The sequence below is a fragment of the Podarcis cretensis genome, assembly GCF_951804945.1.
Source record: "Podarcis cretensis genome assembly, chromosome: 13".
In the NCBI taxonomy this organism is placed as follows: Eukaryota; Metazoa; Chordata; class Lepidosauria; order Squamata; family Lacertidae; genus Podarcis; species Podarcis cretensis.
In genome coordinates this window covers 42,031,697-42,095,170 of record NC_137182.1, presented here as the reverse complement: position 1 = coordinate 42,095,170, position 63,474 = coordinate 42,031,697, and the positions used below count along the sequence as shown (strand labels likewise).

Below are 63,474 nucleotides of genomic sequence, written 5' to 3'. Positions count from 1 at the left end.
AGAGGAGCTGCACCTGTTGCATGCCTGCCTGGCGCATGCCTATTAGAACTACAGAGCCTGTGCCAGAAATTGTGTGGCGACCCAAAACCTATGACAGAAGGGTGGGCTGGCAGCAGTAATTCAGCCGTGAGAGGAATCTAACACTCTGCACATGCTCAGGAGATCTTCCTCCTCAGTGGGGTGGGGCAGGGAGGGAAGAAAGCGGCAAGCTTCTGTCAAAAAAAGCAGCTGTTTTCACAATATTATTTTTTTTTACATTTTTTTACAATTAGCATGTGTTTTTCTCCACGGTCTATTTTCTTTTCCCATGCCATCCCCCCCATGCTTTTCAAAGCCTATGAGACAGAACCAGTTAATCTCCGAAAGCTGCTTTATGGGGATTGGACTTGAGAAGCTCAGCCATGTTCCCACACAGCGCTCAGATCCTTGCGGTGAGTCAGAGGCATTTTTTGGGGTCGCCATTACCTTGGCCTTTGGAAGGCCAAGGGGGGGGAGGCCCACGTGCTTCGGGACCCAGTGGTACACTTAGATAATTTTAGGCTGAGGAGGATTTAATGCTCTATGCTCTTAAAGAGGCCCCCTCTTTCAATAGGACCTGCATTCTTTCACTAAGCCCCCCCCCCCATGTCTACACTGTGCATTTAAAGCGGTGTCATGCCACTTTAGACCCTCGTGGCTTTGCTCAAAGAAATCCATCGTTTGTCCAGGGTGCTTAGAGTTGTGAACAGGCCCCCATTTCACACACCGCCCCCCATGGCTACAGTCCCTAGAGTTCCCTGGGTTTGGATTTCATGGAAGCTGTTTTTATTTTATTTGCGGGGGTTTCATTTTAAACATATTCTGTGGTTCCTTGAGCAATTGGAAAAGGTGTGTGTGTATGTATGTATATAGTGCTTTTTCTAAAAGAAAAAAATGTTTGGGGTACTCTCATTTTCCTAAAGGTAAAGGTAAAGGTACCCCTGCCCGTACGGGCCAGTCTTGACAGACTCTGGGGTTGTGCGCCCATCTCACTTAAGAGGCCGAGGGCCAGCGCTGTCCGGAGACACTTCCGGGTCACGTGGCCAGCGTGACATCGCTGCTCTGGCGAGCCAGAGCCGCACACGGAAACGCCGTTTACCTTCCCGCTAGTAAGCGGTCCCTATTTATCTACTTGCACCCGGGGGTGCTTTCGAACTGCTAGGTTGGCAGGCGCTGGGACCAAGCAGCGGGAGCGCACCCCGCCGCGGGGATTCGAACTGCCAACCTTTCGATCGGCAAGCCCTAGGCGCTGAGGCTTTAACCCACAGCGCCTACTCATATTGAAATACTGCCTCTCAATGAGGTGAAACTTAGATTCACAAAATGTTTAGGGGTATGCGTACCCCCAGAAAAAAGCACTGTATAGATTTCTATAAGAGCCCTGCAGGCAAGCCTGGCCCCAAGACACTCTCTGCTGCCTAAGATGACAGACAAGGTGTACAAAAGCCAACCGCACCGGCAGCCAGCTCTCACTTTGGAATCATTGGGGCAGGGTCATCTGAAGGCAGCAGGCTAGGTTGGGGGGTGGGTTATAGGGCAGGCAGTGGTGGTTGGGACTGGTGGGGCAGAAAGCTGGGAGGCCAACAGTAGGTGGAGCCAGAGCGAATGAGAGGCGGAGTCAACTAATTGCAGTTTCCTCCCTCTCTTCCTCCATATTGAGTTGTACAAGAGCAACACTGAGACTAAGGATGGGGAAGCTGACATGCTGTGTCACCCTTTCAACTGATAATAATAATAATAATAATAATAATAATAATAATAATAATAATAATAATAAATTTATTTATACCCCGCCCTTCTGGCTGGGCTTCCCCAGCCACTCTGGATGGCTTCCAAAAAAATATTAAAATACTGTAATACATCAAATATTAAAAGCTTACCTAAACAGGGCTGATTGTAAGTTTTTTTAAAAAAAACAACAAAATAGGTAGGTCAGTGGGGGCTGCCTGAGGGCAGACTCAGGAGCGGAGGAAGGGGGGTGCGGTGGGTGAGGACTGCCCTCGGTGTCACCACTGAGGGGGGTGACAAAATGGCGGGCGGCACTCACTGTGGAGCCTGCAATGCACCCGAGCCACGCATCTCTGCTGGGAGTGATGCGGTGGCTTGGGCGCCCACAGGCTCCGCGCTGCCCCAAATGGTCTGCCCACCGCCTCCCCCTCAGCTGTAGGGCGGCTAAGTGGGAGGAGGCAGCCAGACTCCTCGGCAGCCCCGCGGAGCGTCCTGCCCCGGTTCACCCCGCCCCATGGGTGGCTGGCCCCACCTCTGGGTGCAGGGCACGCATGCTGCCCCAGGCACCCAATTGGCTTGATCCGCGGCTGGGCAGACTAAGGTTATTAGGCAGTATCTTATTTGTAGGGTAACTAGCATCCTATAACCAGCATTCTTGAGTCTAATTAATGCATGAAGGGGTTAATGCCATAGAGTAAACTGTCCTGCCAGGCTTATCCGCTATGCCACTTCCCCTCACCTCAGGAGGAAATGGGCAGCCAAGCCTTTTGTTGTACTCAGTCTACATATGAGGGAAAGCCTCCATGCCACAACTGGAATACTGTGTCCAATTCCGGACACCACCATGGAAGAGGGATGTTGACAAGCTGGAACGTGTGCAGAGGAGGGCGACCAAGATGATCGAGGGTCTGGAAACCATGCCTTATGAAGAACTGTTGAGAGGAGCAGGGTATGTTTTGTTTGGAAAAGAAGTGATAGAGGAGATCTGATAGCCATCTTCAAATATCTAGATGGCTGTCACATGGAAGATGGAACAAGCTTGTTTTCTCCTGCTCTGGAGGGTAGGACTCGAACCTTCAAGTTACAAGAAAGGAGATTCCGACTCAGAATCAGGAAGAACTTTCTGACAGTAAGAGCTGTTCAAGAGTCGAACAGACTCCCTTGGGAGATTGTGGACGCTCCTTCCTTGGAGGTTTTTGAACATCTGTCACGTATGATCTAGTTGAGATTCCTGCATTGCAGGGGCTGGACTACATGACCCTTGGGTCTCTTCCAACTCTACAATATTATGATTCTATGATGTACTTAATATTAAGGGTGTGTCCTGCAAACCTTCAGCACAAAGGCACTCTCAGGGCAGCTTAACCTCTTGTTATCCTCTTAGGATAAAAACCAATATAAATCAAACAATAAAAACCAGTGAAACAGCAAGAAACAACCGATAAATCATACTGAATACATATATAAAAAAATAAGGAACAGCTAGTAAAAACTATGACTGGCTTAGAAGCCCTAAAAAGTTCTAAATCCGATTGATGGATTGCACTTTCGTACCGCCCACCAACCTGGTCAATTCATGGAATTATTTTGTAAAAAAAGCACAATCCAGGAATTTTAAAAAAACCCAAAAAGCTGTAAAAACCTTGGAAGAATTGGGCTGCGATCCTATGGGGCTTATTTCTGTGCAGTCATGTAAAGGATTTGCTTTGTAAAAAGCACCCGAAATCCTCCCTGGGGACAGGAGGGGTGCCACTACCAACAAGGCCCCCTCTTTACCACCATGGAGGTGCTTGTGAAAAGGTACGCTACCCTCAAGCTCTTGGGAAGAAGAGGGAGATGGTTTTGAAAAGTGCAATCAACAAGAATAAATGCACATTCTGTGCAAAGGGACTGTGGAAGGGAACATGAGGGTCATGTTTCTGCGCCTTTCCCACTGCGACCCCCTTGTCTCCTTGAGTTCAGATAACATTGTCATTTCCTTAGGAAAACGACAGGGGAAACCCCAGCCGGCCAACCTGCTTCCTTAAGGAAAGTAGCCAGCAAAATTCCTCTGGTAGCCCAACAAGATGGATTATCGTTCGCAGCTTGACCACATAATGTTGCAACCCAGCATCACTCTTGGCCTCCCAGAGCTGAAGACAAGGCTCAGTTGCCCTCGCTCTGCAGCTAGGCTTCTCTACTCCCCAATTCCCTCTGTGTCATGGATGGGGTGAGGCCCGAGGGACAAAGGAAACCCCTCAAGCTTCTCTGTCTGCCCCACAGATCTCTCCCGAGGCCACATCCTCCTCCGTGGCCTGGATTCGAATCCCGTGTGTTTTTGCCTAGCTGGAATGTGTCCTTGCATTCAGATGATGATGATGCCTCCTGCTCACCTGGGAAGAAGGAGTGTGTGTGTAGAAACTGCCCTGCCCTTTTTGTTGGGGATTTTAGGGAAAGACTTGCCAAAAAAGTTGAAAAACATCTTCATGTATGCGACAACGGCCACGAGAGTTTTGGTAGCACAAGGATGGAAGACTGAAGAAACCCCAACTAAAGAATCATGGCAAGAAAAATTGATGGACTATGCAGAACTGGCAAAACTGACATATAAGCTACGGGAAGAGGATAGCTGTGACTTTAAGGATGAATGGGAACCCTTTACAAAGTATCTGAAGACGCAACAAAGTGAACTGGACTCCTTGGCAGGTTTTGAATAAACATTCACAAACATTTTATTGATAATAATCAGCTAAATAGTTTGAGGATCTATACAACTTTGTAACATGCAGAAAACAGCATTCTTAGAGAAACCAAGGACTGGAACTGAGGGAAGCCGGGGTGGGTGGGGTGGGTGGGTTATGTGTGGGAGGGGGGAGGGAGGAAAAATGGGGGGGGGACAAGGATGATATGTTTTTGTAAAATATGTCTTGTTATAATTTTGAATAAAAAAAAATTTAAAAAAGAAAGAAACTGCCCTGCCCATACAAAGGGAACATTTACATCCAGTGCTGTGGGTGTGGCCCTCAGGAGGTTTTCCCAGAGGGGACTGAGGCCCTCGGAGTGGAAAAGGTTGCTCTCCCTGCCCTGATCTATAACATTATGCTGGGGAAATTGCCCCACCAATTTTCAAATAGTAACAAATTTCCCGGGAACTGTAGTTTGTTCAGGGAATTGCTGGAAATTGAACCTCTGTGAAGAAGGGTCTCCTAACAAATAGCTCTGAATAGCTCAGTTGGCACAGCATGAGATTCTTAATCTCAGGGTTGTGGGTTCGAGCCCCACAATGGACAAAAGATTCCTGCATTGCAGAGTGTTGGACTAGAGGAACCTCATGGTTCCTTCCAACTCTCAGCACCCTTAAGAAACTATAGATCCCAGGGTTTGTTGGTGGGTGGGTGGGGTTCTAGCGAGACAAACAAGAAAGACTAGCAAGCACAAGGCTAAAGTCACTCTGCACCTGTTGAACAAGGACAGAATAGTCAACTCTTTAAGCACGTATAGCACACTCCGTTTAAAAAGAAAAATCTTTGTGGCGAAGAGTTCTGTGTAACCCAAAAGCTTACATTTGCCAACACCACATATGCATCTTAAAGAAATTATGTTCATTTGTTCCTGCAAAAATCCGCACCTATCCATTCTTGCTCCCTCATCCCACCCCCTGAAAGGATGTGGGTCGTAGGGTCTGGGTGAGCATCGTACTTCATTCCTTACATCATATGTGTGGTAACTGTGCCCATGTGTCCAGCACCCCAACGTGAGATTTTCAGAATGGTGACCATGAGAATCGGCTTTAAAAAAGAAAAAGGAAAAAAAGAAAACATTCCTTTCTAAACAAATCTTCCGGTATTATTTTACGATAAGCCATCTAGGCTTTTGGGTCCCCCCCCCCCCCCGCCGCCGCCCTTGACCTGACTTTCCGTAAAAGTAAATTCCGTATTGATTTTAATTTTATAATCTTTTACTATTTTATGACTATGTGCATTATCATTAACTACTTTGATGTACGTGTCTAGGTTTATAAACTTTTTTTTATCATAGTGTGTATTGTGAGTGTCAGTGTGGGTGCAAACTTCCTGGTGACACAGAGTTCTCGCTCAAACAACTGACAGTTTTGACGAAACCACACAAGAATGATCATGCTGTGATACGCCAAGGAATCCTGCTGGCCTGGCATTCTCTCCCCGACAGTGGTCAGCCTAGGTGCCTCAGGCAGGGCCACAGTGGATCAGCCATGTGGAGAAGGATGAAATTATCATTTTGGGGAAGAATATCTGCTGTAAAGATGAATGTGCTACCTAAGATGTTGTTTTTATTTCAAACAAACCCAGTGATCAGTGGGGTGGGACACTTTAAGGATTGGCAAAAAGCATTATCAAGATTTATCTGGCAGGGGGGAACCAATAATTAAATATAAACTTCTCACAGATATGAAAGAAAGAGGTGGATTCTCCCTACCAGACTTGAAATTATATTATGAGGCGTCCTGCCTTTGCCGGCTGAGGGATTGGATATTGTTGGAAAATACAGACTTACTAGATTTAGAAGGATATGATAACAGATATGGATGGCACACATATTTATGGCAAAGTCAAAGTTCATAGAAGGTTCCTGAAGCACATAATAAGAAAATCAATTTATGAGATATGGAATAGATAGAAAGGTGTGGATCAGCCATGCCATTTAAGAGCATAAGAGCCTGTTGGACTAGGCCAATGGCATCCTCTTCTTACAGTAGGCAACCCATGGCAAGCCTGAAAGCATTCCCAGCAACTGGCACAGTGGAAACAGAACATTGTCAGTGGGCTACGATCGACTTTCTCACCACAATGCCTAATTGTTTACACCTCAACCTTTCCTCTAACCTAGTAAGTACCAAATGTTTTAACATTTCGTCAAAGAGGAGTTGCCCATCCCCTTGATTACAGACTCTCCAAGTGTCCCTATTGTCCAGGGACAGTCCTGACTCAAGGGTTGGTCTGCGTAGATAGGATAATTTTTTCAGCCCAACTTCTATTCCCCATTTCCAGGGTTTCTCTGCACAAGGGGGAAAACATCCTTTGCGGTATTTGATTAGCAAATACAGTGGTGCCTTGGTCCTCAACCTAATCCGTTCCAGAAGTCTGTTCCAAAACCAAAGCATTCCAAAACCAAGGCGCACTTTCCCATAGAAAGTAATGTAAAATGAATTAATCCGTTCCAGACTTTTTAAAAAAACCCTAAAACAGCAATTTAACATGAATTTTACTATCTAATGAGACCATTGATCCACAAAATGAAAGCAATAATCAACGTACTGTACTATAAAATAAATAAGACAGTATTGTAGATGATAAAAATTAAAATTACTGTATTATTTTTTTCTTACCTGCACTGATGATAGTCGTTGTTTGGATGGGGTGCTTTTATCCATTTCTACAGTCACACAATCAATCAATCAGTAGCTGAACTGGGTTCCAGACAGTCACAAAACAAATTAATTGAAAATGCCTCCAAAACAAACACAAATTAAATAGCAAAAAGAAAAGTGCCAAACTTAAATCTGTTCCAGAAGAAGTCCATTTGACTTCTAAAATGTTCAAAACCCAAGGTACAGCTTCTGATTGGTGCAGATGCCCCAGAAACAATAGCCGACAGCCACATAGGATGTTCAGCTTCCAAAAAGTGTCCGAAAACCGAGACACTTTTGGAGTTTGAGAACCAAAGCGTTTGAAAACCAAGGCGTTTGAGAATCAAGGTACCACTGTAAAACTTTGAACTTGCTTTTCTTTTCTATTTTGGTCTGGTTGTTTATCCTGGTATCCTTGCACCCCCACTTTTTTTGGCAAATAAAAGATCCCCTGCTGTACAGTCTCTGTCCTGATCAGCTTTGGCACACACAGCAAGGCTGTTGTTGAAAGTTCGCTATCCGGTTCCACCACTACCGCCAAACCGGGCTGTAACAGTGTGTCTGAGCTTTCTTACTTAAATTACACAGCATTCTTCTTAATTGGGCAGGACTGACCTTTCGGGAACTGGTGAGTGAAGCATGTCGAGGTTTGGTCTAAGTACTTTTTGTAGTCCTTCCAATGCATTAATACTCCCAAACCAGTTTTGATAATGAATAATTATTTAACTAATCATTTATATTTTAACTAATTCGTAGATCAAGCAATTACAGTCACATATCCAGCTGCTCTTTGGAGATACTGAAGGATAAAATATGCAGTGATCAAAAGCTGTCCATTTCAACTGTACTTGGAAGTCAGTTCCCTGGAACATAGTGGGTCTCACTTTTAAGTAAATAGGCTCACGCTGCACAGCTTAAGGCAATTCATTGAAACCGCTAAAGGTTTCGGCCACATTTAAGTTTATTTTTCTGTTATATTTTCCAAAAACATTTTTTTTTAAAAAAAAAATATCTATTTTTATTATTGGATCAGCTTTGACAGGTGTCACAAGAAGCACTGGATACTCGGGGATGGGATGGCCCAGAAGAAGAAATTGCATAGGTGCCAAAATTGTTTTCTGCTAATTTTAAACAAATTTGTTTTGTTTTTTTAAATAACACTTAATTCTGAGACCCCCAATATTATAATAACGATGTAAAATGGACCCACACTTTAAAACCCCCGGGGGGGGGCTGAATTCCACCCCTGTATGGATCTTTCCCAAATAAAATGAATCCATGATTTCCAGTTCCTCCGAACTCTTCATAATTCAGCTTCTCCTATGTTGTGGTCTCTTTTTTTCTCTCTTTACTGACCTGCTGTTTTGTAATCATTTAATGCACCGGATTTTTAACTTGGCTGCTTTTCATGTTTGGATTGGCTCTGGAAAATCCTTGAAGACAGAAATATTTGGATGGAGTTGAATTAAATCATAGGGTCTGCAGCTTCCTCTCTCTGATCTTCCTGTAACCGCGGCCCCTTTAAGTCCCACGAGCTGACTTTTGGCCCTGGGGCAAGTGGACGGCCATTCATCGGTATCCCAAGGAGAAGGGGGCGGAGAGAGGCATGCGGCCCGCGGGCCGTGCCCTCTCGCCTGCCCCTTGATCTGCCCGCGCCCAGTGACCCCCGCGGACGAGCGGCTGGTCAGCGCCAAGTTTCGTGGAGGTGGGGGGGGGAGAGAAAAGGGAGAGGAGATTAGATTCCTTGTTCCGGGAACGGAGGCATGTGTGATCTCAGCCTCCTGGAATCCGCGAGTCGCCTGCGATCCCGGGATAGGACGAGGGAGGCGGCGCGGGACGGTGGGGGGAGGAAACCCGAGTCCTATAAGAAGCGCGCCGCGACGAAGGTGCAACAAGTGGAGGTGATCCGAGGCTCCAAAGGCGCTGGTGCAAGAATGGAGGTGCTTTCAGGTAGGGGGAAATTGCCAGGAAACTTGGGAAAGGGGGGGGGTGCGTGTAGAGGTAAATCCTGTAAATCCCTTCTCCCACCCCCAGCAAAAAGGAGAATGGCTCGATCGAGTTCTTGCTCTGGAAGTTTGCAAAGTTTGCAAATAGAAGTCAGAGTTCGCAGACAGCGATGGGGGAAGAGATGCCCCCCTTAAAGGCAGCTTCGATTGGAGACGTTATGGAAGGATCATTGCCATATTCTTTTTAAAGCTTTTATCTGCCTATCAGGCTGGTGTTGTTTGTCTATATGCCCTGATAAGTTGGCAAAAAAGGAGCTCTTTTTTTCTTAAAAAATGCTTAGGTGTACTCTCATTTTGACTCAAGAAAAGCACCATTTTATAGTTCAGGTTGGGAAAAATAAATACAGTAAATGTACAAAGATTCGCAAAATGTTCTGCGTACCCCCAGAAAAAAAAGCACTGGCAAAAAGGAAATGGGGAATCCCGAGTTGGGATGAGGGAAGCAATTCTGCAGGAGCTCCTAGGAGCAGGAGTGGGTAGGAAAAATTGACTGTCCCCTCCTGATTTACTTTTTTTTAATTGTCTGGAGTTTTATTATTATTATAACCTAACTTCAGCTATCCTCTTGTGAAGCAGGCTTTTTCCTTGTTTTTAAAACCAGGTCTTCTGTGCCTTTTAACAGCTGTTTAACGGGCAGGGATTCAGCTGGTAAATCTCTCCCGTGAGCCCATTTGAGAGAGAGAAAATGAACTACTACCTGTCTCACAGGTCTTAAATGCGGAAGAAACCTGCCTGAAAAGCAGTTAATCTAATGTAGTTAAGAATTCTGTGACTTTTTGTGTAATAAAAGTAATAATCGAATGGTAGTTCTGCCTTGGCTTCAGCTGACCCAGGCTGGTAAGAGAAAGGAAGTTTTTATCGGGCAGAATCATCAGGGCCAACTTCTGTTTGAACTTGCGCAGTGTACACAAGTTCAAACATCTTGGCATCTGCATGAATGAGTCTAGAGCATCTGGATGCTATGAATAAGACAAGTCTTTGGTTCAGATTTTCCCATTAGCAGTATGCTCTACAGAAGAAGCTGGTGGAAAATTAACTCAGGGTAAAGTATGCCAAATCCAAACTCTGTTCTGGAACAGGGCTACTGCTGGCTTAGCCGGCAGAAGGAGCACAAATCTTTAAATGGTGTTTTTGCTGGCTTAATTTATGCCAGGTTCACAAGTCAAAACGCTGAGCTGGCTGGGTTTAGGATCTGGCCTAAGTCCTCTTTTTGGGTCCTGCCTGTGCCACACCCCTGGAAACCCCTTTCTAGGGCTTACACCAGCCAGAGACCCTAACCCCACTCAACTCAGTGGAGCAGGACCCAGCCAGCTGAACCCACCAACATAAGCCCTGAAAAGGGGAGGGGAGCATAGCTGTCAACTTTTCCCTTTTCTTGCAAGGAATCCTATTCGGAATAAGGGAAGTTCCCTTTAAAAAGGGGAAAAGTTGACAGCTATGGAGGGGAGAGGTTCTGGGATGGGACTAGAGAGTGGGGACTTAGGCAGGATCCTGACATGGTTCCATGTGGACCAGCAACCTGCCATAAGTTATACCACAAAAAGGGTGGTGTTAACTTGAACACCATTTTAAAGGCTTGTTTCCCCCTCTGTCAGGTTTAGGCTGACAGCCGAGCGGCTGCATTGACCAAATTCCCAAGTTGTGCAGACATGTTCTTGATGTTCATTATGGGGAAGAAGCTCATAAAACATGGTTAAGTAATACAGTGGTACCTCGGGTTACATACGCTTCAGGTTACAGACTCCGCTAACCCAGAAATAGTGCTCCAGGTTAAGAACTTTGCTTCAGGATGAGAACAGAAATCGTGCTCTGGCGGTGCGGCAGCAGCAGGAGGCCCCATTAGCTAAAGTGGTGCTTCAGGTTAAGAAGAGTTTCAGGTTAAGAACAGACCTCCAGAACGAATTAAGTACTTAACCCGAGGTACCACTGTACTGTACTTCAGATGTATCTCTTATATCAACTGTCAAAAGTTGGTAGTAGAGGGCAGGCTGCTGGGTTGTTGGGACGGGCAACCCATTTGCTCACCTCTTTCCATACTAGGTGGTAAATGGTTAAGCTGATTCCACTCTCCACTTTCCCTTTCTAATCTTTCCTGTCCAAGCCAGAATTGTAAAACCTGAGCAATTTCCTTTTCTCCTTCCCTGCCTTCCTGAAGAGCAATGAATGAGAGATAAATCTTTGCACATATCTCCCGCTGCAGTACCTGAGGCCAAAGTTAAACATTCACTCAGAAGGAAATTTCTCTTCTTCTTGGGGGACTGCTATGCCTGGCCATGAAGTGCCAGTGTGTGCTTTGCACTTAAGATGGCTGGGTGCTATTCTTGGCATTCCCCCCCTTGAAGGATCACAGCTGCGGATGGCAAAGATCTCTCTTGACTTCCAAGACTGCATACAGGCCATGCTACATGTCAAACACCTGACAAAAGATTCCCTAGAATGGTAGTTTGTTAAGGGTACTGGGAATGGTAGCTCTGCGAGGGTGGACTACAGATAAAAAGGTAAAGGGACCCCTGACCATTAGGTCCAGTTGTGACCGACTCTGGGGTTGCAGCGCTCATCTCACTTTACTGGCCGAGGGAGCCGGCGTACAACGTCCGGGTCATGTGGCCAGCATGACTAATCCACTTCTGGCAAACCAGAGCAGCACACAGAAACGCTGTTTACCTTCCTGCCGAAGTGGTACCTACTTATCTACTTGCACTTTGACGTGCTTTCGAACTGCTAAGTTGGCAGGAGCAGGGACTGAGCAACGGGAGCTCACCCCGTCGCAGGGATTCGAACTGCCGACCTTCTGATCAGCAAGTCCTAGGCTCTGTGGTTTAACCCACAGCACCACCCTTGTCCCGGACTACAGATACCTTGGTGCAAATAATGTGCTTTAAATGTTAGGTATGTGCACAGCCCCCAATGCCATATTGTCTAGTATTCTATTTAGCAATAGCAGCCAACCAAATATCCCCAGGAAGCCCCCAAGCACAGCAGGAAATAATTTGCCCTCCCTGTTCTTTTGCACAATCCTAGCATCTGATTATTATTATCCCTGAACACAAGAGGTTCCATTTAGTTCATGGGAAAAAGAGAGACATAGCAGAGGCTTATTTAAAAAGCTTAAGCCTCTGTAACTCACCTCACCCAAGCAATTTTATTTTATCCTTTCATCTGTTTCTTGAATCCTCCTAGGAGTTCAAAGGGACATACATAGTTCTCATCCTGCCTGTTTCATCCTCAAAACAACTCTGTGAGGTAGCTTAGGCCGAGAGCGAGTGACTTGGCCCAAGATCACCCAGAATGGGGATTGGAACCCAGGTCTGCCAGGTCGTAGTCCAAAGCTCTAACCACTACACCACACGAGCCCCAGGCCCCCAAACTCTCCATCCTGCCCTCATAGAAAAAATGCTTCAGCCTTTTAGACATCTTTGTTTCCTTTTTCTAACTTGGAAACCCAAGACCCTAGGAAGTTGCTGCTTTGCTTAAGGCAGCAGGTAGACCTAATAATTGCTCGGTGTATTTTTTTCCCCTTTTCAAAACTGGGGGAATCGCCCATCCCACCATTTCTTCATCCCTATGTGTAACCTGAAACTAGCACCCAGAAAGAGCCTCATAACTAATTAAGTCTGCTGCCTCTTCCTACGCTCAGACTTTATGGCTTTGACGCCAAGTCAGCTTCTCTTTCCTCCTCTGCCCCCACAAGGCTTAGCACCTAGCCTGATGAAGAGCTCTGGGGAACTCTAAAGCTTGCACACTCTTTTGGGACCAGCCCCACAATACCAGGAATTAAAATGCATTTTGAAATGTCTGGAAATAAAAGCTATTGCCCTCCTGTGGACTGTGAAATGTCTTCTAGAAATTGGTCGCCTTGCATAAACCGTCACACCCTCCTCTATTTCCAGGGAGCTTCTCTGTGGGGTTCCCTGCAGTTCCTTCCCACACATAACTCCTGGGTTGTCCTCCCCACCTCTCAGCTTCTTCCAAGATAGAAACACAGGACACTGCTTCCTTCATCTACTCTGACTGGCACCTGTCCTTCCCCCAGGTTTCAGGCAAGCCCTACCTGGAGATACCAGGTACCTTTGACCTTCTGTATGCAAAGCAGATGCTCTACCCACAGAGCTACTCTGCCCTTACCCAAGATGTCTGTGATTGCTGCATGAGAGGGTGGGGAGACCAAATTGCTTGGTTGAAGAAAATCTCGTTTCATTGAGGAAATTCTTAGAAGGATTAGAATGCTTCTGGTGTGCTGTTAATAATCTGTGCATACAAATTGTCTCAGTGAGAAGGGTGGAGTGTGCCTGATAAGGACAGGCAGGAAGCCCTTGAGCTGTCTGTGATGTGTGTAGATAAGTTGATGCTGTGGTTTTCCCACTCAGGGGAAAGTGATGTGGACTTTGCCTCTGGTAACCTGGGTCAGAAATCTGATATGGGAGTGCTATTTTTGTTTATGTCTCTTCTTTGTGTATTTGTATTTGTGTGTGTATGTATACAGTACTTAAAAATCCATTTGCATATCACTTGCCCTTAAAGTACCCTTGCAAAGTAAGTCAGCTAAAAGGTTTCGCCCTTAGGTACAGACTCCAAAATACAAAACTGCAGGTCCATTCATTCCATCAGCTGTGAAGACTGCTGGTGTGCCTAAGTGAAATGCAGTTTAATGGGAAAGCTCTTCACTCTTCAATATACTATTACGTGTGGTTCCAGAATTGGCCTCCACAGTCACTTAAGGACTCACTGTTAAAACTGTATTCATGGAAGACAATCTTACTCGGCTAGGAGTGATCACCAAAGTAGAAGAACGTGCCACACACACACACCCCATTTCCCAGCAGTGTGAGATTCCCAGGGTTCCAGACGCTTGCTCATGTTTCTTTCAGAAACTGGGCATGGCAGAGACTGTGATGTCTTTATGATGTATGGATTTATTACACATATATTCAACCTGTACCTACATGGAGGGATTACAGAGCATTCACATCCTGTGAGGGTCTGGCCTCCCCCTTAAGGGCAGCATTGGAGTCAAAGGACAGCAAAAAGTCTGTCCTCTGTGCCTCTTAGTTCCAGCCTGCCATTCCCAGCCCCTCCTTCTCCTTCTTCTTGCTGCCAACCCACTCGAAGGACCTCCATCATTCAAAGTTGAAACCCTAAACCTGGCATTTGCCTCTGCCCAAAAGCACCCAACAAGAAGGGGCCCCACTCCCCTTTGCCTGCAACCTTGCCTTCCTTGATGAGTTTCCTTGATGGGTCATTACTGGCTTTTGTCTCCTGCTAATGGCCCATCCAGCTAGCTCTGCATAACCAAATCCAGGGGTTTCTGTGTTTGGCAAAGTTTAATCGCACCTTGATTAACTCTTACTTTTGCTAAATCCAGGAATTATGGAGGAACCTGGCCCCCCATAAATCAATACCAATGTTTTAAAAGGTGTATATTGCAATTAAACACAGACGCACCTTCTTCTTCTTCTTCTTCATATCTGACATGTGCATGTTCTAGAAGTTTTGCACTTTTTTGCACATATAAATATGTTTGGCATACTCAAGTTTTTAAAAACATTCTAATTCTGATCTTTTGGAGGAGAACACAAAAGCCATATATTTATGATTTTGTTGGGTTTTGTTCTGTGGTTTTGAAAGCTGCCTTGAGCGCTTCCTAACCAAGGTGGCCCATAAATATTATATTTAAGACTGTTTTCAGTCCCATTCGACTCCTGCCTTCCCCAACAATTGAGTTATCCTGCTGGGCGGGGGGTGGGGGTGGGCAGAGTTCCAGTATGGGGAGTTGTAGTTTTTTGGATCCCAGCCAACTTCAGGCATTTCCAGTTGTGGGGAATTGTGACTCTGAACACACACACACACACACACACACACACACTGCCCTATCTGCCCTCTCCCAAAGTGATTTAACATGTTAGTATAGAATAGGGAGCCATTGTTTAGAGTGTTGGACTCCAAGACCTGGAGGTCCCGCCTCAGACATGAAGCTCACTGGGTGACTTTGGGCCAGTTGCTGTCTCTTAGCCTAACCTACCTCACAGGTAGCATAAAGGGAGGGGGGCTCCTTGGAGGAAAATTGGGATGTGTATACAGTATGTACAGTTAATAAATAATGTGTGAGAGGTGTCATTGCTACTTTCTAGAAAACCCCAAAGGTCCCCTGGGTGCACGCTGCTCATTGCATGGTTCTTTGGGACCTTGCCTGTGTCTGTTGGGGGTTACACTCTGGGGGAAACCATCTGCCTCTTTTGACTTTTCCAGCCCTTTCCCCTCACAAGCATCTGCAGAGGCCCCCCCCCCTTGAGGTTTACTATGGGCTGTGAGCTTGCCCAACGCACCATCTTAACTTTCTGCTTGCTTTTTGTCTGCAGTGGATTTGCCAAGCCACCTTTCGTCATCACCACCATCTCTCTCCCAGCAAGAAATCGCACTCGGGATCAAAAATGCATACAACCTGGCCATCAACATGCAGGCTGGCGCAAAACAGCTGCTAGCAGACTATGTGAGTCCTGAGAACCTGAGAGAGAAATGAACATATTCTTGGAGAGAGAGTGTCTGTGTGTGTGTGTGTGTGTGTGTGTGTGATTTCAGCTAAGCACTGAAATTAATGAGCCTAAGACAGCCATGTCCTTTTACTTCAATATTGATTGATTGCTTTTATATCTCACGTTTTTCACCAACCCTGTGAGAGGTAGGTTAGGCTAAGGGGCAGTGGCTGGCCCCAGGTCACCCCATGAGCTTGTGTAAGTCACTTTGAGATCCCTTGGTGCAAAAATGTGGCTACAATAAAGCCAGCTATGCATGGAAAGACAGCCAGCCTTTTTCCTGAATCCCAGCGAGGATTTGAAACCTGATCTCCCAGGTCCTAGTCTGACGCTCTAAACATGAGGCCGCACTGGCTCTCCTCCGATCTGACTAGCCTTGTGTGTAAAATGATACTGGTTTGCCTTAACTCTGAGCACAGGACAGGGGCTGACGCAGGTGCGAACAGCCTAGCTGCAGTAACTTGGCCCGTGATCAGAGGCACGCTGCGTTTGAATTGTCTCCTCTTCCCCCATCCCCACCTCCTGGTTTGCGATTTCCCTGTAGCTCAGCAAGTGACCTTGGCCCAGCCTCGGAATATCTCAGCCAAACAACAACGTTACAAAAGGGTGTTTGTGAAGACAAAATGTGATTGTCTCATCTGCCGGTACCTTAGAGAAAGGGTGGGGTACAGAATCCAGGAACCCGAATGTCAAGCCTTAAGAGCTCTGTGTGTCTTTTCATTTCTCAGATGTCTATTCAGGACGAACCCTTCACAAATGCCGGTTTCAACCCTCCCGTCGAGCCCTTCCCAGGCCTGCCGTCGCCATCCCTTCCCCCCAGCGCCTGGCTGGACCTTAGCGACGCCGAACGCCTGCAGCAGAACGTCACGGCCTTCTCCAATTTGCCAGACTTCCTGTCTGCCGTCAAAAGCCAACAAGAGGTGATGAACTCCGATGCCAGTGACCTGCACCACCAGCTCACGTTGTCGCGCCTGCAGTGCCTTGGTCTGTCGAACCACCTTGCATCCATCATGGCCTCCATGGGCCTCGTACCTGCTCCGGCGATGCCGGCTGAGCCGCCGGGACTTGGCAGCTCCTTTTTCATGAAATTTTCCGGCTACCGAGTTTGCCATCTCTACCGGGATTGGGTCCTCCGTTGCGTAAAGGACCTGTCCCTGCTGGCTGACAGATACCCTGTCCCCTCGCTCTGAGGGGAAATTGTGTGGTGTTGTTTGTACCATCCCAGTTGGCTTCTGTTTTTGTGTTGGTGAGGGGAAGTTAGGAGAGTAGTAAACTTTTTCTCTCTGCCCACGGGAAGGCTGAAGGAATGAAACGCCCTTCCCTTGTGAGGAATGCTTTTCTCATGTAGCTGCCCCAGCAAAGCAACGCTGAACTGCCTCCATCTTGCCTATCTCCTTCATATTCTCATTCTTGTCCTTCTTGTCTTAAAAAAATAATAAATCCAGAATATGAAAGGAGAAAATGTTTGCAGAGGAGCAGCATTGGCTCTTCTGCCTTTTGGCAGGGCCTTAATGCCTTTGTTCATTGTGAGACAAGAGAGATGGCGCTTCCACCCCACAGCAGCCATTTTGTGAGAGCCACTTTGGCCTCTCAATATGGAAGAGGTTCTCGAGGGGAGCAGGGTATCTGGTTCCAATTTTTCCCCTCCCTGTAACACTGAACACTAAGAAACATGATGCTCAAAGGCAGTGGAAAGCCAATATAGCCTATGTGCCTTTTCTTATCCTCTGTGTGGCGCATTTAGAAATTCAACAGGTAAAGAAAGCCTGTAGGCCCTGTAGATTGCTAACGGGAGAAGCATGAACCTACTGCAGTTATTCCCATCACAGTTGTTAAAGGTGCAGAGCGGAGGTGGGGAAAGGTGATTAAGATGGAGTCCTTATGAGCAAGGCTTTTTGTGGCATTATTCCCTTTCAATCTGAACACCTTTCTACTGGACAGTGAGACACATTGAAAGAGGCTGTGTGTAGTTCAAATCCCTTACTCAGGCCCTAACCTACCTTACAGGGTTATTGTGAGGATGAAATGAGGAGGGGCAGAGCCCTATAGGCCACCTTGAGCTCCTTGGAGGCTATAAATGTAATAATGATTATTTTTTTCCCCCATTGGTTCCTCAGTGCCGAGTTAGTTCTCTCAAAGAATTATCTTGAGGGAGAAACCATTACCTATTTCATGGTATCTTGTTAACCCTTAATAGCCCTTCTGACCCCACCCTTTTCTCCAGTTATGGGGAGGAAGAGACCTCTTTCTGTGCAAACTCTGGTTTTGAGAAAGCTGTTCTCTTCAGGGCTTTTGACCCTTTAGTTTCTACTGTATGTGTTATTTTTATATTAATTATATATGTGGATATATTTATATAGCTGCAGCCTAATTATGTGAATATTGTTAAATTAAACTATTTTTAGTAGGAAGCCCAGTCATTGTGACTTTTCTTTGCCACGGTGGGGAATAGAGCTCACGTAATAAATTTCTGTCAGGTTGCTTTTATTTCCCGAACCTATGGAAGCAAGCATTCGAACGGTATATGGAAAGGGTGGCCAAGGAAGGGCTCGTGGCTGCATCCATGCGCACAGATGCCTCCCCTGTGGCCAACACCACCCTCTTACGATGCTGAAATTAGGCTTGAAAGAAGCATTTTATTAGAGTTAACAGGATAGGCTTGGGGGGGGGTGGGCAGGTGCTCTGTTGCAGAATCTGTGGGTGTGTGACTTTCAAATGTGCCCCTAGGCCCAAAAGGTTTGTTTCTGTCAGAGGCCTTCTTGGGCCTGCCAAGGGTGCCTTTCCCTCACTGCCTAATAAATAGCCCTGTGCGTCGAGGTCGAGGGGCCAAGGCTGTCAAGTCCAGAGCATGGGGCTTGCAGAGAGTCTTGTGCCTCTGAAGCCTTTTGGAGAAAACATGTTAACTCCAGCCTGGCAAGTGAGTCTCATCTACAGAGGGGACCAAGGGCAAGAGAAGAACTGCATGCACGGCGGTTATCTCTGCTGAAAAGTGCATCCAGCAGGTGCAACAATTAACTTAATGTGGAAAATCCCTCCATGTTCCATCATGATAGGCACTGTTGCTGCCACTGAGGCAGGCAAGCGAGGCGCTGACTTAAAAAGGCAGCAAGCAAACAGTCACGAGGCAGGCGAAGCAGCCCTGGCAGCGGCAGCGGCAGCGGCAGCAGCTCAGAAGAGAAGCGACCCCCAGCTTGCAGGCTTCCGTCTACAATTTTTGTCCCAGTATTTTTTGTGGTCTTGGCTGCCAAAGGAGGCAATGTGGCCCATGGGATGGACCACCCTGGCCTAGAAGCTGAACCACCCCCATAAACAAGCACACAGACACTTCTTCCTAAATAGTGTACTGACTTAACGAATCCAACTTAGGCGGTGGTGTACCAAACTGGAAGCCAGAACACTTCAGCATTTTTCAACAACTTTCTCCGCCGTTTAAGTGGAAGTGAAGTGAGCGGTATTTCACTACAACGCGGCTGTGTTACAGAGCTTTGGGCCCACTGTCAACTTCAGGGTCTATATAAACAAGTGCCAAAATACAGTGAAAACAGTTTCCAAAACTGCAGAAGTGTGTGCTGCCTGTGTAGAAAACTGGCAGGGAACAGCTGTCTCTGTGCGTGGAGACATGCTGTTCTGAGCAAATACAGTATTTGGCAGGGAACAGAACTCATTTCAGCAGTGTCTCTATGTGTGTGTAGATAAAACCAGAAACTTGCATATAAACAACTTCTGGCTCAATAACTGACCCTACGCCATGCACGCATTATGAAGAGGGATTTATGCTGCCTGCCGTGTTACTTTTCCCCAAAAGGGCTTGTCCTGAACCAATATAAAAGCCAAGAGGGGGCTGGAAATCCTGTTGTCCTCCAGTTTCTGGACTACACCTGCATACACACCATACATTTAAAGCACATTCTCCACCACCACCCACACAAAGGAATCCTGGGAATTGCATTTTAAGGGTGCTGGGACTCATAGTTCTGTTAATGGGTAAATTACGACTCCCAGGATGGGGCAGGGATGATAGGTTCCTTATCTCTGATATACCAGAAGCATGGAAAACATGCATCAGCATCTGCTGTATGTGCAGCATACACACAGCATTTCATGCACAAGCGTTTTTTGGACACTGGGGAGATTGTGCAACTACTTCCCACTCTGGAAACACTGATGGCGAGGTAGGGGCAGCTAAATCCCAAAGGACCAGGAGTTTAGTAGCTCACACTAACAACATATTAAACTGCCCGCCTAACCCTGGGCAAAAAAACCCCACAACACCCCAGGATAATGATTTTCAAGAAACCGGGCACTGTTGGTGTGTACATAACTAGGTTATAAGTTGCATAGCCGGACTGAAAGTGGCTGGACAGGACTTGGTGGAATTCAGGCGAGGAAGTTCAGGAGGGCAGATTGCTGTGGCTTGAGCAGCCTGCAAGCTTTATCCCAGTGGACAGGGACAGAGAGACAAGCAGGAGAACAGGAGATACAGGTCCCAGCACTGCCAGGCTGGAACTTTTGGAGAAGGGCCATAGCTCAGTTGAAGAGCATATGCTTTTGAGTGCGGGTCCCAATTCTTTCTGCAGCATCTTCAGTTAAAGCATCAGGTTATGGCAGGGGCTGTAAAAGCAGGCCCTGCGCCAGCAGCCAGCCAAGTAGGACAAGGCCCCAGGTTCTTGGAAGGGCCCAAAGTCAGCCTGATCCAGCTGTGCCCTCCTGGCCTGGCCCCTGGATGCTCTTTGGCAGTGGGTGTTGTAGCTCAGCTCCCATCCACAGTGGCTGACTGCCATTTTAAGTTATCCAAAATGTAAGACCCTGGCCCACAGATATATGAAATTTTCTGATATTATAGGTTTCTGGCCCAAGTAAGACCTGGGATGCTGCCATGGGTCCCCCCAAATCTGGTGCCAACCCCGTGTAAAACACATCTCCCCGAAAAACCACCACTGCCAGTCTGTATAGCAGAGGGCAATTCTAAGCTAGAAGCTCAAGCAGGCTGACCTGACAACGCTTCTTCACATGCGCCTTAAAAATAGTAATAATAACAACCCTCACGACAGGAAGAATAAATTATGCCAGAGCAAACCACGCCAACTTTATAGGATGGATGCAACATTTTTCTCCCCTGGTTTTGTCTTATGGAATTTATACACAGCTCTGGCAAAGAATGTGTTTGTTTGCTTTAGAATATCCCTTTTGCGTCATTCAAAGATCCTGGGCTACGTCCAACAACCCAGCGGAACCAGTAAATGAAATATGCCTTCAGCTATAAAGCACCGCATTGAATTCCGATCACCCACCAGCCCCGCCACTTCCTGCATAAACCCGATTCTTGGATGCCAGCCCAGATAAGGAGTTCTCTGTGTCCTTAGTTCCATGACAAATCTCCAAAAAGGTTCTTCACATGGGGGGGGGCAGCCTCCGAGGGGAGTCCCTCGGGATTTCGGAAGATGTTTGGACTGCTCAGGGCAATACATACACCTCATTTTGTGAAACGTTGACGTCAGGGTTCCCCATTTTGCCTTTTGGGGAAAAACCACTGACCTTAAGGAGCAGAACTACCCAGCTACTGTACAAGCTAGAGCTGGAGAGAACTTGCCCTAACTTTTCACTTCCATTTCAAATGTGTGGAGCCCCATTGGGGAAAGGAGGGTTCCGGTAACCACAGATATTTGGTTGGTCACTGAAGACAGCTAGGATTTGTCAACCTCTGCTTGCTTCAGAAATTCCTGGATTCAGTAAAAACTGACTTGAAAGGAGAAAAGAGGATCTGCATTATCTGGACAGGAAAACCACAGAGAGCAGAAGCGGATGGGGAGGGAAAGCTCATGTGCACTAGAGACCAAAAGGCAGCCAGTTCAGGCAGAGGTCAATAGAGGCAAAGGGACCAAGGCCTTCCTGGGTGTCAGAGGGAGAGGAAGCCCAACACAGCTCAGCTGGCAGAGCATGGGACTCTTAAACCCAGGGTTATGGGTTCGAATTCCACATTGGGCAAAAGATTCCTGCATTGCAGGGGGTTCGACTATATGACTCTCAGGATCCCTTCAATTCTACAGTTCTATTCTATGATAAACACCACGGATTATGAGTTCTTAATCCATGACCAAGTGAGGAAAAATCTGAGTGAGAGTTATCACCTCTGCAGAAAACAAAAAACATTCAGAGAGACGTATAAAAGAATAGCAGAGATTTAAATAGGAAGGACTCACAAAGCTTATTTTGAAGAACAGAAAAGAGGACACATTTGCCAACTTCTACTTTTAACTATGGATCACTATGACGACTCTACCCATGAAAAAGAGGACGTGCCCTGGAAAAAGAGGACATATGGCAACCCTACCTAGATGAACCCCCCCCCCCTTCACAAAGCTACGGTTCCTAGAGGGATTTAACAATGAATTCACAGGAAACTCTGGGAATTGTAGCTCCATGAGGTGAATAGGAGACTCCCAACAACTTTCAGCATCCTTGACAAACTGCAGTTTCCAGGGGTCTTTGCAGGAAGCCATAAAGTCTTTAAAGTCCTGTCCTGAACCCCTGGCCTACCTGGCAGCAAGTTAGTAGGCCAAGTCCAAAGTTCGAAGTCTGAAGGTCAAGCCACACAAGTGAAGTCCAAAGGTCAGGAAATGAGGTTCAGGGTCAATCCAAGTAGCCAAGTCCAAAGTCCAGCAGTCAGGAAACAGTCCAGAGTCAGCCCTGAAGCCCAGTTCCATGGTTGTCCAGCAACATGCCAGTGAAGGACCATCAACATGGAGAGCTAAGGAGACACAGCACCTCGGCTCTGCTGCCCTTTTATACTTCGCATGCTGATGGACTGCAGCATCTGGGCTCAATGAGGCAGGTGAACCTCACCTGTCCAAGCCTACTCCAGCCAAGGATTCACACACCTCCTCCCAGAGCCTCACCTGGCCAGCTAGAGAGCTGGCCTGTTGGCCCTTGCCTGCCTCAGCTTCCTGGAGCACCCTGCCCACTTCTCCCTACACCTCAGAGCCCGCCATGTTTGTATTTTTATTTTTATTTTTATTATTATTATTATTTCGCACCCGCCATGTTTGTAGAGACAGGGGCCCTCTGGCTCTGGTGATGAGTCCTGCTGCTCTGGTTCCTGCGCACTGACCCCCATCCCCTCGTCATCCGCCATCACTCTGTGAGCGCTTCCTACACCAACCTCTCCTTCGCCATCCCCAGTTTGCTCCATGGTGTCCCAGTCCCCGGCTACACCCCTTGCCAGGATCCTCTTCCTCCTCCCTGTCATCCCGCCAGTTCATGACAGTATCATAGCGCTTCAAATGTATGGTGGGATTGTGGCCAAAGAAATAAAGAAAAGGGGGAAAGCAGATGGGGGAATAGGAGGAAGTCCAGTGAAGCTGAGCATGTTCACACATTACACTGGAAACAGGTGCAAGCTTGCACCTGTTCAAGTGTTTGGTGAAAGACTGTACACTTTTTTATTTGCACAGCTCAGTTATCATGTACACAGATATTGCACGCATTGAACATTACAAGTGAAAAGTACTCATGCATGTACAACTATTTTTCTATACAGGGATGGAGATTGTACACCCTTTGAGACTTATGGGTATCAAAACGGGGGAAAGTTGATAAAAGTCTAGATGTATCATTCTTTATAATGATCTCAGAGAGGACAAGGGTCTTGAGCATTCACCCTGAATTGTCTGCGCAAATTATGTGGGGAGGTGACAGCTGCTATTTATTATTTCATTCTGATTTGTTTGCAAGAAAGGCTATGCAATGTTGCATCAAGCAGCTGTGATCCCACACTTTCCTGTGTATTTCCCCCTCACTTTACTTGCCGCAAAAGGTATGGAGTGTGTGTATGTTTTGGAAGTTGGTTTGTTACACGTGCACCACATCCGCTTTAATTGTGCAACCTAAATTTGCCAGTATGCAATTGAATCCCACCCACAAGATAGCTATGGCTTCTTCACCCTCTGTGCATGATCAGAATTTCCCAGGATAAATAATGACATCCTCACAGCATGCTGTTAGTCATACCGGGCATATAAACATGTTTCATCATCGTATCTGCCGCTTCTCAAAACTGAAGCAAACATATTGCGGTTTCTCCTGCTATTGTGCTTCCTGACACTATTCCTCATGGCCTCTTATCAAGCACAGTGTTTCCCTTATCTCTCCAGGAGCCAAAGTCTCACCGGGACTTATCCCTCCTGTCACAACAATCCTTACAAGCAGCTTCCAAAGAGCCAAACAGCTTCATGAATGCCATCAATATTGCTCCACTCAGTAGGCCTAGTGGGCTGGGAAAGGCTGGATTGGCACCAAGTGAGGCACCAGTCACCAACGTGGTGCCCATGGTTGCAACCACCTCTTGTGGTGCCTGGAAAATGTCTTGGGAAGGGGGAATCCCCACACCATTTTGAGGGCCTGCCTCTTTTTCTGTGTGTGTTTTTTAAAAATGTAGGCCATTATGCCATACAGTAGTACCTCGGGTAACAGACACTTCAGGTTACAGACGCTTCAGGTTACAGACTCTGCTAACCCAGAAATAGTACCTTGGGTTAAGAACTTTGCTTCAGGATGAGAACAGAAATCATGCGGCAGCAGCAGAAGGCCCCATTAATTAAAGTAGTACCTCAGGTTAAGAACAGTTTCAGGTTAAGAACGGACCTCCAGAACAAATTAAGTTCTTAACCCAAGGTACCACTGTACTCCCATGGGAGCCATTTTGTGACTGGCGCCCACACCACTTTCTCAAAAATTCCACATGTACCCACTGGCCCAAAAGAGGTTGGCACACCCTGCTCTGAGGAATTATGAGAAATTCAAAGGATGCCTAAAGAGCTTCCTGTCTCATGACTCTTCAAACATGGATCTGGACCCCTTCTTTAACCTTCTTATAGAGCTCTTCCCTCTCACAAAAACCAGCGGTTGCCATCTTTTCTCTGGCGGCTGGATGAAAGGTTCCAATAATACAACTGGCTTTCTTTCTTTTTTAATCCCCCAGCATGAAGAGGCAGGGGGGAGCTGCACCTGTTGAATTTCGGCCCGTCATTCAAAGCATAGCAGGAGGCTTGTCTGTGGGAGTGGGGTCTTTCTTTCGGCCTCTCTTTGCTTCCTTTGGGGTTGAAGCAAACAGGGATAAGATGCAGCCACGCTCATCCAACAGGGGGCAGCCATGGCCGTGTCTTGATGGGGGTAGCGTTTAGTGGGTAGGGGGGTAGAGGAAGGATGGAATTAGAAATCATAAAGAAAGCAGGGGAGACAAAGGAAGAAACTGAACACCACCGTGGGCTTAGAGAGCCTACACAACAGCCAGTTCCAATCTCTACACATTCCCAGCGACAACACCCAGAATTCCTGGCTCCCGTCCATTGCTTTCTTTTCTCTGTAATTCGTTGGAAAGGGTGTGAATCGTTTTTTGAGGGAGAGTGACACTCCGGTCTCTGAGCAGATAACCTTGGACTCAGAGGCTGACATGCTTCCCCACACGCCTTCAAGAGGCAGCAAACAAAGGTCACACTTTCTCCTCCTCCTCCTTTAGCGCCAGGGAGCTGCTTCAAAGGCAGAAAGCGCCCGGTCCTGTCACTTTTGTTTCCTCAGAAGTGACGCAGGACAACGGACACATCTATCCTGCAAAAGATACGTGCAGCATGACGGCTTGGAACTCCAGGGTTATGCCACTAACTGTGGACATTTCATGCCGTATTTTCGCACCCAGGACCCATATCTGAGGACGCACTTCTTTTTAACTACCGTATTTTTTGCTCTATAAGACTCACTTTTTCCCTCCTAAAAAGTAAGGGGAAATGTGTGTGTGTCTTATGGAGTGAATCCAGGCTGCGCAGCTATCCCAGAAGCCAGAACAGCAAGAGGGATTGCTGCTTTCACTGCGCAGTGATCCCTCTTGCTGTTCTGCCTTCTGAGATTCAGAATATTTTTTTTCTTGTTTTCCTCCTCCTCCAAAAACTAGGTGCATCTTGTGGTCTGGTGCGTCTTATAGAGCGAAAAATACGGTATATACTTTTTCTGGCGGAAGTGTTCCCACACAATTAGCCCCAGGCAGCATGGGAGTTGTAGTCTGGCAATGTCTGAGGGCCGCAGATTCCCCAGCTCCACATTAAGCTATTGTTTATTACCGTTTTGGCCTAACTTAGATACTGCGACTGTCCCTCCCTTTGTGCAGATATTCTGCAAGCTGTGCTTGCAGACATCAAGACAGGAACCAGACGGAAGGGCTAGATATTTAGGTGCAGGGTTACGTGGCCCAGCGCCACTTCTTGCTCCCGTGTTAATAACACCTGCACAGGGATTTTGCAAGTCTGGAAAGCAAGTCTCCTGTTTCCTCAAACACAATTTTGGGGCTTCTCCAAATGACCTGTTCTCTGAGCCATTCCATTTGCTTTGTTTGCACAAAGCTTAGACAGAAGTTAGAATATCCCCAGGCGTTACTGAGCGCTCATTCTGATTTGTTTGCAAGGATGTTATACAACAGTGAAAACCTTCGTGCTGATTTGCTAAGACGTTTTCTTGTTAACCATTTGTATGCCCCTCACTTTTCAGTGCATTTCCTCATCACTTTCCTAACTGCAAAAAGTTTGTGGTTTTTTTAAGTAAGTTCGTCACGCTACGGTGACATACTTTAGTTAATGAAACCTAAATTTCTGGTATGTGGTTGAATCCCGCCAGCAAACTAGCAATTGACTAGAGGCTCCTTTTGTTAGGGATTGCATACCTGCACCAGTCTTTTGCAAGAAGCATAGTACAGCTCACATTTTGTCTTTGGAAAGTCTCTCAGTCAGGCAGTGTATAAGGATCACAGGGCAAATACATCAGGGAGGGGTGTTACCATTTTTACTCTTGATTTTGGATGTTAATTTGAGCTCTTCTTCAACCTAGTTCTGCCAAAATAGACTACCGTTGCCCAAACACCCACAACTTCACAGACAAAAAGAGAGAGAAACCCCGGGATCCTCCAATGTCATGGATTTTATTATACAAAATAAAGTCCCATGTATGTACAAAAGGCAAGGATACATCCAAAGAAATCCTGAAAGGAAAATGGATGATCGTTGAGGTACCAAAAATATACTATTTTCAACATTCTTTTTTTTAAGTATTTAAAAATATACAAAATAAAATCATTTTTTAAAAAACCAATTTATATCATTGAGAGGTGAGAAAAATTATGAAGAATATAAAAGACTTTATTTTAAAGCCACTTGGTTTTACTCAAGATGGCTGCATATCCTCAGGAGTTTACTCCCTACATACCCAACCATCCCAGAAATGGCTATACCTCACTGCTGTTACAAATATCTAAGGCACAGAGCAAATAACAGCAGTCCCATAACTCTTTTCCTCACTACCACCAGGTCTGATGGGCTCTTCAGATGTGGTTAACCAGGATGACATCAAACCAAGCAGTAATGTGCACGTGTGAACAGCTACCTCAGATAGAACTCCCGTTATCTCCTCACATCGCCTGAAAGGCACTGCAAAGTTCACAAATTCATCAAGGGAATTGGCCATCACCCCCAGCCTGGTGTCCTCTAGATATTTTGGACCACATCTCCCATCATCCATAGCCACTGAGTGCTCAAGGGACCATCAGGTAGTGTGAGACAACCGCCTCAGGTAGTAAATGCTGGAGGGCATGGAGCAGCAACAAGGTGTTGTGGGGACAGAACGGCATGTGCCCTGCAGCCTGCCTCACATCCCATAAACTAGCCTTCTGCCCTAAGATGCAAGGGAGAACGCTGTTCTGTTGACACTGTTGACATAAGATCCAACGGTCGTCGCTTCAGGCAATGAAATGTTTTGGGCCGGTCCTGTCAGGTGACAAATGTCTATGTGTGATGCCCCCGCCTCCTTGAGGAAGTACTGATGAATATGTAAATTACATACACTGGAAAGTGTCAAGTATGGATATGAAACACTGACATGTCACAGACAGCCATGTGTTGGGGTTGCAAGCACCAGAGTATTGACATACATTATTAGTGTCCTCGTTTTACAGTCTATTTTGTAATTTTCCATCCTTTTCTAAATGGCCACCCCCTCTGTGGAATTTCTCTCTCTCCCTCTCAAAATAGAATAAATTAGATCCCATTGCCCCTCGTTAAATAGTACATAAATAACCCATGCAAACTTTGCTGGGACATAAATAACAATCATTTCATAAATATGCATGTGTGTGTGCGCACACATGTGCTTGTATATAGATCAGAATTGCCAATGTGGCCTACTCCAAATGTTTTGGACTACAACTCCCATCAACCCCTGCAAGGACTGCCAAGCTGCCTAGAGCTGATGGGAATTGCAGTCCAAAACACCTGAACAGCAGTAAATTGGAAAAGGCTGGGATGGATGGACAGATCAGTAGACAGATCTAGTTCTCTCTCTCTCTCACACACACACACCCCCGCACTGTAACAATAGAGTTGAAATCATATTAATCTCAGTTTACGTGTATGCCTGCCTGTTTGCCACTGAAAATAATAGACCACCCCCACAAAGTGCAAAACCAGGAAGCATAAATGCAAGAGATCTCGCTGAGCACAAGCGCACAAGTTGACCTCATAGGGTGAAGACAGACTTCAAGAACTTGGGGTGACCAAGGCCTTAGAACTGAAGTGACAGGCAAGTCTGCCAGCCAATCATGTTCAACCAGCAGCCTTGTCCTTCCTCCTCACTGACACTTGCAGGTATGTTGTCTGTCTTTTTAAACACACCTTTTAAAATGCTGCATAAACATTCTTATGCATTTATCATTTGTTGCCTTATTATTATTATTTAAAACGGGAAAGGTTTTTTTTTTCAGTACATGATCTGGAGAGGCCCTTGGTGACATCACAGGGGAGCAGCAGCCAATGAGCACCATGCACAGCCAGGGGAGGCACCTAATCAGCACCACGCACAAACACAGGCCTCTACTGAAAACCTGACGAGTGAGTTGTTGCTTTTTCCAGAGCTCAGCTCTGGAGATAAATAGATAAAGTTTGGACTGGACACAACAAGGGCACTTCCAGACTTTCTCCACCAGTCTGTGGGTGTTGCGTCTGTCTTCTCCCTACGCCTGCTTTCCTAAGAAATCTGCGGCAAGGAGAACAGATGAACCCTTTAACCTGGGAGTTACTCCTTGAGCGATCCTTAGGCTGGGAATTTCTCCGCGAGGAGAGAGAAGTCTTTCACCGTCCTGTCAATCCACTCTTTGTACGTTTGGCACACCACGTAGCCCCGGACTTTCTTTTCGAACGTGTCGGCTTCCACAGACTCCAGCATGAGGGGATCCGTGACGGCAGCGGGCGGCGCTCCCAAGGCAGACATGATGGCCGTCAAGTTGCTGAGGAGGCCTTGGACGCGCAAGCGAGTCACCTTCAGCATATCCAGAAGTTCCACTTTGGTGGGGTTGAGCTCAAACTGGTCGTCCCGCACCAGCTGCAGGAACTCCGCGAAGGCGGCGTAGGCCTCATAATTCTTCTCCACACGCTTGACGTGGCTGAGAGTCCGCCATTCCAGGAACGGGATGGCGGCCGTTGGCACCCCTTCGTAGCGCAGCCTCCGGGCATCGAAGCCGGAGTCGCTAAACGGGCTGCCTTGGTGACTCAGCTGGGAACAGAGAGAAAGAGAGGTTGTGTTTTTCAGTTTAACAGGATTTGTACGCCACTCAATCACCCGTAACCTCCAAGCAGAAGAAAGCTGGCGCAGGAATGCGCTGGAGAAATAACCGTCAATAAAGGTTGCGTTGTCTCCCGACACGCTCCGTTTTTATGGGGCTGCTGGCCCCTGGCACCTACATGCCAGGAAAACCTGCCGAGACTCTACTGAAGGCATGGGACAGGAAAACCGATGTGGGAAATGTATTTCAGGGAAAACACAGGCAGTTCAAGAAAAGGCCTACGGCTCAGTGGCGGGGCATGTGTTTTGCATGCGAACAATTCCGGGCTCAATCCTCAACATCTCCAGGAAAGTCTGGGGCTGAGAAAATCCCCTGCTTCAGACTCTGGAGAGCTTCTGAGCTAGATGGACCGATGACCTGGCTCATTTTAAGCCAACTTCCTTTGTTTCCACTACCTAAAAGGTAGACAATTTTCAAAGGGGTTAAATATTATGAGCAACAGACATGCATGTGGGCTCAAGGGTGCCTGCTGCGAAATGTGCCCTCGTCACTTCTCAGAAATCCTGGGGGTGGCACCCACCAGTACCAGGCTCCTTCATCCCTTTGGAATTCATTGCAGGGAAGGCCAACAAAAACAGGCCTTTCGTTGTTCCCCAGATCAGCCGGCCGTAGTTCCACCTGAGTTCTTCCCCCCCTTTTTATGAGGATGCCGTTGGCAGCTTGGCTGCACGCCAGAGCCCAGGCTGCAAAGACCTCCCTACATCTGGCATCTTGTGCCCAGGCAAGTTGCGGGAAGCAGGGCACAGCAAATCTTTGGGCACTCAGCCACTGCGTGCAGGGATTAGAATAAAGGCGAAGGAGCGGCCACCAGAGAGCGGGAGATTTGCGCTCTCGATTGCAGCTTTGGCGGGGGGGGGGCGACCAGTGACTCCACTCTCCCTCGATCATGTTGCAAAGTCAAGGAACAAGCGTTGCGAGAACAATGGAGCAGCCGCGGGCAACCTTTCCGTGCTGTTTCCTGCTGGCGATACAGGTTTGCTCTGGATCCGCCAGAAGGGAAAGGGCTCGGTGCTGCTTTGGCTGCGGGTGCCTTTAGCCCGTAGCCTGAGGCGGGCACAGCCTGTTTGGTTACGTTGCCAGGACTGGAGCCCAGTCTGCAGCATTTCTGAGTCCTGCAGGGCCTAAGCTTGATCTGGTGAAAGGCATGGAGCTTGGTGGCCTTGCCTTGAGGGAAAGGAGTAGACCACCTGCCCTCTTTCCAGCACAGAGCATTTACACCAGAGGTAGGGAGCCAGATCCTTAGGAGATCCCAGCCTCACAGGCCAAATTCAGCAAGTGGAAGAAGGCACCTGTTATCTTAATGATAACAGGTGATTGGGCGCTTTGAAGCCCCAAAGTCACTAGCACTTCAAAGCTCTTGGTTGTGCACCGGCAGCCATTTTTCTACCTGTACAGCTCCTGACACCGGGTGCGGAGCAAGTGGGTGTGGCTTGGGGGAAACGGTTTCATGGGCCAAGTTTGGTCCACAAGCCCTATCCCTCAGTGATTACACATGTGAGGTTTAAAACCCTTTCACAGAATTATAGAATTGTAGAGTCGGAAGGGACCCTGAGGATCATCTAATCCAAGCCCTTGCAATGCAGGAATATGCAGCTGTCCCATACGGGAATCAAACCTGCAACCTTGGCATTATCAGCACTACGCTCTAACCAACTAAGCTTTGCTTCAGTCCAGCTTGTAATGTGACAGTGAGAAGTGTCATGCTTCGATTTAAATTATAGCAATTCTTTCTGAAGGTTCATGCACACTTATAAATTGGCATATCAATTTTTGTGCAAATCTGCACCCTCTGTTTTTTGGGTTATGCATACCCTCTGTGTTGGTTATGTGTAAGCGGCCACCTTAATACACAGATACTGCATTTACAGTACAAGCAATGGAGTCAGATGGGGCCTGTGACCTTTAGGAGCTGCTTGTGAATTTTCCATAGGTATATGGCTGGGTGCTGTTGGAAGGAGAAGGCTGGACTGGATAAACCTTGGCCTGGTCATTTCTTAAGTCTTTAGCTTCGGTGACAAAAATGGAGATTTAAGCCTCACCTATGAAAACGTCCCAAGGATACATCGGAAATTTTTACCCAAAGAGCCTCCTATAACTTCACTACAAACATATCCCCTGACTTTAAAAAGGGGGCCTTGTGTCCTACATACCAAAGAACGCTGATCATATATCCAATGTGTTGTGTAGTTCTGCAAGCAAATTCAGGAACTGGTCCTGGGCACAGAATCCCAACCTTTCATTTTTATGAGAAAGGACGCTTCTAGTCCTTAACGTCGCAAGGAAAGGTTGGAAAAGATGCAGGCAAAATCTTAAAAGCATTGCAAGAGATGGTGGCTCTGAGCAGGATTCTCAGATGTCAGCAGCGCCACTGCCCTGCATAGTTTCCTCTCTGTCATGCCAGGACTGGCAGAAATAAGGAAATGCATATGTATTTGCTTCATTTGCCTACTTTGCATAATCCTGCCCTCACTTTATTTCTTCTTTTCTAAAAACATACTTACACACACACACACACACACATATATATACACACACCGTATTTTTCGCTCTATAACGCGCACCAGACCATAACACGCACGTAGTTTTTAGAGGAGGAAAACAAGAAAAAAAAAATTCTAAACGAAATAGTGGATATATGATTTTTGTGGTTCATGCTGTGGCCACAGACATGTGATCTGACAGTGAGTTTGGAGTAGCCCAATGCAAAAATCCTGAGGATCCATGTGGCTCCGTGCTTTGTAACCACGGAGGAGGGAAGGAAGGGGAACCATGGATCCTCTGCTCACGACTGCAGCAGATCCCCCCCGCCACCTGCAGGCATTCGCTCCATAACACACACAGACATTTCCCCTTACTTTCTAGGAGGAAAAAAGTGAGTGTTATGGTGCAAAAAATACGGTGTGTGTATATATATAGGTAAAGGTAAAGGTACCCCTGCCCGTACGGGCCAGTCTTGACAGACTCTGGGGTTGTGCGCCCATCTCACTTAAGAGGCCAGGGGCCAGCGCTGTCCGGAGACACTTCCGGGTCACGTGGCCAGCGTGACATCGTTGCTCTGGCGAGCCAGAGCCGCACACGGAAATGCCGTTTACCTTCCCGCTGGTAAGCGGTCCCTATTTATCTACTTGCACCCGGAGGTGCTTTCGAACTGCTAGGTTGGCAGGCGCTGGGACCGAGCAGCGGGAGCGCACCCCGCCGCAGGGATTCAAACCGCCGACCTTTCGATCGGCAAGTCCTAGGCACTGAGGCTTTAACCCACAGCGCCACCTGCGTCGTGTATATATATATATATATATATATATATATATATATATATGTTTAGACTTTCAACTTGCTGCTTGCTGCTTGTCTATTAAGGACCCCCTTGCTATGGCTGATCCAGAGGATTCTGGGTTCCATTCTGGGTGGCATGCTCTGCTCATGCAAAGCACTTCAACTGAAGGTGTAACGTTAAACAAACAAAAAACCCTCGGGAAATTCTCACCCCCCCCCACCCAACACACCGGATTTCAGAGGAAAGTGGGGAATCATGAGAAAGCTGCCTCCTGAGGAATGCCCACAAGGTAATAGGCTTCTGAGGAACTAGAGGGATTATTGGGAAATAGCTGGAAAGGGAAACAACCCTTGCGAAGCATAGGCAGAAGCTGCTCTTCCAGAAAAAAGGCAAAGCTCTTACATAGGTGTTCAGAAGGACGGTGCTGTTGGCTTTCATGAGGCGGGCCAGGTTGAAGGTCTGGCCAATGATGGTGCTGAGAGATGAATCCCGGTCAGGGGAGACGATGTGGACCAGGCCTGCACAAATGACGAGGAGACTTCTGGCTGAAAAGGAACCAAATGAATATTCAGTGCAGGATTGGCGCAGGGTTGGGTTTTTAAAAATTGGGCCCACCTCTCTGAATGTGGCTCCTCGCCACCATCACTGCCATTTCCCTTTCGCTTCCTGTCTCTCCCGTTGCCTCAGTCTTGAGATAAGCTCCCTCAAAGTTCAACCTCCCTCCCAAAATGTGGCAGCATCCTTGAGACGCCCATTCCAATCTGCCTGAAGATGTCCATCAGGTTGACGTTTTCTTTTACCTCTCTTTCAAATCAGAACCAGTGAAGGTCCTGTGTGAGTGTCTGGAGGTGGTTGGAGGTTGGATGGCGGCTAACAGATTGAGGTTGAATCCTGACAAGACAGAAGTACTGTTTTTGGGGGACAGGAGGCGGGCAGGTGTGGAGGATTCCCTGGTCCTGAATGGGGTAACTGTGCCCCTGAAGGACCAGGTGCGCAGCCTGGGAGTCATTTTGGACTCACAGCTGTCCATGGAGGCACAGCTTAAATCCGTGTCCAGGGCAGCTGTTTACCAGCTGTTTATCTCCCGCTTGGACTACTGCAATGCACTCTACGTGGGGCTACCTTTGAAGGTGACTCGGAAACTACAACTAATCCAGAATGCGGCAGCTAGACTGGTGACTGGGAGTGGCCGCCGAGACCATATAACACCGGTCTTGAAAGACCTACATTGGCTCCCAGTATGTTTCCGAGCACAATTCAAAGTGTTGGTGCTGACCTTTAAAGCCCTAAACGGCCTCGGTTCAGTATACCTGAAGGAGCGTCTCCACCCCCATCATTCTGCCCGGACGCTGAGGTCCAGCGCCGAGGGCCTTCTGGCGGTTCCCTCATTGCAAGAAGCAAAGCTACAGGGAACCAGGCAGAGGGCCTTCTCGGTAGTGGCCCCCGCCCTGTGGAACGCCCTTCCAGCAGATGTCAAAGCGATAAACAACTACTTGACATTCAGAAGACATCTTAAGGCAGCCCTGTTCAGGGAAGTTTTTAACGTGTGATATTTTACTGTATTTTTGGTTTTTATGGAAGCCGCCCAGAGTGGCTGGGGAGGCCCAGCCAGATGGGCAGGGTATAAATAATAAATTATTATTATTATTATTATTATTAACCTCGGGAGTCAAGACGGCCAGCTTGAGGCTTTTAAGGACACACAAGGCAGCCGCTGTTTATGCTGCGCAGTCATCTGAAGCAGGAACACAGTACTGCCATTAGGAAGCGATGCAAGGGTTTTAGGGCACTCGTAAAGGATAGAGCCAGTGGTGGTTGTAAGGGTTATTAGAGCAGGGGTGGGCCCAAGGGCCACATTTCCTTCTGGACCACCTCCCAAGGGCCACCTGGGGCCAGAGGTCAATGTAGGCAGAGCAACGCATGTAAAGTAGGCTCATTTCGACACACGCCCCTCTCTCTTCATGCGCCACATGAAGCAGGCAGGGCCAATGAGGGGTGTCTAGGGAGAGGGGTGTGGCCTGTGTTCCAAGGACCAGACAGCAGGGCCGGCCTCGGACGTTTTGTCACCTGAGGCCAAACTAAAAGTGCTGGTCCTCCCGGTTTGCCGCCGCCACCTCCTTGACCGCAATTTCACAGGCACTACGGCAACTGGCTTGGAGTGTCGCCAATGGCAATATGCCTGCACCACAGCGAGGAGAGTTGTAGGAAACGCCTTGTTTACACTCCCGGTTTTCCCATCACTCTCGTCATGGCGCAGGTGTTCTGCCATTGGTGACGCTCTGGGTTGGCAGCCATTGTGCTGGTGCGCCTGCACATTGAGCCAGTGGTGGGAGGCAGTAGAGGCAGCCTCCAAGGAGCACACTGCAAGCAGCCTTGGCTACCACAACAACTCTCCTTGGAGGATGCCGCCTCTGTTGATCCTGCCACTTGAGGCGGCTTCCTCAGCCTGCCTCTTGGGTGGGCCAGCCCTGGCGGACAGAGAGCGCCGTAGGGTTAGAGTGTTGGACTACGGCCTGGGAGACCAGGGTCAAATCACTCTCTCAGCCTGACCTACCTCACAAGATTGTTGTGCTGATATAATGTAAGAGAGACAGGGGTGCAAACTATTTATATGCCACCTTAAGCTCCTTGAAGGAAAGGGTGGGATGCAAATGTCCTGTGATAAGTAAGAATGGAAGCAAAGGGTAGCAATTGTATTTTGTTTAATATTTAATTTGTGTTGCCATGGGGAAGGGAAGGGCCAATTACAGCAGCAACTTCATGCCCATGCCTAAAGATGGAAAGAAGAAGAAGAAGTCCCAGCAAAAGAAGAATGGATACAAAAATTTATGGGATACGCAGGAATGCCAAAACTTACTGGAAAAATAAAAAATCAAGATAACAAACTTTTTTTAAATAAAAGAATGGAAATGGTTTGTTGAATATATACAGACAAATTGTAAACAGATAAGAACAATGGCAGGATTATTGTAATAACCTGCAGTTTCATAAGAGTATATATTTAAAGTAGATGAATAAACGAATTAATTAAGTCAATTTGGATATGCAGAAAATATTAAAAATAAATTTTAGGAACCACAGAAAGAGCGGGGAGGAAGTCAGGTTTTGAAGTGTTATAATGGCTGTAAAATTATTGAAATGTATAATAAATAAATAATTTTTTTAAAAAAACCACTTCATGTCTTAGCATGATTTGGCATTATTGAATCAAATAAAGACACACACAAACGTCTCAATGCAGACATAACATGCTTTGGACTGCGACTTGGGAGACCAAATCCATTTCAGACATGAAGCTCACCTGGTGACTTAGTTAGTCACCATTTCTCAGACTAACCTACTTCACAGGGTTGTTTTGAGGGTGAGCAGGGTAGAACTACCCAGAAAGATAAAATGAAATAAATAAAGAGAAAATAGTGCTAGCTTGCATCCACAACTAACAAAAAAAAGGTGATACGATTACTGGAGCCATAACGTAACAAGTAGAATCCTCGATATTTTTTCGCCACCTCTAAAAAAAAACACCTTAAAAATCCAAGCACACACATGCATGTATTAGACCACCTTGGGGGAAAAGGAAGGTTGCACTTACCCAGAGAAAGAGTCATGGTTTCCTCACGGTTTTGAATCCCAGCGGAAATGCCAAGTTCTCTATGTCACCCCCTAATGGTTGGCAAAGGTATCGCTCCTTCCAAGAAATGGCTGCTGTCGCCCCCAAGTGGAGGATGTGGGTATCCCGCTGCTTTCTCAAATCACCTCTGCTGCCCCCAAGTGGAGGATGCTTGAATGTCTGGTCCTGATCTCTCTCTGCCTTTTTCTGAACCAGGAGATGCCCTCTAGTTGTGGGTTTCCTCTGCCCTGAGGCTGCTGCTGCTGCTGCTGCTGCTGGTTGATGAGCCCCACTGAGACAGCTCTTTATATGCAGCCAAGGTGTTGTCCCCATCTTCTGAAATTCCCCAGCCTTCCTCCCCTCCCCTCTGTGGGCAAACACCTCCTACAGAAAGAGGAAGGGGGGGGGGAAGCATCATTTCTGCTTCCTGCTCCTAAGACACTAGGCTGGGGGGGAGGAGGGAGGGAGGGAGGGGAGGGGCAGATTGTGAAATCTCTCCAATTTCCTGCACAGTTGGGAAGAGAAGGAGGGAGAAATGAAAAGAAAAGCCAGGAGGGCATTTTCCTTTCTGAATTGCACAGGGCTGTAGGTTGCTGGTTCAACCAGTGAGGCTCTGCTTTGGCAGATGGGGCTGGACGATTTGGGCAGCTGCCAATGCCCAGGTGGCGTGGGATGGGCAACCCCAGACCACCACCCCACTGCTGAGGAGGGGCAACAGCAGCTGCCTCTGACAGTCCCTTGTCTTTGGTAGGGGGTCATCTAGGCCAACCAAGAACTGGGCCTGTCTGGGAGGACTGCATCGTTCAACCTGCTCGTCTTCCTAGCCCGCGACTGCCAACAGGCCTGCCCAATTTTGGGGGGCAGATTGGGGATAAGGGAAAGAGCAGGGCCTTGTTGGCAGCTGTGGGACATGTTGCTCATCAGTCTCCCCGCCGCAGTCGGAGATGAAGGGAGGATCCCCCGGGGCTGAGGCGGCCAAATCGGAAGGGTGTGGAAGGGGCACAGAGCCAAGCCCTGCTCGTCCCACTGTCTGGGGCCAGGCTCAGATTCTTCCTTTCTTGACGCAGCACATTCCTCTCTCAGCCGCACACATTCCTGTCCCTAAAGCGGATCCTTGCCATGACCTTGTGATTCCAAACAAATCAAGCCTGACCAACTTTCTCTGGTTGCTCAGAGTTGCGAGGAGGTCGAACCGTTCTTTCTTTCCTAGCAGCACCTTTAGCAGACAGAAACCCAACAGGAAAAGCTTCCCCCACCCTGAGGCTGTTTTTCCAGGCAGGGGGCAAAACACTCGCCTTGTTTGATTCCTGCCCGCCAAGCGACTGGTAAAGGCACTGGGAACTCTGCCCTGGGGGCGGTAGAAGAGAGAGAGAAAGGAGCTTCCATTCACGCCACCCTAAATCTGTTCTTCCCGCCCAGCCCCAAATACACTGGCATTATGCTCCACATTCTGACACAGAGTTTTATGGTGCCAAGAGCCAGACATTCCCCCCCTCCAAATAGCAGGAAGAGTCGGGTTGCTTTTGTGTGTGTTTGTGTGCATTATGTACATTACCAAACTAGGCGAATGCAGGGTGGGGTGAGGAAAGAGATTGTGAAGCTTTTTCCTACTTGGGAGTAAAGCTTTCATTTGGGGAGAATCTGTGGGGCTCCAGAAGTGTGGAACGGGGAGCTCTGATCGAGTTGGACAAACAAAGTGAAGGCCTCGGGGCCGTGCCACCTGCCTGCTACAGGCCTCCTGGCACGTCCTGGCATCGGGTTACTGTTTGCGAAGAAACCAGAGACGCTCGAGAAAGAAAGAGGAGCAGCGGGCAAAGCACCGGGCATGGAGCCAGGCCTACTGGGTGCCCTTCCAGCTCAGAGACGGGTGGGGTGCGTTTGGAGTCTGGTGGGCCCATCGCAGGCTCCATATCCCGTTTGGAGGGAAGGGAAACCGAGGTGCCAAGTAGGGGAGATCTCGCGCCTGCTTAGTCAGGCATGCCACCCATTCATGCCAGTTGCGTGGGAAGAGCGGCTGCGCGTTCAGGCCCTGATTGTGGGCTCCCCACAGGCGCCTGACTGGCCACTGGGAGAATGGGATGATGGGTCCTGGGGGCTCTTCTTACATTTTAGCAGGTGTGCAGGAGAGGGGGATCCAGCAGATGCAGCTTGCTGTATGACGCAGGTCAGAAAAAAAGAGGATTTAGAGGTGGCGTGAATAAAGACTTGGCAGCTGGGCTGCCCTTCTTCTCACCCACCCTGGCAAGCCACCCTGGCTGCTCGACAGGCAGAACATCAACAGGTGTGGCTCCCCATCGCACACAACAGGGGGAGGCCTTACCAGTTGGATCTCTGCCTGTTCCTCCTTTTGTCAGAGGCCCAGAAGCCTCATCTTCTGCAACCACCTTTGGCCACTCCTGCCAGCAGGAGCAGCCACAAGGGAAGTCCGGAAAAGATACTTTGCTTGGGGGGACAATGGAGGGTGGAGGAGAGGCTCCAGTATCTTCTACTTGGGCCTCCCACCCAGCCTAGATCTGCACGGTCTACTCAGTCTTCATCTGCTTTCCCACTGCCCCTTCCCTAAAACATGCTTAGAGCCAGGATAATGGAGCTCAGACTTTACCAGCATGGTGCCTCCAGTCCAGCTATTTTGAACAACAACTCCCATCAGCCCCCAGCCACTTCCTTGAGCTCCCATCCCCATCTGCTTTCAAAGTTCAAGCAAATATTCTGGTCCTGAGGCGCGCACACACACACACACACACACAAACACACAGTATAAGAAAGTTGAAGCATCACTCTTGTTCAGGGCTGGATCTAGGTTTGATGAGGCCCTCAGCTACTGAAGGTAATGGGGCCCTTTATATGTCCAGATGTCGAAACTGACACTGTTTTTTGTGTTGAATATATGCTATATGGTAATTTATGGACCTAATAGGTATCTAAAGCCAAAATACAAAATATGTATTTTATCAAAGTAATTGTTGAACTGAAATACAGTTTTAGGGAGCAGGCTAGCAGATGGGGCCCATTACTTACATCATAGGAGCCTACACAACACAAAACACTGTTGCTGTATGTAGGTTTAATTTTATTTTTATTTTTATCTTATATTTTGGAAATGTACATCCAGGGTTTTTCCCTTTAATTTTTTGGGGGGCACCCAAGAGAGTGGGGCCCTAATCTATAGCTTGTTCAGCTTATACGTAAATCCGGTACTGCTCTTGTTGATGACAAGCATAGCTGTCAAGTGTCCCTTATTTGAAGGGACATTCCCTTATTCCAGCGCCATGTCCCGCTGCTGTCCCTTATTGATGGATGTCCCTTAAATGTCCCTTAAATGATGTCCCTTAAATTTCAAAGGAAGCAGCTCCTCTCCCTCCCTCCCTGCCGGCCGGCCAGGGAGGAGGGAGGCTCCAACTGTGTTGCTTGGCTGTGTTGCTCACTCAATAAGAAGTCTAAGAACAACCGAGGGTGGAGCTTGCATGCCTTGTGTGTGGCTAGTTAATGCAAGCTGGACGCCATTGTGTTGCACGTGCTGCTGCAAACTTTGCAGTGCAAAGCCAGGCCGGGGAGCCATCTTAAGTTGAGGCTGCATAGGCCTTGTGGTGCATGTGATTTAGATTCTATTCAGTTGAACCTCTGGTTACAAAGTTGGTTGGACAGTGTTCTCGAAGCTACCAGCATAAGTTTGACCAGACTGCAGGAGGACTGGAAGACTGGAGTGCCTGGAACAGGTGAGGCTGCAGGTCCTTTATTTTGGCTGCTGGTCCCTTATTTTCAAGGTTGCTGGTCCCTTATTTTCAAATCTGTAAGTTGACAGCTATGATGACAAGACAACCGTGGTCAGCCCCCCTCCAGCTGCAAATCAAGACATAACAACCTTATAAATCCAGCTGCATTCATAATGTTGTTGAAGAGGCACTAAATGAGAAGACTTCCTTTCTTTTTCCTTTTCCTTGTTCTTGCAAGCATTACTGGGTGAGCAGAATACGCTTAATCATTTTGTTCCTGCAAAGTAGTTTCGGGCTCCGGTTTCTGATGCGTGGGGCCTCGGGTGTGGGTTATGAGGTGGACCTAAAATTCGTCTTGGTTCACTCACTAGCAACCTTTCCAAGAGTTAATTATTAGGTGCCCTAGACAGTGAAACACACTCTCCTTCCCAGTAACTGATTTCTCTCTCTCTCTCTCTCTCTCTCTCTCTCTGTCGCTAAGGAAATGAAGTCGGATGCCTGGACATGCCAACTTCTTCCATTGCAAGTCTGGGCCTATCCCTTCATCTGGACTGGACCTTGACGTCAGGTGGTGAAATCCGCCTTCACCCCTCTTCTGGAGATTCCCCAGCGTGTCTGAGCATCGGAAGCAAAATCTGGGACAGTGAAAGTGACTCATCCTGGCTAGGAAGGCAGGTGGACTTAGCCCAAGGCAACATTGTCTGAGGCCACTTATAAAAGCTCAAGCTCATGTTGCCTGCCTCCTGCCTCTCCCCGGCAAAACACTTTTTAAAATAAATGAACAGCAAGCATGGTTGTTTTGACTTTCGTTGCTGCTGCTTCCATTCGAATCTGGCACTGAAATTATTTTGGCTGGGTTTGGGGGAGTCAGGATTCCTGGGTTTTCTCTCTCTCTCTCTGTTCTGCTCTTAGATGGAAGGGAGCAGATTTCTACCTTAAAAACCCCCTGCCTGGCCACAACGGTGTAGTTGTAGTTTGAACGCTGGATTCCAGGGAAAACTCAGAGACCTGGGTTCAAATCCCTGCTGCACTGAGGTTTCCTTTTACAATTAAGAGCATATAAATTTTATGGAATAAATAAATAAAAGTGCAAACGCATTCCTCAAACACTGAGGCATTGCAGAGAAACGTGGCAGGGCTTTCTGGTGTAGCGGTTGCAGCGTAGAACTGGACTTGGGTTTGAAGCCCGGCTCAGGGCTTGTCCACACTCCTGCTTGTCCTAGTGTCCCTATTTTCCAGGGACAGTCCCAGATTTACAGAAGCCGTCCCGGTTTCTGATTTGATCTCAGAATGTCCCGGTTTTTCCTTAGGATGTCCCTATTTTCATTGGAGAACTGTTAGAGGACATGGTAAAGGTAAAGGTAAAGGTACCCCTGCCCGTACGGGCCATTCTTGACAGACTCTGGGGTTGTGCGCCCATCTCACTTAAGAGGCCAGGGGCCAGCGCTGTCCGGAGACACTTCCGGGTCACGTGGCCAGCGTGACATCGCTGCTCTGGCGAGCCAGAGCCGCACACGGAAACACCGTTTACCTTCCCGCTGGTAAGCGGTCCCTATTTATCTACTTGCACCCGGAGGTGCTTTCGAACTGCTATTGTTGGAGGGTATGGAATAGGACACCCCTATTTTCATCAAATAACCTTTTATTTTCATCAGATAATTGTTGGGATGCCCTTATTTTCATCGGAGAAATGTTGGAGGGTATGCTAGAAAGCATCAGTCAAGTTTTCCACTTGTTCTAGGCAGGGGTCTGAGTGGTTTTTACCCTTGCTTTCTCTGGGAAAACCTGCTCTTTAGCAATAAATGTCAGTCTGGAGAAAACCCAATTGACGTTTGCTCTGATTCAGTGGTCAAGATCAGATTTTCCTGGTAAGAATGAAATGAAATTTATTACGGTCAGAGACCAGCTTGAGAAACACAAATGGCACTACAATCCCAATAGCAAAACAAACATTTAAAACAATATACAACAATAGATGTTAAGTTTAAAAGTGCGATAGGCATATAAACACATACAGTACAAACTTTAAAATAGACTACCTCAGAAAAATTTCCCTGGTAGAAAGCGGCAAGGTAAAGGGATGGCATGGCCGTGGGTCAGCCACTGACTCTCTCTGCCAAACCTGAGGCTGAACCAAGCCCAGGAAAGAAGCACAGCTCACTGGTATGAGACATATGCTTCGCATGCAAAAGGTCCCAAGTTGTTGTTAAAAAATGTATACAGCCCTATAGCCCCAGGTCTCAGGGTGGTTCATAGAATAAAATCATAATATAAAAACACTAAATACAGAATCAAATAAAAAACAACCCTATAATCCCCCCTCACTATCTTCAGGTAGGACTGGGAATCTCACATCTGAAACCCTAGGTCAGGGGTCAGCAAACTTTTTCAGCAGGGGGCCGGTCCACTGTCCCTCAAACCTTGCGGAGGGCCGGACTATATTTTTTTGGGGGGAAGAACGAATTCCTATGCCCCACATATAACCCAGAGATGCATTTTAAATAAAAGCACTCATTCTACTCATGTAAAAACACCAGGCAGGCCCCACAAATAACCCAGAGATACATTTTAAATGAAAGGACACATTCTACTCATGTAAAAACTTGCTGATTCCTGGACTGTCTGCGGGCCGGATTGAGAAGGTAATTGGGCCGGATCCGGCCCCCGGGCCTTAGTTTGCCTACCCATGCCCTAGAGCCAGTCAGTGTTAATGATAGACCAACCGTCTGACTTAGAATAGGTGCAGAAATCCCAAGGGAGCAGAAAAGACTATTTATGTATGCAACCACGTCTACGTGGATGTTATTGGTCCAGAGATGGAAAGAAGATAAAGTCCCTACCAGAGAAGAATGGTAGATCAAATCGATGGATTATGCCAAAATGGCTAAAATGACCGGAAGAGACAGAAATCTGGAAGACCAAAATTTTAATAAGGAATGAGGGAAAATTATAACCTATCTTAAAAAACCATTGTAAACAGTTAAAATTGTTAATAGGATTGGAATAGCACTTTAGCTTAATGGTGAATTTTGGACACAATGGAGATGTAAAATATTTGGATTATCATAAAAGACGCAGGAGGAAATGATTAACAATAAGGCCCACAAAGGGGGGGGGGGGAAAGTTCTTTGGAATCTTGTTTTTATGCTGTATATTTGATATGTGACTGTAAAATTTTAATCCGAAAAACCAAATAAATAAATAAATATTTCTCATTTGCTTGTTTGTTTATACTATTCTTCGTTGGGGTGTGGGTGTGTGCTGACTTTATGCCCCTTCTAATTCTTGGATCTAGCAAGTGTTAACATCTAAGCAAATTCCTGGAATACCCAGGCTAGCTTTCGGCTGAGGTAATGGCCCATGAAGGTAAGAAAGGAAGTGGTTCAGCACCAGGGGACAAATGGGTGGTCCCCCCTCTTCTCTCAACTCACTGGTAGTTAGAAAGACAAAGGCCAAAGTGGTTAATTGAGGTGTGTAATCTAGAAGCTGGAGGGGGAAGAAGGCTGAAGCCTGTGAGACAGAGACATGCCTCATTTCTGCTTGCAGCCAAGGCTGCAGCCATGAAGGGAGCCAGATTCTCTTGGGGTGTTGATGCTTTGAACCCCTCCATCGTAGGCTCAGGTTGTATGTGTGTGTAAATAAACTATTAAATAGTGGGTGGACATAGCAGATGACACAGAGACTTCTCCAAGTAGTTCTTCATAAGTAAGCTGCAACTGAACTGAACAGCAAACAGCTCATCCGGCCTGTTTTTATAGGCAGCCTGCTGTCAGCATTGTAACAACACCCCAGGGTTTCCTGCCTAAATTAACTGACGTGGACCTGAGTGAAAACTATATACACAATACCCCTGCTGGCCAGGATGAGAACTTCTATTCATGACATAAACCATATCTTATAAAGATGCCACAGTCTCTGCTGTGCCTCGTTCCAAAGGAAACACAAACTCTGGTTAAGCGCCTCAACAAATAACTGGTCGAACTCGGGGATCCCTGGATGCGGGCAGCCATGCAAGGTTCAAACTAGCAGTTAACTGGGATAGCGAGAGGGGGGAAACTTTATTTGGAGTTTTGGTTTTCATTGTTGTTGCAGAAAAGCCACAGCTGGCCTTCACCATGCCAGCCTCAAATCAGACAGAGGGCCTTCTCGGTAGTGGCACCCGCCCTGTGGAACGCCCTCCCATCAGATGTCAAGGCAATAAGCAACTAAAGGTAAAGGTAAAGGTACCCCTGCCCGTACGGGCCAGTCTTGACAGACTCTGGGGTTGTGCGCCCATCTCACTTAAGAGGCCAGGGGCCAGCGCTGTCCGGAGACACTTCCGGGTCACGTGGCCAGCGTGACATCGCTGCTCTGGCCAGAGCCAGAGCCAGAGCCGCACACGGAAACGCCGTTTACCTTCCCGCTGGTAAGCGGTCCCTATTTATCTACTTGCACCCGGAGGTGCTTTCGAACTGCTAGGTTGGCAGGCGCTGGGACCGAGCAGCGGGAGCGCACCCCGCCGCAGGGATTCGAACCGCCGACCTTTCGATCGGCAAGCCCTAGGCGCTGAGGCTTTAACCCACAGCGCCACCTGCGTCCCTAATAAGCAACTATCTTACTTTTAAAAGACATCTGAAGGCAGCCCTGTTTAGGAAGCTTTTAATTTTTAATGCTGTATAGTGTTTTTAATATTCGTTTGGGAGCCGCCCAGAGTGGCTGAGGAAACCCAGGCAGATGGGCGAAGTATAAACAAATTATTATTGTTATTATTAAATCAAAAGGAACATGACAGATGCCATCAAGTGACTGGCAGAGAAATGATTACTGTATTAAGGAGAACTTACATTTTGCAGCATGAAATACAAACTGTTAAAATATTTTTATTATTTTTTTAAGAATCTTTTCCTGGAACAATTTTTTAATATGTGGATTTGGTTTCTGTCTTCCTCTGCCAGCTTTTTTCCTGTAAAATGGGTATTTTGTGGGGCTCGTGATAGTTTCTTAGATTTCCAAGAGTTCCCCAGGGTCCATAAAGGCTGGGGATCAGGGCGTTGATGGGGATGGTCAGTTTGGTGTTGCCAAGGGCCTAGTTCTCACTGAGGTAGCAATTCCTTGTGGCTTGGCTGTACCCCTTACGGCGGCAGGTGGGGGTTACAGGCGTTGGAACGCTCTTCCATTTTGAAGGGGAAAACATCCTACACACAGACAATTAGATTTCAGGGGGGAAGGCATGCAAAGATAATTTTTTTGTAAGATGAACATTTCAAACACCCCATTTACAGTCTCAAGCGGTACAGCCCAGACCCAGGATTTTTAACACCTCCATGGAAAGCTGGTGGCAGTTTTGGTGGTACAGGCGATTATAGCAATTTTTCTGGTAACAGTGTTTGCTGGTGGGGGTGGTGGGGCCCAGTTGTGTGCAGGATCATGACTGTGTGCCAAGCAGAAAATCAAGATGGCAAAACCCCCAAGCCCACTTCCTAAAACACACATCTCTCATATTAAAACAGTTTTGATTAATAACATAAGCAGGAGCCGCAGGCTTTCCAAATAATTCTGTATTGTTTTAAAGGAGGAAATAATCTCAACTATTTTATAGATAAACAAGCCACTAAAATGTCCTTGCTCCTTAGCTGGAATGTTGCATGTCTACTAAAAATAGGTCCTTCCTTTTACCAGAATGAATCATTACATATTTTGCAGGGGGGAAATGGCCTTGTATAAGGAAACATAAATACAGCTCATCAGAAAGGCAGGTTAAACTGAGATATCTCCCCTCACAGTCCTACAGTTCCAAGAGAAGAGAGACTGACGATTCAACTGCTCTAGGAATTGTAGATCTATGAGGGGAATAGGGGTCCCTTAACAACTCTCAGCAGTGTTATCAAACTATAATTCCCAGGGTTCTTTCAGGGGGAAGGCGTGCAGTGTAGATGGGGCCCTGGTCTGAATCGGAGTTGTGCCCTCAATCTTTCCCAGCATCAGGATCTTTTCAGGGAGTCTTCCCTTCTCATGAGGTGGCCAAAGTATTGGAGCCTCAGCTTAAGAATCTGTCCTTCCAGTGAGCACTCAGGGCTGATTTCCTTAAGAACGGAGAGGTTTGATCTTCTTGCAGTCCATGGGACTCTCAAGAGTCTCCTCCAGCACCATAATTCAAAAGCACCAATTCTTCGGTGATCAGCCTTCTTTATGCTCCAGCTCTCACTTTCATACATCACTACTGGAAAAACCATGGCTTTAACTATACGGACATTTGTTGGCAAGGTGATGTCTCTGCTTTTTAAGATGCTTCCTAAGTTTGCCATTACTACAACCCAATTCACTTATGGCATCGTGAAATGAGGGGTCGGTCGAGTTTATTTGAAAGGGAGTCCCAATTAAATGCAATAGAACGTTTTTGTTGTTGCACAGTCTGGTTTTTGTTTTGGGGTTTTGTTGAATTTCTCTCATTTCACTGTAAAAGCCACATCAAAACCTTTTATGCAATACTGTATTGGAAAGCTCTCCCCCTAGGGATGCTTGCCTGGCGCCAGCACTGACAACTTTTCAGTGCCAGGCAAGAACTGTTCTTTAAAATTCTCCCAAGTATTTGGGCAATAATTTTGTTCCGATCTAGGAGTTACAATCCTGATTATTGTATAAAATACAATATTGTATATATTGTATAAAATGCAAAATACTTTTTAAGGCACCTCTAGGCCGTCACTATTTCTGGACAGGATTCAGTCACATACCATCATATTCAGGCGGCGCACTTAGAAAGGGGGCTTGATACCATCAGTTATTTGAAAAATTTAAATCTGACAAACAAAAGGGGTTCTCAGCAGAAATTTCCCAATTTGAATCTGATCTTGTAAACTCTAAAAGAAAAACTCTTTCCAAAACCTACCGACTCCTCCTTGACTGGACAGTCAAGGAGGAGGAGGTAACAGTGGCAATGGTGAGGTGGTCCCAGGATTTTGGCCATTCAATAACCATGGCCCAATGGGAAAATTTATGGAAGATCAATTGGAAATTCACTGTTACACAATTAGAGAGAACTTTCAAAAAATGCAACATCGATGGTATCTAACACCATGGAAACTTTCAAAAATGTATAAAAATGTGTCAAGTAATTGTTGGAGATGCGGAGACTCAGGAACATTCTACCATATGTGGTGGATATGTAGGAAAATACAGGTATTCTGGGAGAGTATACATGCAGAACTGTAAAAAATGCTAACGATCTCTTTCAATAAAAAACCAGAGGCCTACCTCCTGGGAATAACAGATTTGGATATTCCACAAAAGAGGAAGGGTATCTTTTTATACGCGACGGCGGCAGCAAGAGTTTTGATCGCAGCGAAATGGAAGAGTAATGAAATCCCCTCTATACAAGATTGGATCCAAAAGCTGACAGAATATGCTGAATTAGATGGTTTATCAGAAAAAATCAAAACAGGAATTTGTTTCTAAATGGGAGGTTTTCAAAGAATATCTGAAAAATAAATATAGTAGTTTAAATTCTGTTGCAGCATTCGAGGAACTTCAGTGATAGTTGCTAGGTAGATAGAAGAAATTAGATTTATTGAGAATAAGTTTAATTATGAAAAAAATGTGTATTGGCAATACAGTGGTGCCTCGCAGGACGAAATTAATCCGTTCCGTGAAGCTCTTCGTATAGCGGTTTTTTCGTCTTGCGAAGCAAGCCCATTGACAGCTTAGCGGATTAGCGCTATTAGCGGTTTAGCGGCTTTTAGCAGATCAGCTGATAAGCGGCTTATCAGCGGATCAGCTGATAAGCGGCTTATCAGCGGATCAGCTGATAAGCGGCTTAGGGCTTAGGAAAAGGGGGGGGGAGGGAAAAACCCCCGCAGGAACTCGCAAGACATTTTCGTCTTGCGAAGCAAGCCCATAGGGAAATTTGTTTTGTGAAGCGCCTCCAAAACGGAAAACCCTTTCGTCTAGCGGGTTTTCCGTCTTGCGAGGCGTTCGTCTTGTGGGGCACCACTGTACGTAATATGAATTTGAAATATGGAATAGACGGGAAGTTGGGTCTTTAGTTTTAAGACCAATAGATGTTTTATTGTGTGCCAAGAAAATTATGTGTCTATGGTTATTTTTGTAATTTGTGTGTAATTTGGTATTTGTGTTTTTTGTGTGTGTTTTTTTCTTGTTGTATAAATAAATATTTAAAAAGGGGGGGGGGCTTGAGAGGTCTTGTGCAACGAATCTGCTTCTTTAGAAGACTAGACTCTTTGCAAGAAAATGGTGGGGAAACCCACTGGAAAGTGTGGGACACTTCCTTTGACGCAAGATCACATCTTCCTGCAAACAAACGAAAGTGGATGCTCGTGTCTAATCTACCTGCAAACAAATCAGGATGAATACTAAATGAATAGCTTGTCCGGAAGCAGCCTGAGTGTAAAGTATCGCTTCAATGGATAATGTTTGCTATGTGTGGTATGTTTTGCATATTCCTTTTTAAAAAAATAAAAGTCACTTCAAGTCTTCCTTGATTGTCGGAAGTGATAAATAAATTGAATTAATTGTATTCATAAGCAAAGCTGCTCTCTTCCCAGGGCTTCATTTGAGCCAGAACTCATGTAGCGGTTGAAAGCATGTGTGCTGAGCCAGGTTTCCTCTGTTTGCCTAAGGCAACATACTCTTTGGACTCCTGCAGTCTGGTGGGTTCCCCGCCTCGTCTACTCTGTAACTTATCATTGATGCAATAAGAGTGCATTAGTGGGAGATTTTTACTGGCTCATGTACACACTATTTCACTTTATGAGTTGTTCTGTGATGCCTCCCCAATGCTATTAAATTGTTGCGCTCGTTCGCTCTGCTTTAGCACATCCAAAGTGGTAAACACACACACAAACAAAAACCAAGGAACATTTGAAGTATAATAAGTTACGGGATTTCAGCAGGAAGTTACCTTTTTGAGGTTCTCTACAATATCCTTTTCGAGGTTCAGTGGTCAGACACCGTTCCTAGGGTAGCTGCACCAATAGTATTGCTATGATCACAATTATTATTATTATTTATTAAATTTATATACTGCCTTTCACCCGAAGATCTCAGGGCGGTTCACAAGATTAAAAAAATACAAAAGCACAAATAAATAGAAAAACAAAACAAAACACCTCCCCCCCACACACATTTAAAGGACCGTAGAATATTAATCAGCCCAAGGCCTGGTTAAAGAGGAATATTATTTTGCATGGCGCTTAAAGTTGTATAATGAAGTGCCAGATGAATCTCTCTGGGGAGAGCATTCCACGGACGGGGAGCCACTACAGAGAAGGCCCTGTTCTCGTGTTGCCACCCTCTGGACCTCACATGAAGGAGACACGAGGAAGGGCCTCAAAGGATGTATGTGGAATCCCAGACAATTTATATGGGGAGAGGTGGTTCTTGAGGTATTGTAGTCTTGAGCCATTTAGGGCTTTGTAAGTCAAAAGCAGCCCTTTGAACTGGGCCTGGAAACTGATTGGCAGCCAGTGCAGTCAGACTAAGATCAGTGTTAATATGCTCAGACCGTCTTGCCCTGGTGAGCAACTTGGCCACTGAATTCTACACCAGCTGAAGTTTGTGGGGTGCCTGGACTCCCCTTCTAATTCCTGGGCGCCAGACATTTAATTTAGCATGTTAAAATACAAGTCAGGAGCCAGCCTGGTGATGGCCTACTAAATAGGAGCCATTAGCTGGGACAAAGCTCTGTGCCACAGGGCAAACGGGTGGTGCCCCCCCCCCCATGGTCAGTTAGTTAGAAAGACAAAGGGAGAGTTTTAGGATAGAGCTTTTGCAATGATGTTGCAGTCCATTAAAATCAGCAAGCTGGAGGGAGGGCCAGAGCCACCTTTCAAAGCATGTTTCGGCTGTGGCTATGGGAAAAGCAAGACCCTTTTGGGATGCTCTGACTCGCTCCATTGCAGGCGAAAGATTCCATCAATGGTGTCTCCGAAAAATTTTACACATCACTTGGGAAGACAGGTGAACTAGTATCAGTGTACTGGAAGAAGCAAAGATCTCCAGTGTTGAAACAATGATTCTTCAACATCAACTTCGTTGGAGTGGTCATGTTGTGCCATAGCTGTCAACCTTCCCTTTTTTTGCGGGAAATTCCCTTTTCCCAGCGCCGTTTCCCGCTGCTATCCCGGATTGTTAGGTATCCCACATAGACTGTCCCTGGCACAGGTGAGGCTGCTGATCCCCTATTTTCGAGGCTGCTGATCCCCTATTTTCAAATCTGAAAATTGACAGCTATGTGTTGTATAGATGCCTGATGATCGTCTTCCAAAGCGACTACTCTATCCCGAACTTAAAAATGGAAAGTGTGATGCTGGTGGTCAAGAGGTTTTAAGACTGTCTCAAGGCAAATCTCAAAAAAGTAGTATAAACACTGACAACTGGGAAACACTGGCCTGTGAGCGCTCCAGTTGGCGAACAGCTTTCACCAAAGGTGTCATAGGCTTTGAAGATGCTCGAACTCAGGATGTAAGAGAGAAACGTACTAAGACGAAGGCACGCTTGGCAAATCCAGACCATGATCAACTCCTGCCCAGAAACCAATGTCCCCACTGAGGAAGAACGTGTGGATCCAGAATTGGCCTCCACAGTCACTTACGGACTCATTGTTAAAACAGTGTTTATGGAAGATAATCTTACTTGGCTACAAGAGATCGCCAAAGAAGAAGAAGAAAGAAGTGTGTGTGTGTGTGTGTGTGTGTGTGTAAATAAGCCATATATCAGGGGTCAGCAAGGTTTACCTCACTGGTAAGGTTCACTCCAGCTGATTTCCGGCGTCTGTGTCTGCGCAGACGCTATTTCCGATGCCGTGGAAGCAAGTCCCCACGCTGTACTGTGCCAGTATAGCACAGCGTGCAGGGACTTGCTGAGCAGGCAGCTCAGTTTGGGGTCACTTGTGGCCCATGGGCCTTAGGTTGCTGACCCCTGCCATACATCATAAATAAACCACTGTGTCTCATTTCCAAAGGAAACAGTGGTGTAAGGGACAGGAACCCTCAGAATCTCAGCACCGCTGTGGAGATTGGGTTGGCAGACTATATAATATCCACTGAAGTTTCATCTTTAAGTAGATGAAATTAAAGTTTCCTCTTTAACCATACTACAGTAGTACCTCAGGTTACAGACGCTTCAGGTTACAGACTCCGCTAACCCAGAAATAGTACCTCAGGTTAAGAACTTTGCTTCAGGATGAGAACATAAATCGCGTGTCAGCAGGAGGCCCCATTAGCTAAAGTGGTACCTCAGGTTAAGAACAGTTTCCGGAACGAATTCAGTTCTTAACCAGAGGTACCACTGTATTTACAGTTTTCAGAAGGGGTGGAACTTTCGCAGATTGTGTTTTTGGCAACAAACCCTCCTTATGCATTCTTGATGGCTCAGTGTTGCCACCTTGTGTCCATGCTGCAACATGCCGGCTTGGTTGCCCCTCACTTGGCGATATCAAGGGACACATTCCTAGCTCGCATTCAGACAATGCTCATTCCCACGGACAACTAAGAGTTCCCCTTTCTCCCACACTTCTGCCACTCCCATGTTAAATTAGGCCACAGCCTGCAATTAATGACAGAGTGCAAGTCAATGCCATTTTATTTGTTCTCTCCTATTCTGCTCTTGTACCTCATCTGTTTTGCTTTCTGCCAAACCTCTTGCATGAGGGATGGAGAACATGTGGTCCCAGCTAATGGTCAGAAATGATGGGAGTTGGGAGTCCAGTGATGTCTGGATGACCACAAGTCATTGTTGTCCCCCCAATCTTAAAGATTGTCATGAGGGCTGGATACTAACTCTCAGGTTAAGCAAGCTGCAAAATGGGAACCTGGCTCAACCGTGGCTCAGAATGTGTGGACAAATAATTGAAAAGGGATCATGCTGCTCCAACTATTTTATTTGTGGAATGAAACTTGGGAGACAACAGCTAAGTTTGCTAGATGGTCAAGGATGATGGCAGCTGAAGTCCAACATCTAGACCACAGGTAGGGTACCTATGGCCCTCCACTAGCCATGCTGGCTGGGGCTGATGGCAGTTGGAGTCCCAACAGTATCTACAGAGCCACAGGTTTGTCCCCTCACAATGATCTCCTTAAAGCATCACCGTTATTATTGTTATGGTAATTATTATTATTTGATAAGAAATACTTCCCACTGCACCACAGAGTCCCCTCATGAGCTTTTTGCAGACATCATCATCGTATTATAATCATTTGTTTAATAAAAGGCCCCTGCTTGTAACAGGCTTAGAGTCTAAATTAGACAATTCTAGGACACAAGTATGGAGGAGCAGGGAGGGCAAAGACCAATAAATACATTTGTCATCTTACAGTACTGAGAATTTCCTAAAAAAACCCACACACCTTTCTCTGAAACAGGCAGAACATTTACCAGTGAAGAAAAGTTGACTTAACGCCAGCCTGGGTTCCAGCCCCAATGTATACATTTCAACTATCTCCTCCCACAAGATGGCCGCCTTGTCTCCTGGTCGGAGTGTCCCTTTTGCCATACAAAAATCTCCTTGCCTTCCAAACCTCCCCCTTCCCCAAGAGCCCCAGCAGGAAGTTGGAGGTGGAACATAGAACCAAGGCTTGAAGATCTGGCCAGTCCACCTGCTGACCAGAAAATAAATGTCGGGCTGAATGAAAAAAGGCTTGAGGACACCTTAACGAGTTTTGGTTTTTGGGATGCCTAAATGGGGGAAAAACAACAACCACAGAGGACACGACTAAGATGGCAACCAAACCACCCATCTCCTCACACCTGTTCTACCTCCCATCTCCTAGCAACCAATCTGCCAATCTCCTCCCTTTCAAGCCACATGCCCTAGCAACTGAGTGGCTGGTCCCTGGCTCCTTAGCAACCAAAGTTCTGAAATTACCCAAGCTGCCCGTTTCCTCACTTCCTAGCAACCAACTGCAATCAATGGGAATCCGCAAAAATCATCGTACCTCTTTCAAATTGGACTTCCCTTCCCTTGAGAAGTTCCTTATCTCACACAGCTTACCCGATAAAGAAACGCTGATGTTTTCGCTAACCCAACCCTGAAGCTCTTGGGCCTTCTCACTCCGCCAGCTGCCATGTTTGTGGGCTGCCCTTCCTTAGTCAAATCTCTCAGCTTCCAATTCCACTTATCCATCATTATTTGGCTACCATGGAAACTGGCTGCTTATAACGAGGGCATGACCAATCTTTACCATTCCCTTCTGACAACGAGTGATTTACTAAGATATCGGCTGTCTTAAATTATTTGGATAACAACCCAGGATTCCTCATCTCAGCCTTTCTTTATCAGAATAAGTGAACAAAATAATCAACTTCATTGAGAACTAATTTTGCTTTCCTTCTGCTTCTTTGAGAACCTGAATTGTAACTTCCTGAATCACCATCCAATTCACCTTTCCGTAGCAACTGATCACCCATGGTAACCAAACTACCCAGCTCCGTTGCCCTGGTAACAGATGCATCGCCCTAGAATACCCTTCCAGGAATGGGATCGGCTCTGGTAAGCAAAGTATTAGTGTTGGGAACCCCACTCCCCTAACCCATTTCTCCCCCAACAACAAATTGCCCTCAGCAAAGAGCCCACAGCCAACCTCTTTGCTTGGTGGTCAATAAACGCTCTGTGGTAAAATCACCAGTTCTTCGGTCACCATGGCGACCGAGCAACCAGTCCCCCATCACCCGTTCTTTCCTCCCAAGGACCGATGTCCTCTTGGCGATCAAATCCTGTGGTCGCATGCATTAATCATCTCGCTTTCCAGAAACCGGTTGCCACCAGTATTGTTGTGTCTCGTACGGACCAGACGCCCAGCCTTTATTCAAGGCCCCACTGCCACCCCATAATCCTCATGGAGCGCGGGTCGATCCGAGGGGAAGACGGCAGGGGCAGCATGGAGGGCGTGAGGGAAGGCCCGGGTAACGTTGGCGACCTCTGAGGAGACAGGGTTTGTTCCGAGTCCCCGTCGCTCGGGCTGGGGCTGGGCAGGCGAGCAAAGGCCGTCCAGATTCCACGAGGTCGCGGTTTGTCTCCTGGGGCGGGCGCTGGGTCGCCGTGCACGCGCTGGTGGCGGATGAGTGTGGAGGAGCGGCCAAAGCTCTTGCCACAGCGGGCGCAGCGGTAGGGGCGGGCCCCTGTGTGCGCCCTCTGGTGGACGGTGAGGTAGGAGCTGTCGCCATAGCGCTTGCCGCAGACGTTGCACTTGAAGGGCTTCTCGCCCGAGTGGATGATCTGGTGGCGGATGAGGTGGGAGCTCTCAGAGAAGGACTTGTCGCACTGCGTGCAGCGGTACAGCTTCACGCCCGTGTGCGTGCGCTCGTGGCGCACCAAGTCCGAACGCTGAGAGAAGCTCTTGGCGCACGACCGGCACCCGAAGGGCCTCTCCCCCGTGTGCACCCGCTGGTGGCGGATCAGGTGAGAGCTCAGGGTGAAGCTCTTACCACAGTCCGTGCAGTCAAAGAAGCGGGTGGGAGGGGCCGTCACGCGGCGGTAGCTGCGGCGACAGGGGCGGCTACCCCAGGGGCGCTTCCCTCGGGCGGATTTGGCCCCTCTCGCCTTGGTGCTGCCGCTCCCCTCCCCGCCACCGCTGCTGCTGCTGCTGCCGCCCCCCTGCAGGACTTCGTAGGCCTCCTCCCAGCCCAAGACTGGGGCGGAAACCAAGGGGGAATCCTCAGAGTTGGGGTCCTCTGGAGCAACCGGGGTTTCTTCCTCTTCCCAGTCCTCATTCTCACTGGTTGTTCCTTCATCTGGTGAGAGAGAGAGAGAGTTGTGAAAAGAGAACAAAAGAGTTGTGATTTTTAAACTTCTTCTTATTATTTGTGGTTTCTGCATTTATTTATTTTTTTAATCCATTTTATGTTGCCACAGGCATTGCAATGCAGTCGTACCTTGGAAGTCGAACGGAATGCGTTACGGAAGTCCGTTCGAGTTTCAAAATGTCTGGAAACCAAAGCGCAGCTTCTGATTGGCTGCAGGAAGCTCCTGCAGCCAATTGGAATCCGCGGAAGTCCCGTCAGACGTTCGGCTTCCAAAAGTAGTTCACAAACTGGAACAGTCACTTCCAGGTTTGTGGCGTTCAGGAGCCAAAATGTTCGAGAACTAAGCTGTTTGAAACCCAAGGTACAGCTGCAGTGATAATAATAATAATAATAATAATAATAATAATAATAATATACTGTCCTTTATCAAAAGATCCCAGGGTGGTGCACATCATTTAGAACACATTTTCCAGAGCATAAACATAAAAACGTAATAAAAACCATGACCATAGACAGCAGAATAATAAAATAATCATAATTACAGCCCCACTTCACAGCTTTAACTGGGTATAGATTATTTAATGGCCAAAGACCTGGGTAAAGAAGAATGATTTTGCCTGGCACCTAAAGATATGATGGCGCCAGGTGATCTTCTCTGGGGAAGCATTCCACAGTTGCAGAGCCACTACAGAAAAGGCCCATTCTTGTTTCCCACTCTTTGGACCTTTCTGTGTGAGGGGACAATGAGAAGGACCTGAGATGACAAGTGCAGGGTCTGGGTCGGTTCATATGGGGAGAGGCAGTCTTTAAGGTATTAATGTCCTGAGCCATGTATATTGGTTTTCAAGCATATCACAGGGTTTTTTAAAAAATGTTTTTTATCTTTATTATGAATTTTAGGTTATGGCTTTAACCTTGTTTCTAATGTAGATGTCAGCTGCCTTGAGCTGTGTGTGAGGAACAGCAGATACAAGAAAATAATAATCGTCATCGTCCTCAGTTCACTGAATGCTAGAAACGAGAATGAGAGAGAAACAGAGAGATGGTACTAGGCAAAGACCTCAGGGGCGAAAGGAGCCCCTTCCACAACAACTGCAGCACCATAATTGAAAATGGGCCCCCACCTTGCTAGCATACCCATCAACTGCCCTGGAAAAAACAGGACTTTCCTGCTTCTTCTCGCAAGAGGACAGTGGCCAAAATGGCCGCCGCGTTTTCTTTTTAAAATATTTTTATTAACAACTTCAACATAACAACTTATCAAAACAGATCATATTCATTATTCCCCCCTTTTTTCCCACCGCCAAACCCTCCCTCCCCTCCCCCAGGGACTTCCCTCAGCTCCCCTCTCTGATTTCTCAACGCATATTATTCTCTGCATGTTATAAAATTATACAAATCCTTACATTATCTATCTACCATGTTATCAATCAATAAATTGATGTATGTTTGTTCAAAACCTGCCAAGGAGTCCAAATCATTTTGTTGTGTTTTTAAGTAATTTGTATAAAGTTTCCATTCCTCCTTGAAGTCACAGTTGTCCTTGTCTCGCAATTTGCGTGTCAATTTAGCCAGCTCTGCATAATTCGTCAGTTTCTCTTGCCACTGTTCTTTTGTCAGGATTTCCTCATTCTGCCATCCAATGGCCACCGCGTTTTCATGCAATTTCGGGCTGCGCTTTTTTCGAGCACGATGCCCCGAAAGCACACGTTTTGGGCGGTGTGTCTGAAAAAAGCGCTTTTGTTGGGACACGATCTCACATGGGTCATTTGACCCACTGCATGGGGGCGTGCAGACCCAGAAGACAATGTCCTGGATTTGGGCTACAGGTAGGTAGCCGGGTTGGTCTGCCATAGTTGAAACAAAATAAAAACAAACAAAAAAATTTCCTTCCAGTAGCACCTTAGAGACCAACTAAGTTAGTTATTGGTATGAGCTTTTGTGTGCATGCACACTTCTTCAGATACACTGAAACAAAAGTCACCAGACCCTTATATATAGTGAGAGGGTGGGGAGGGGTATTACTCAAAAGGGTGGTGGGAATGGGTGATTGGCTGATAGGTGTGGATTTGGGCGTCACTGCGTTGGAAGATATGTGCCAGTCCAGGAACATGGGGAGCTGCCTTGCCCTGTGTCTGACCGTTGGGTCTACCTAGCTCAGTAATGTCTACAATGATTGGCAGCAGCTCTCCAGGAATTCAAGCAGGGGTCTGTCTCTGCCCTACCTAGCAAATGAACCTGGGATTTTGTGCACGCAGAGTAGGCGCTTCAACCACTGAGCTGCTACCCTGCTTCCTCACCTGCCTGGGCCTCTGAACTCACAAGGCTTCAGGATGCTAAGTTAAGGCAAAAGCCAAGCACTCTGCTGCTCTTCCCAAATTTGAACCACTTACTGTATTTTTTGCTCCACAAGACACACTTTTTTCCTCCTAAAAAGTAAGGGGAAATGTCTGTACATCTTATGGAGCGAATGTGTGATCGATCGCTGGCTGCCTTTCCGGCCCCTGCCCCTTGACCAGGTCTCCATAGTTGAAGGTTCTGCAGACGGAGGCTGTTTGTTTGTTTCCCCAGCGACATGTGACTGGCTGATTCGATTATCTGTCTGGAAACTGTATAAACGGCTCCCTTTCCTTTCCTTTCCTTTCCTTTCCTTTCCTTTCCTTTCCTTTCCAAGAAGCTGCAGAAATGTGAGTTGAACCCTATAAAAACAGGATTTTTCCCCTTTGCAAAGTAGGCCCAACAACTTTGAGCTGATTCTCAAAAAAGGGGCTTTTCCCCTTTGCAAAAGAAGCTGCACAACTTTGAGCTGATTCCCCCCAAAATGGGGCTTTCCCCCTTTTCTCCTCTAAAAACTAGGTGCATCTTATGGAGCGAAAAATATGGTACATACAAGTGACGCCACAACACCATGATCCCCGCAGAACCTTCCCAGAGGCTTCTGGCCCCTTCTAGTCTTGCTCCCTGGTTCTGTGACAGTTTTTTTGCCACTTCTCTCACCTGTGTGGGCATCCCTTGCGCTTTCCCTTTCCTCTGGCCTTCGCTCCAGGTCCTGGTTCAGGACTTGCGGCTCATCCCTTTGCTCCATCCAGGAGATCATGTTGGGTTTAACAATGGGGAATCCTGCCCACGACAGGGTGGGAGAAAACAACAGCAGCAGACGGTGAAATCTGAACACTGCAGTCCCGTCGGGTCTCTTCCAAGCATCTCAAATTGAAACAGGAGGCAGAGAATGGATAGATCAGTGGTCCCCCAAAAAACATTTTCCCCACGGGCCACTTGAAAATTGCGGAGGGTCTTAATGATTTTCCTGCCCATCACAGCAATTGTAATGCATTGCACTGGAGGCTGCAGAAGTTTTAATTGTGTTTTTATTGCCTCTTTCATTTCTCATTTATTGCATCTGACTATATTTCAATTTGGATTGCGCAGAATGCAAGGCGAACAGCAAGAATAAATAATAAGATGCAATATAGAGAAATGAAAGAAGCAATAAAAATACAATTAAAAAGCAGTATGAATATTTCATGGGCCAGCTCCCCCATTTTATAGCCGCTGCTCCCGCAGGGTTCTCCACAGACACGACGGACTAACTGGACGATGCCTGTGGGCCACTGTAGGTCTGGAAATCCTTGGGGCAGATAGTTATCCCAACCTAAGAGGGTAGGTCTCTTCTTTTTAGTAAGCAAAAGTGATTTTTAGAAAGGAATTCAGTGAAGCACTATGGCAAGCATTTCAGCTTGTCAGAACCATTTCCCCCTCTCCTCCCCACACCTGGTGTTCAGGGGAGAGCATTCTCCCCCCACCAAAAAACACCAAGCCAATTTGTGGGGATGCAAGGGGCATATAAAGGAGAGCACAGTTTGCTTTCCCTGGTTTGCTTTCTTCTTTCTACTTTGGGCAAAAAGTAGGGTCCCTTCCAACTCTACAATTCTATGATTCCTATGGTCTTGGAGTCTGTAAAAAGAAGAAGAAGAGGAAGAAGAAGAAGAAAGTTATTCCACTCTTCTTTTTAACATACATTGGTACCTCGTGTTACGTACCGTCCCCCTTACGAATGCTTCGGGTTACGTGCTCAACTAACCTGGAAGTAGATGCCCCTTGTTGCGAACTTTGTCCCGGGATGCAAGTGGAAGTCGCGCGCGAGCGGCACGGCAGCAGCGGGAGGCGCCATTAGCGAAAGCGCACCTCATGTTACGAGCAGTTTCCAGTTACGAACGGATGTCCGGAACGGATTAAGTACATAACACGAGGTACCACTGTATATTTTGATATGAAACAGAATGTTACAAAGTACTCATTCCCGGGGAAATCCAGGTTGAAATCTCCATTCGGCCATAAAGCACATTAGGTAACTTTTGGGGCACTCCTCATCCCCCTCTCTCTAACCTACATCACAGGGTTGTTGCGAGGAAAAATGCACTTCACAAAATGCAGTTCCTCTGCTTGCACCAGGAAGTGGTCCATTGAATTCATCCCGCCATCTCATTCTCGTAGAATCATAGAATTTTAAGAGCTGGAAGAGGCCACAAGGGTCATGTAGCTCAACCCCGTGCAATGCAGGAATCATTTTGCCCAACATGGGGCTCGAACCCACAATTCTGAGATTAAGCTCCTCCCTAACCCCCCACACTCTTTATTCTGCTTTCTCTGAATGGCCAAAAAGAAAAGTTGCACATTCAGAACTGAGGTATACAGATCCAGATCTATACAAAACAAATAATGCTATTTATTAAAAGACAAAGAAAAGGGGGGGAGTGAGGGAGTTGCACTGCATGTAGAGATCCCAGGTTCAGTTCTGAGTATCTTCAGCTGGAAAAGAATCACCTAGTACAGGTGTCTTAGCTGGTGATGGGGAAGACTTCTCTCTGCCTGAAACCCTGGAGTACAACCTCCAATCAGCAGAGACAATAGTTCGCTAGATCAACCAATGGTCTGGCTTGATAGAAGACAGCTCCGTATATTCACATACTTTCTTGCTGCCCGTTGATGCTCAGTGAATCCAACACTTCCCTCCCCCACCCATGTAGTTCAAGATGATAACACATTTTATTAAAAACGTGCATCCAAAATAAAACTTGCAGTCATTTATAACAAGTGTTTCTTCTGAATGACAAGTCCCTGTTTCAATTAAGGGCAAAATCCCCACTGTTCTAAATTGTATGCAAACACGATCCAAATGTAATAAATACAGTATGAAATAGAAATGTTCACTTCATTGAACCATAGAATTGAAGAGTTGGGAGGGACCCTGAGAGTCATCTAGACTAACCCCCCTGCCATGCAGGAATCACTGTGAAAGCATCCATGACAGAAGGATCAAAGACAGAAAAAGCAGAATGGGAAGAGAAAGAGGGGAACTGACAGAAAAGTGGGGAAGGAGAAAGAGAAAAAAGATAAGAGGAGATTTGGGATCCAATTCCTGCTTGGCTAGAAAGCTCACTGCGTGGCCTGGGGCCAGCCACAACCTTTCAGCCTAATCTACCTCACAGGGTTGTTGTTTGATTATAATGTGGGTGTGCATGCATGTGCTTGTTCATGCAGGGGAACGGGCTCCTCCTGCCACCCTGTGCATCTTGAGGGAAAGGCAAGACAAAACTGCAAGGGAATAGTGAAATAACCCCTCTAAGAACAGGGTGTTGGGGCAGGGCTGTAGCTACGGGAAGGGAGGGGAGCCTAGCCAGTTTGGGGTTTTTTTTGCCGAGGCGGGGGGAAGCCTCCAGAGGAGCACCATCGAGGCTCCCAGGGGTGTGCCAAACTGAGTCTTGCCAAAGAAAGCCTAGTTTGTGTGCGTGGAGGGGGGGAGGCGCAACCGACGTTTCACCCAAGCCAACGTCCGCGTGCCAATTTCATGGAAACATTCGCCATGGATAACTGGCAGAGACTTTCAGAAATCAGGAGGTGGACAGGATTGGGTGAGAATGAAGGGATGCCTGGATATATATATGGAAAGGCGGTGAGGGGGAACCAGCCAGAGAAGGAGCTCCCTTCCTTCCCCACTGGCACCAACCTCCGATGGCCATTGTCTCCGCGACAGCAGGTTGCGCCAGCCCTGATGCCCCTCTTGGGGACGGGGCGGGGCGGTCGTGCCAGGCTGCGCTCTGCCGGACTACGCGGGCATAAGCGGCTGAGGATCTTCTCCACACCCCTCACCTCCCCCCAAACCCGGGTGGAGTTTATTCCCCAGCCGCCTCTTCCCTCCCGTGGCCAGGATCCTGCTCCTGTCCGCTGGCCACCCGCACCTCTCCGCGCCCAGGGAAGCGCACTCACCCAGCGCGCTCCTCCTCCGGGGCGCACGGCGGGCGCCGCCGATCCCCTGCGCGCTTTCTCCCGGGAGGATGGGGCTGTGCGCAGGGGGGCGGGGAGTGGAAGGGGGGGCGCGACCTCGGGGGCCCAGCCCCTTTCTCCACCCCCTAAGCCGGTGGCAGGAGAAGCGCCCAGCCCGGCGCGCGTGTGCGTCTGGGTTGCCTGCAGGAAGTTGCCGCCGCCATGTACCGTCCCTCCAGCTCTCCAGGTTTGCTGCGCTCCCGCTTCTCTCTAGGATGCGGAGGAAATCGCAGCTCGGTGCCTTTAACTCCTCGCGCAGGCGGCTTCCCCGCCCCAAACTCTTCTGTCTCTGATGCCCGAGCATTGCGAGTCTTCAGCTTTCTTTCAAAAGTCTTGCATGCGCGCGCTGTTCTGGGATGGGTGTTCCCTACGGCTTCGCTTTGCATGAGAACCCTGCCGATTTATTCCTCGTATTAACTTTATTAAGGTTTACTCGTCTCCCTTCTGCGATTGGATTGAAACATATAAACAACGTGCATACAACTTGCAATGGGCAAATTCAATGATATGTGGAATCCATTCTTAAACATAATGTAATATATATTAAGATCTGGTGAAGTACAATAAAACCTTGTAAAGTAAAAAATGAAAAAGATTTATTCTTCATATTAATAAGCTGTTCGAGAGTGGAACGGCCTGCCCCTGGAGGTTAATAATAATAATAATAATAATAATAATAATAATGTACCCCGCCCATCTGGCTTGGTTTTCCCAGCCACTCTGTATGGCTTACAACATACAGTGTATAAAACATTGTAAGATATCCAGCATTTAAAACTTCCTGATACAGGGCTGCCTTCAGATGTCTTCTATAAGTTACAGTTACAGGTAGGTAGCCCTGTTGGTCTGCTGCAGTCAAAACAAAACAAATAAATCTGAAGAAGTGTTCATGCACATGAAAGCTCATACCAATAACAAACTTAGTTGGTTTCTAAGGTGCTACTGGAATGAAATTTTTATTTATTTTATTTTATTTTTTATTTTGTTTCTAAAAGTTATGTAGTTCTTGACATCTGAAGAGAGGGTGTTCCACAGGGAGGGCGTAACTATCAAGAAGGTTGTGGACTCTCCTTCCTGGGAGGTTTTTAAGCAGAGGTTGGGTGGCCATTTGTCATAGATGCTTCAGTTGAGATTCCAGCATTGCAGGGGCTTGGACTAGATGACCCTCAGGGTCCCTTCCAGCCCTACAATTCTATGATTCTGCGGTTCTAACATAGCACCACCAGAGTGCTGTGTGGCTTTGTGGGCCAACTAACTGCACTGCAAGCTGAGCTGATGGCACCTCGTTCCCATTGGAAGCGTTGGCGTTTAAGTCCTCATGACTAACACGTCCCCCTGGATTTTAACTGAAGCTACACCCAACTAAAGTCTGGCTCCAACCCAAGGTTTCTGCATTCAAAGCCCATGGATATATGGGTGTATGAGCTCCAGCATTGCAATGGTTCTCCAACATCTAAGTCTCATCTTAGGACAGGCAGAGCTGGAGAAATGGACATCACGGCTGATTATTGCAATGCATGCCATGCTGGGCTGCCTTTGAAAGATATTTAGAACTTCAGCTGGTCCAAAATGTTGCAGCTAGGCTGTTGACCAGAGCCAATCAGGGGAAAGACCTAAATCCCTTATTGCAAATGTTCATTGGTTCCTAACAAATTACTAGGCCCAGTTCAACGCCCTGAATAGCTTGGGACTGGCATACCTGCAGGAACACCTTCTTCCACATTATTAAGGACTTCTGGAGACTGTTTCCTTCACATCCCACCAGCATCTAAATTACATTTGTTTGGGATTTGGAAGAGGGTCTCCTCGGTGACTGCACCTAAGCTGTAGAACTGTCATCCTAAGGGCCGCTCCCTTATCCTTCTTGAATGCTCTTCCGTTGCTGCAGGACCAAATTCCTTTCTAAGCAAGTGTCTAATTGGCCAATCTGCTTGATTATTAATTTTTTTTTACATTTCTGGACATTTTAGTCTCAGCGTATCTACTTTCCTATGCTCTCCATTGAATTTTATTGTTTTGTGGACAGCTATTTCACACTGTGAGCATTTAAAACAACAACAACAACTGAAAGGGATATTGCTAGATATATTATTTAATACATAATTTCGCAACAAGTTTAATGAGTGCGCATGCATGCACATATAAAGACCTGCTCCTCTACACACTATTTCGAGAGTGAAGAAGGCATCATCGGGCCCAGAGATCCATAGTGTGGTACCTCGGGTTACATACGCTTCAGGTTACAGACGCTTCAGGTTACAGACTCCGCTAACCCAGAAATAGTACCTCGGGTTAAGAACTTTGCTTCAGGATGAGAACAAAAATCATGTTCCAGTGGCGCAGCGGCAGCAGGAGGCCCCATTAGCTAAAGTGGTGCTTCAGGTTAAGAACAGTTTCAGGTTAAGAACAGACTTCTGGAACGAATTAAGTACTTAACCCGAGGTACCACTGTACTTTAAATCAAAGGTGGAGAACCTGTATCTCTCTGGATGCCATTGGACTTCAAGTCCCATCAGCCC

General features: G+C 47.0%; 3 protein-coding genes and 1 long non-coding RNA gene across 7 annotated transcripts; 2 read left to right on the top strand and 2 right to left on the bottom strand.

Moving 5' to 3' along the window:
* The first annotated feature begins 8,641 nt into the window (after window positions 1-8,641).
* On the top strand, window positions 8,642-18,058 carry LOC307201252 (cardiotrophin-2-like). Its single transcript, XM_079950300.1, has 3 exons — window positions 8,642-9,061; window positions 15,474-15,604; window positions 16,376-18,058. Exons 1-3 carry the CDS (start codon window positions 8,875-8,877, stop codon window positions 16,835-16,837), a joined length of 780 nt encoding a protein of 259 aa, XP_079806426.1. The 5' UTR covers window positions 8,642-8,874; the 3' UTR covers window positions 16,838-18,058.
* Window positions 18,059-28,046: 9,988 nt separating this feature from the next.
* Window positions 28,047-38,002, bottom strand: LOC307201253 (cardiotrophin-2-like). Of its 2 annotated transcripts, none has more exons than XM_079950301.1 (3): window positions 37,474-38,002; window positions 32,975-33,113; window positions 28,047-29,228 (listed from the first exon to the last, which is right to left on the bottom strand). In XM_079950301.1, the coding sequence occupies exons 1-3, from the start codon at window positions 37,566-37,568 to the stop codon at window positions 28,770-28,772; spliced, it is 693 nt and encodes a 230-aa protein (XP_079806427.1). In that variant the 5' UTR covers window positions 37,569-38,002; the 3' UTR covers window positions 28,047-28,769. The 2 variants fall into 2 exon arrangements, with proteins under 2 accessions (XP_079806427.1, XP_079806428.1); XM_079950302.1 differs by lacking the exon at window positions 37,474-38,002 and adding an exon at window positions 36,165-36,473 and having other exon boundaries at window positions 32,975-33,117.
* A 220-nt stretch (window positions 38,003-38,222) lies between these two features.
* LOC307201288 lies at window positions 38,223-40,725 on the top strand. 2 transcript variants are annotated; one of them, XR_013832664.1, is made up of 2 exons: window positions 38,223-38,297; window positions 40,377-40,725. It is a non-coding gene; the product is annotated as an uncharacterized lncRNA (long non-coding RNA). The 2 variants fall into 2 exon arrangements; XR_013832665.1 differs by lacking the exon at window positions 38,223-38,297 and adding an exon at window positions 40,025-40,142.
* Window positions 40,726-51,749: 11,024 nt separating this feature from the next.
* On the bottom strand, window positions 51,750-61,274 carry LOC307201706 (uncharacterized protein). Of its 2 annotated transcripts, none has more exons than XM_079951009.1 (3): window positions 60,899-61,274; window positions 57,629-57,835; window positions 51,750-54,619 (listed from the first exon to the last, which is right to left on the bottom strand). In XM_079951009.1, the coding sequence occupies exons 1-3, from the start codon at window positions 61,257-61,259 to the stop codon at window positions 53,691-53,693; spliced, it is 1,497 nt and encodes a 498-aa protein (XP_079807135.1). In that variant the 5' UTR covers window positions 61,260-61,274; the 3' UTR covers window positions 51,750-53,690. The 2 variants fall into 2 exon arrangements, with proteins under 2 accessions (XP_079807135.1, XP_079807136.1); XM_079951010.1 differs by having other exon boundaries at window positions 57,629-57,751.
* Between the last annotated feature and the right edge of the window lie 2,200 nt (window positions 61,275-63,474).

Bases quoted from the DNA above. Each gene is read 5' to 3' on its own strand.
- LOC307201706 (XM_079951009.1), bottom strand. From the start codon at position 61,259: ATGCTCGGGCATCAGAGACAGAAGAGTTTGGGGCGGGGAAGCCGCCTG. The intron at 57,836-60,898 runs GTGAGTGCGCTT...TTTCAATTTGAG, and splicing joins CCGGAGGAGGAGCGCGCTGG to ATGCTTGGAAGAGACCCGAC. The intron at 54,620-57,628 runs GTGAGAGAAGTG...CTCTCTCACCAG, and splicing joins CGCAAGGGATGCCCACACAG to ATGAAGGAACAACCAGTGAG.
- LOC307201253 (XM_079950301.1), bottom strand. From the start codon at position 37,568: ATGGAAGCTCCTTTCTCTCTCTCTTCTACCGCCCCCAGGGCAGAGTTC. The intron at 33,114-37,473 runs GTGTTTTGCCCC...CTTTTCAGCCAG, and splicing joins GCAGGAATCAAACAAGGCGA to AAGTCTCCTCGTCATTTGTG. The intron at 29,229-32,974 runs GTAAGAGCTTTG...CTCTGTTCCCAG, and splicing joins CCGTCCTTCTGAACACCTAT to CTGAGTCACCAAGGCAGCCC.
- LOC307201252 (XM_079950300.1), top strand. From the start codon at position 8,875: ATGTGTGATCTCAGCCTCCTGGAATCCGCGAGTCGCCTGCGATCCCGG. The intron at 9,062-15,473 runs GTAGGGGGAAAT...TTTTGTCTGCAG, and splicing joins AAGAATGGAGGTGCTTTCAG to TGGATTTGCCAAGCCACCTT. The intron at 15,605-16,375 runs GTGAGTCCTGAG...TTCATTTCTCAG, and splicing joins AACAGCTGCTAGCAGACTAT to ATGTCTATTCAGGACGAACC.